Source organism: Adiantum capillus-veneris, chromosome 18, assembly GCF_014529385.1.
Source record: "Adiantum capillus-veneris isolate H3 chromosome 18, ASM1452938v2, whole genome shotgun sequence".
Classification (NCBI taxonomy): domain Eukaryota; kingdom Viridiplantae; phylum Streptophyta; class Polypodiopsida; order Polypodiales; family Pteridaceae; genus Adiantum; species Adiantum capillus-veneris.
In genome coordinates, this window is record NC_140948.1 from 145,745,178 (window position 1) to 145,817,266 (window position 72,089).

Here is a 72,089-nt window from a genome sequence, read left to right on the forward strand (position 1 = left end):
AAGCTTGTGTGTAAACTCAAAAAAGTGTTATGGCTTGAGGCAAGGATCTAGGCAATGGTATCAAAAACTTGATACGCTTATGCAGTCTCATGGATATAAAAGGAGTCAAGAGGATCATTGCTTGTACGCAAAGAAGTTCAGTGATGGATCACTCATTCTTCTTGTGTTATCATTTGACAACATGCTTATAATTGGGAAGAACTCTCTAACTTTTGGGTCAAATTTTTGTTATGAAGAATTTAGGAGAAGGTAGTAACTTTCTTGGTATGTGTATCAAACATGACAAGTCAAAGGGAATCTTTAGTTGTTGCAAGAATCATATATACATAAGGTCTTGTGTAAAGACATGGGTCCTATGGGCATGGCCATTAGCACGACCGGACAATGTGTACGCTAGGGGGAGGCTATAAGATAGCACGGTTGGGTGGAGACTAGCACACGCATTACCACCGCCCTTTCATTGGCATCAGAGCTATTTTTGGGAGGAGACGAAAAGTGGATTGCATGTGCGTGCAACGCTCTGCTTCTCTCCCACGTTCTGTAGACAACGATGTCTGTGCTGTGCAGCAAAAGAAGACAAGCACGTGGACAGACAGTGTCCGTAAGCAACCGCCCCATATACGCCCTCCACTACGGGCGACCAAGGAAAACTCGACGGCACGAAGGCTCCGAAGGCTTTCGTTGGCTGCGCGCGTAGGAAGGCCCGCTTAACCCTTGCATGAAGGAGGGTTAAACCCACCCCTTGAGGGTAAGAGGCCAACACTTTACCATCAAGCTACTGACCCTTGTTGTGTATAACCAGGAAAAATAGCCTACTTGTGTTGAAAGGAAAAATAGAAGGAAAGGGAAAGCTTCAAACACTAAGGAAGTAGCTTCACCCTTTCTTTTCACTTCTTGGAGGAAGGCAAGTTTTCCTCCAAAAATTCTTTTTTCCTCAAGGAGGTAGCTTCAAAGTGAACAAAAGCCTTTACAAAAACGACGGGTTTTTCTAAAGAATGAACAAAGGTGTTCTTACAACGAACCACAAGTGAAGCCCTCAAATTCTCAGAAGGCGAGGTTCGCATGCAACGCAAATCGCGGAACATACAAAACACAAAGACTTCAATTTCTGTCGTTTTTTCTCTCTCTTTACATTAGTGTGTATTTACCATGGCTAGTGAGGATATCCCACCTACACACACGTTTGATTTTGAGCATGTAAATCAAAATCAGGGCACCACGGGTGTTGCTGACACTAATATGCATGATGATGATGATCTAGGAGATCATGGGCTTGTAGATATGGCTTCTTTCAAGACTTTGGAACATCACCAAAGCGTACTTGAAAGCAACCTCTCTGCACTCAATGCAAATGTTACCAATCTTACGGAGTTACTTGTAAAATTTATGAATTCACAGACGACTCAAGGAGCCACAAGTGGCACGGTTCAAGGAAACCAAGCTCGCACGACTCAAGGAGTCCAAGACAAGTGCTGCAGAAGATGCAGAAGGTAGCAATGCATTACTTAAGAATATCACCATTCCTGAATTTCAGGGGAAGAGTGTGATCGCAACAAGGATGCGGTCAATATGTTCTTACACAAATGGAGTGGTATTCATCGATTGAGACACACCCGGATATAAAGACGGCTGTGGAAACAAGTCTATCTCTTAAAGGCAAGGCCTATAAGTGGTGGATGACATTTTCAATAGATGCTCGTCCTCCGTCTTGGGTTGCGTTTCAAGCTTCTTTCTCCAAAGAGTTTTTCGACTCCAATGAAGAAGATAAGAATTGGTTAGCATGGGATGCATGCCACATGTCTTGGCTCTCTCTCACACAGTACCTTTCAAAGTATCGGGAAGTCATATTAAAACTAAAAGGTCTAGATGCATTTCAAAAGATACGGGGTTTTAATAAGGGTCTTGACAAAGACTATCGTCTTTATGTCAAGAACCAACATCCAAAACCTTTGGAAGAAGCCATCAATCAAGATAGATCTTTGTTCAGGATACCACCAGGTACGTATCCTACTACAAGATATCTCCAAAACTGCCTTTAGAACACGGTTCGGACATTTTGAATTTTTGGTTATGCCTTTTGGTCTAACCAATACTCCAGCTACATTTATGACACTCATGGATAGTGTCTTACATCCCTATCTTGGAAATTTTTTTGTGGTTTTCCTTGATGACATTCTCATTTACAGTAAGACTGGAGATGAACAGATAGAATACTTACGATTAGTGTTTGAACAACTACGAGCTCATGCATTGTATGCTAGACAAAGCAAGTGCAATTTCTTTAAAATAGAGATACATTATCTAAGTCATGTGATCTCTTATTATGGCATCAAGATGGACATTGACAAGGTCGCTGCCATTCTTTGATGGCCACATCCCAACACGGTTGAGGAGCTTCAAATATTTTTAGGCATGGCTGGATTTTATCGACAGTATATCCGTGACTATGCCAAAATTATTGTTCCTATGACGAATCAACTTAAAGAAAAAGGTAAGACCTTGGGAAGAAGCCCAAAAATGCGAACAACTCAAGGTAGCTATAGCCACTGCTCCCATCCTAGCAATCGTCGACCCACTTAAGCTGTTTGTGGTAGAGACTGATGCTAGTGATAAAGCCATTGGTGCGGTACTTCTCCATGAGGTAAGACCTATAGCCTTTGAAAGTAAAAAGTTAGATAGAGCTCAACATAATTATTTTGTTTATGAGAGAGATCTCTATGCCATAATTCACGCTTTACGAAAGTGGTGACACTATTTATATGGTGCCGAGTTTGAAGTATTTTTTGACCATGAGAGTATCAAATGGTTTACTACTCAAACATACTTGAAGGGCCATAAAGCTAGATGGGCAGAAATCCTTCAAGATTATGATTGTAAGCTATGATATCGCAAGGGGCGATATAATGTAGTAGCGAATGCACTAAGTCGGATGCCTCAGATTAATTCACTTGCTTTCATGAAACTAAAGAGTGGATTTTTAGAGTCATTACATGGCAAGTGTGCACAAGGTCAATCATATGCTAAAGTGTGGAGTGCAGTTTTAAAAAGGGATCCCTCACACTCACATGTCTCTGAACAACCAGATCAACATGTCTCTGCACTCGCAGATAAAAACTCCAAAACACAGAGCTCCACCCCTACTCAGGAAGAGCTTAAGCGATGGAAGAATTTTTCCATTGATGATGGCTACTTACTCCACAAGGTTGAGTATGTGTTCCAAAGGACTCAGACACTAGGTGCCAAATCTTATTTGAGTGTCACAATAGTCCAAGTGCTGGTCATCCAGGTATTCGTAAGATGTATGCCTTAGTTCGACGACAATTTTATTGGCCAGGCTCACATCATGATGTTCAAGAGTACGTACTAAACTGCCAACAGTGCCAAGTTAATAAGGCAGAGCGCCTCAAGGTAGGTGGCCTTTTACATCCTTTAGAGATTCCACAAGGTAAGTGGGAGAGTATCTCTATGGATTTTGTAGTAGGACTACCTACTACAAATCATGGCCATGATGCCATTTGGGTAATTGTAGACCGCCTCACAAAGATGGGTCGATTCATTCCCACTAAGACTACGGTTAAGACACTGAAATTAGCACAGCTATTTGTAGAGCATATATATAAACTCTACGGTCTTCCAGCTAGTATCATTAGTGAGAGAGATTGAAAGTTCGATAATCACTTCAGGAGAGCTGTGTTCCAAAAGTTGGAAACTAAACTTAATCTAAGTACGGATGATCATCCAGAAACGGATGGTCAAACAGAAATAGTTAATCAAGTACTAGAGGATATGCTACGAGCGTATGTTAGCAAGAAGCAAACCAATTGGGAAGACTTACCTATATTGGAACTTGCTTATAATAGTTCAAAGCATGTGACTACATGGTTTAGTCCATTTATGCTTTTGTATGGATTTCAACCTAGATCACCCGTTACGGTGGGGTTGGCTAAGGAGAAGATACATCAAGCGAAGGATTTTCTCCAAGACCATTTTAACATGCTTCGAGTTGCTCGACAAAATGTTAAGCAAGCTCAAGAACGATATAAGAAGTACGCAAATGAGCATCGTCGTCTTGCTACTTTCGAAGAAGGAGACAAGGTTTTCCTCAAAGTTTCGGAGCATTCAGAAAGTCTGAAGACGGGAAAAGTTGCTAAACTTTCACCACGCTATGGTGGACTATTTACCATTCTCAAACGTATAGGTCAAGTGGCCTATAAGTTAGCTCTTCCAGAGCACTCACGAGTTCATCCGGTTTTTCTTGTTAGCCATTTACAAAAACAGCTAGGACAGAATGATAATGTCATTGACACAGGTGTGTTAGTTGACCTTATCAAAGTGCCAAGCATTCCTCATGAGCCCAAAAAGATTTTGGATTCTCATGAGCTTCGCACCCGACATCATGTCAGACGACAGGTGTTGGTAAAATGGCCAGAGAGACCTGAAGAAGGTTCTACATGGGAGAATGTCTCCACACTTAAGAAACATTTTCCTACGTTCGTTTTCGAGGATGAAAACAATTCTCTAATGGGGGGGGGGTAATGTAAGGACACGGGTCCTATGGGCAAGGCCACCGACACGGTCGGACAGTGTGTACGCTAGGGGGAGGCTATAAGATAACACGGTTGGGTGGAGACTAGCACACACATTACCACCGCCCTTTCATCTTCCATCATTTTAATATGTGGTTTTGGTTGGGGGGAGGCTTAAGTACCGTAATGCTGGCATATGTGAAACTTTTCATGCCATACTTTATTGTTTCTAGATCTTTAAAACATCATTAAGGTGCATATGACACATAATAAGGAAGCCAAGTGCTTGTTCTTTAATACTGTTTCTTCTGGCAAAGATTCCATGGAGCCATATAGTATTATCTTTTCCCTACTGGGACATAGATTCCACAAAGGTCTCATTTTTTCATCTATCTTTAAATTATTAGTTCTCTAGCAAAGTGCTCACCAGGATATTTGCAAGATTTTGTAGCAAAGTGCTTCTACAAGCGTAGCTTTTGTTCTTATAGAAAAGTGCTCATTGAAATTTTGGTTGCAGATATAGAGGCCCTAATGATGGGTGTCAATTTTCATAGTCTTTTCTCCATTATGCTAAGTTCATTTTTAACTTAGGTAATCTAATTACTCAAATCTTTATGCAATTTTGGCAGTAAGAGATGACAAATTTGTATAAGATTGTCAAGCAGATAACAGTGTTCATATTTTCCAATCGCTTTCTAAGTGCAACATCAAGGATTCTCTATGACATTTATGAGGATGTGTAAGTACAATGTGTACTGATTGATGTTTATACTTTTATAAGCTCTATTGAAAATTTTATCAATACATGTACGAGGTGGTATCACATGTAACCTATGAATGCAATTCTTTGATTTATGTTCAAATCAAGATCTACTCTTAGTGCATTAGGACACTACGAGTTTGCAATTTTAGGTTTCTCTTTATTATATTCCGAATCACCTTTGGCTACTCAATTGCAGTCCTATTGGCAAAGATTTTTTGTGAAAAGGGATGTCAATTAAGATCTTGTGCGAACATCTTGGATCACAAAGTATAGTAGTATGGAGTGTGCAATAGAGGGATCTCATTATATCAGTACGATCACTTCACACATTCTCTTATTCTCTTTAGAAGAACAACACAAGTTTTGGGATTAAATTCACATGTGGAATGTAAATGTACCTATGGACTTTGACAATGTGCCAAACATTTTTTCATGGTTGTTGGGTTTTGTGGGCTTTGTCCTATGTTTTGTATGCTTCTTTGTGTGTACCCTCTCTAGTCTACTAGGATGCCAACGTGCGTGGCATCAGTCATGCGATAGACCATGTGATGGCATAATGATTACTTTTGACCTAAGATGATGATGTGTACGGTGAGGTTTCACCCCATGATGCACTAATGATGTCACTCTCTATGATGCCTACATAAGAGGCTTGTAATCTCTCTTTTCTAATGCATGATCTAGTTTTTTTAAAACTCCACATTGAATCTCTCTCTCTCTCTCTCTCTCTCTCTCTCTTTGAGTATACATACGCACACACACTATGCATGCTACACTCACTAGTCCACCCTAACTTTTTCAAGTGGTACCAAAGCTTGAAGGGGAATTAACCCTCTTAGTTATTATCAATAATCTCTAGTATTATCTTTCTCTAATTACTTGCAAACTAGTCAAGTTTCAGCATGTTCTTGGCAGCAACTACCCTTCTTGACTAGCTAGTGATTAGAAGGGTTTTGGTTTACATTTTACACTTAGGATTGTGCTTATTCCTCTCCTTAATCTTCTCATTTGCATCTTCTAGTAAGCTCAATAATTGAGCATGCATATTAATATTTAATTTTCAATTAAAGCTATTCTTGACATGTTTAACAATTTTGAATTGGCATCTTTTGCCAGCAATAAAATTGACTTCTTTGCACAAGTATTGCACTTGCATCCTCAATCAGCAAGGTGAATCTTGTGTAAAAGCACAATCCACACAATTGTTTTTTTCAGCTTGTGTAGGGTGAGTAGCTTCAACCCATAGTCATTGTATGTATTCATGAGCCAAAATAACGATTTGATTTTACTTGGAAGCATCTATGGCAACCAATTCTTAGTGCATATGTGCGGTGTATTTGTGGCATCGTCTAGTCAACAAGTAACTACTAACATAAGTAGTAATTGCACCAGCCTACGGGGCAGCATATCTTGTGCCAAAGGCATTCTTACCTTTTGAAATTTGGAAGCATTTGCAAATTCTTCTACACCACGCAAGCTTCTCGATAGAATCATAGCGTGCAAAGTCAACAAAATTTTTGGAAGCCACCACTTGGTCTCCGTAACCAATGCCAACATCTCCTAGTAGTAAAAGCAACACATGTGTGGGCCTATAAACACTGACGACTTCAGCCAATAGCTCATACAATAGAATAGGCAACAGATTTGGGCAACCTTTTTTTGTGTCAAGGAAAACTTGGCTTAATATATTTCATAGCAAGAGTCTTTAGGAAGGCATTCACACCCGATCCTTCAAGAATATTTTGGCACCTATTTTGCACCTCTTTTGGAGTCACTACCCATAGTGCTTGGATCAAAGAAAAGTATTCTATCCTGTTGAGATTTATTGAGAGCATCTTTGAGAGCATTTTTGATTGAAAAATTCTTCTATGCTCACTCATGAAGAGCATGATAATCTTGTATGATTTGAAACACGCACAAAGGGACTTAACTTTATTGTGTAAGGGTGTCATTGTTGTGTATGCCATACACCTTTCACATAGAAGAAGACCATCATCAAGGAGATGGATTTTAGCAACTGGCAGCATTAGTGGTCGCGAGAAAGATCAAAATAAATTTGAAGAAGAAGCGTAAAGATGCAACAAAAACCGCGTGACTTTGAGAGTGACATTTTCTACAGGTATTCTACCTTAACCTCTTGGAATTTATTCTTGTTGGAGATTGCTTGGTCTTGGTCTTGCATACATTTATTTTGAGGCAAGGTGGTTTGCAGATTGTCTCTTGGATTAGAGATGTGAGGTGTCTCTTGCATTAGGGATGTTTCTTGTCTCCAAGATTAGGGATGTTCTGTTGCTCTTGGATTGGACTGTGCTCTTTCATTATGTCACTAGTGATAGTCTAAACCCAAGGGGACTATTGACTAGCGATGGTCTAAGCCTCATGGCAATGTAGGACAAAACCAAAACCAAAAGTTAAAACGCACATTATCAACATGCCTTGCGTCATCAATCTCACATACTTATTAAGGCGCTACATAAATTTTTCGTAGTGTGCTAGCTAGCGCCTCCCAACCCTTTGTACCCTTCATGTAGTGGCATAAAAGACATATCCAACAGTTGCACCTACCGGCATCCCAACCCTTTGGTCATCAAATTGTTGTCCTCCAGGGAGTCAACCGCCTACGACAGATATAGCCAAGTGGCCACTCACCCACTCCCACCACAAGCTTTTTGTTGATGCAAATGTTAAAGTTAAAATATGCAAGGATGTCACACCCCGCAACCCCTCCTCTAGCCCTTTGCTCGTGTCCCCTAGTCACCTCAATAGTTTGAGATCTGTCAACAGTAACCCATGCTAGAATCCCCACCCAGTCACCTCCTTACACACCTACTCTCGCTGCTTCTACAAATGCATGAAACTTTTGCCGTATGTTTCATATGCTCCTTCATGTGTACCCTCTCTAGTCTACTAGCATGCCAATATGGCACGAATCATGTGATAAAGCATGCAATGGCATGTGATTACTTTCAAGTTAGGATGATGATGTATATGGTGAAGTTTCACCCCATGATGTACCAATGATGTCCTCTATGATACCTATATAAGAGGCTTGTAATCTCTCCTTTCTAATGCATAACCTAGTTTTATTTTGAGTCTACATGAGTCTCTCTCTCTCTCTCTCTCTCTCTCTCTCTCTCTCTCTCTCTCTCTCTTTGAACACACACACACACACACACACACACACACACACACACACACACACACACAAAATGAATGCTACACTCATTAATCCACCCTAACTCCTACATGTGTCATAGGCAAGTCCAACTACCAATCATTCACTTGCTTGATTTGCACAAGTGTGTAAGCATTCTAGTTTTTGGAAGGAATTGCTTCACAAGTTGAGCATTAAGTTTGCTCCGTTAGGGCATTTCATTTGATCTTCAAGCAACCCATACAAATTTGTTTTTCTTGAAGAAACATGAGACATGCAACTTGGAAATTATTATAGAGCAAGTTATGTAGAGCATGGGATAACACTCTTGTCCCTCAAATTGCTTAGGATACTATCATGCATTCAAATTTGAGGTTTTTTTGTCCATACAATAAAGATGTTATATTGACTTAGAAAAGAATTTACAATCAACCTCAAGCACTACATGTGCCTTGAGGGGGCAAAGATTTTAAAAGGGAGCTTTGTTCACATACATAGCATGATACAAACACAGAACTGCTAAGTATAACCTCCTGAGTAACAAATGCAACTAAGTGCATGTTTCCATTCTTTGACATTAGCGACTGTCCCTCTCTTTGATCCTACAACATACATGAGCTCAATGCTCTCACATAGAATATCATCAAAATGAGCTACAACATTCAAAGATGCAAAGGTTCCTGGCTTTCCAAATCTGTTCCAGACAACAAAATCCGGTGATTTGGTTGCATATCAAAATGGCTTGACTTTGCAATCTACTCCCTCCCAAGATCGAGTCATTTGTAAAGAAAATAATCTCCTAGGTCTTCCACACCCATTTGCCGATATTGGAGGTTTATGTCAAATGTTATTTTTTACTAAGTGTAAAGTCTAGTAGAGAACTTATTAAAATTTGTAAAAAGGTTAGAGGACGGCTTCTCTAGAGAGACAACATTAAATGTATCAATAGATTTGGAGGATTAGATTTTATAAGGCGAAATTGATGCATATAATTGTAACATCTCAAACAATTACTCTGTTTGAGGTGTCAGTTTAACATCTTTTACAAAATTTAGGATGGAACTTTTGCTTCCTAACATTTGGATAGGGTGAACAATGCTCACTTATCTCGATTTGTAGTCTAAATTTCTCAGTTGAAAATGAAAAATTCCAACTATAATTTGATTGGATCTTAATTTTCAAGGTCGAAGTTTGGGAATCATAGTCAATTTTTCCAAAAATCTTGGGTGTTTAATTTGTTTATCCTTATAAATTAAGGCCAAGAAATAGGTTTTTTTTAATAAAAAAAGTGGAGATGAGAGGTAAGATTTCCTCGATGATATAATGAGCTCTCTCTTGTACAACAAAAGGAGAGACGTGGACAAAAATCATAGTAACCTTCATCATTTTGATATGTGGGTGGGTGTTGACATATTTGCAATGAAGGCCCCCTCCTTTTCACAACTTATGTATAAGCCCAAAATAGTCCTATACAACTTGTAAAATTAGAAAGCAAGGTTCATACATACAAAATGGATCCGATGCGATTTGCTAGAGAAGTGGTGGGGCCTGTGGACACATAGGAGGAGAATCTTTGCATGCAAGCATTTTGCAATGTGACGTTAAATCATCTTTTTTGCACGTTCTTCATGGGCCCTTGGTCATCACAATGAGATTCCATATATCTACCTCATTTTATCCTTGGTTCCCTTTTCCTTACAATTGGTCAAACCCAAGCAGGGCTAGAAAAATACATTTTTCCTAACATATCAAAATAAGGGGAAACTTGAAATTCTCCCGGTTTTTTTAGGTCATAATTTGAAGCTTTTGCCGGTAATTACACTAAAACTTGTGTAAATTTGTCGGTTTTCTTTAAGGCAAGCTCAAAAATCTAACCGGGATTTTATAATTTCAGCCGGTTAAAATACACTAGACCCCGGTTTTTTTTTAACACTGAACCCAAGCTATGTTTCTTGCCATGACATGGGTTCTCAAGAAAAATGTGTACCATCCATCCCCCATTTACCTCTAAACACAAAAAGTGCACTAATAAGATTAATCTCCCTCTCTGCATGCCTCCCTGCCCCTCTTTCTCTCCCCTCAACCTGTCTCCTCGTCGCTTTTTCAACCCATGGAAGGGATCTCCCCAGATTCCTTATGATTAAGCAGCTCAAACAAAATTGGCACGACCTACTCGAACTAGTGGGAGATAACAACTTGATAGTCAAGAAAACATACTATAACAAGTTTGATCTAATGATGAGGGTTGAACTTCATGATGTTGCCCCATGTGGAGCTCGCTGCGAAGCATATTCGATTGTGGATTCTGAAAGCTTCACAATCTAACACTTCAATAACTTAAAAATCTCTATCAAGTAGCTATTCATGGGTTCTCTTTCAAGGACTCAAGGTTGTGTAAGCCTACTGAAGACAGGGAAATATGCCCAAATGGAACCTAAGTACATGACCTTACTAATTCGGCTACCAAAAAAATCTTTCCTTGGCATGCTTGAAGCTTAGATTTCTAATTGCCACCATAAATACTGTAGTAAATAGCTAGGCTAAAAAACCTGCAAGAGGCAAGGCAAAAAGGGTTCTTCTAGAGGAAGGGATATCTATGTCTATCTGCAAAACTTAGTTGAAAATAAGACCCCTTGAAGAATTTATAACTGTGGACTGATCTAGAACAATACATAACATCTTGTAATAAGTAAAGCCAACGAGTAGGAATGGTTTCTCTGTTAAGCAGATAACTTGTAATCCTTTGACCCTCAAGGCTCAATCTGAGCTCGAGTATTGGTGTATATTTTTGTTCTTAATACTATCCACTCACAATTGTGAGTTTTGCAAAAAAAAAAAAAAAAGAATTTATAACTGTAGATTATATAATGTCCATGAACCTGAAAGTATAGAACTTTTCACAAAAAATTGGCACTTTACGATTTGAAAATCTATCTCCCAAAACGGCAAAAATTCAAAAAGTTTGGGTTGATCTTTTGACTAATAATTTTTGTAAAATAGCCAAATAATCCTTTTTTAGGGCAATGCTCACATAGTGGTGATCTATATTGATATCAATTAAAAAATTAATATTACAATCTCATGCATAACAAATGCCATGACCCAAAGGATTAAGAGAGGAGCCACGACAATGAGTGACACAAGAGAAAAGGAAGGGGGGAGGGGGTTTGGGTTTAAGGGGATCGACGGCTCGGAAGTCCAAAGCGGGATCCCGAGGCAAAACGAAACTTGGACAAAGCAAAAAGTCGCACCATCCATCGCTCGGTTTTGAACTTAGGACCTCACAGCTCGAGTTTTGTAACTCATGGGCTAGCCATTTCACCCGCGCACACATGTTGTACCCATGTGCAATTTTACAACCCTTTATTATTAACTTATAGGCGTTGTCCGGGTTTAATTTGTGGTCGGGTTTAATTCGGGCCGGGTTTAGTTTTCAAGTGTGCATCGACGACTGCAATCTCTTCGAATTTTGTGCGCGAACTTCCTTGCCCTCGATCCCCTTACGTCCCCCTCTTTAATGTTGTGTGTTACTTAGTCATGAAGGGAGAGGAGGAACGGTGTTCAAGGGGCTATATAGGGAGCTTGTACCTGACAACTTAAAATCAATATGCATGGCTGACAAGGGAGCTACCCTACCAAAATGAAACTATGGCACAAAGACGACAAAGAAATACCATCATTTTTTTTTTTTGGGGGGGGAGTGGGGGGGGAGGTTCGACCTCCATTACCATACAAGGGAAATCAATTGATCCAACTTGATCTGGACAGAGTCAGATCCGAGTTGGGAACAACAAACATCAGGAATTGAGCTTTTGAGAGGAGCCCTGCACCTTCCAATCTCAAACTAGGCTGAAGTAGAGCCCGATCATGCGAGCTATTGTGGAGAGCCCAATCTCATCTCAATCCTCCACCTGGATGTATGACAAATAGCGTCCTCACTCGAGACAAACCCTACTTTTTCTAAAAAGTCTTATCTAGTCAAACAATTCTATAGGACCTTTGAAAATAGCTGTGCTATAGACAATCCCCTCCTTTTTCCTTGGCATAGGGACAGACTCTAAGAGGAATATGGTGCATTTCTCCAATCCATGACTAGCATTTTTTGGTTGAAAAGTGCCTTTCCTCTCCTTTACCCCTTCCCCCTCCTTTTGGGGGTTGACCTTGCATCTATGGAGCTTATATATGTGAGGAGGATCCGCTAGGACACATCCCCAACTTATCCCTTGTCTCAATTCACACTTTCAAAGAGCTTGTGGCATTAAACTTGACCCATCCCATGTCGTTTCTAGGCCATTATCAAGGCATCTTCCTTGATTCTATCTAATTGGCCCAATTTTAGAATTGGACAGATTGTTTTAGAATTGACGAGATTTACTCGTCCCAGAAAAATAAATAAATTTGTTTCTAGCATTTCGAGCAATGCTCTAGCTTGGAAGGTTTTTACATTGAATTTATCTAAGTTTTGTAGGTTTTCTCACCTTCAAATTTAAAATTCAGTTCAAAATTTGTTGGTTGGATCACACTAAACCTAGGCATTTTTTGAGCCACTGATATTGAGTGGTCTTTGGATGTTCCATATGAGATTTCATGTGAAAAAGAAGTGATTTATCTAGTTGTTTGGAAGTTGGATGGATGATTAGAAAGCCGATTTCTTTTGGAGGATATGATTACTATTTAAGGAAGTAGGGAAACGTCCATAAGGAGAGAAAAGCACTACCTAATCGATCTTAGGCTAGGTTGAGACGACCCCGATGGAAGTTGGTACATGTCACAAGTTCCTCCATGCCTCTTGTTCACAAGAAATACAGGTAATTTGTTTTCAAAAATGATGAGATGCATCACATCCAATAGGTGATTGCCTAGTCGTAATGCAAGTGCCCGAGGGACAAGGGGCGTGAGATCAAACCCTGTTGGCTACGTTTTGCAACGTTTTACCCTTTTCTTGTGTGCTTAGAACCTTATAAAAGTGCAAAGGCTTTTTTTCTGAGGCGGATGGGCATGTTCTTTTTTACTGAGACAGGCCAAGTGCTTTTTCTGGCGACAGCAGTCGACGTCGAGGGAGCCTGGACGAGCAGCCAGCTTCCTTTACTTGCAAACTGCAACTTTAATGTACCTGTTGTACATGCAGGCGCACGCACAGAGAGAGAGAGAGAGAGAGAGAGAGAGAGAGAGAGAGAGAGAGAGAGAGAGAGCTGTGTGTGTGCTTTTATGTCTTTCTTCGCAAGAGTGGGACATTGGGAGAGACCGGCTGAATCTTGAACGAGCATGGCCTGTACGAGCTCTCTTACTTTTTTGCTGGATTTTTCTATGGATGGCATAGATAAGCCATCCCAACAGTCCTGTTACCTTTTTGCTTACAAGGTACATGGCTATGGTGCCTCTACAATATCATGCAGGTTGTTTTCACCTATATTAACGAAGGAAGGAGAATCTGAAGCTCAACTTGCATGGTTTACCTTGGTATCCAGTCTCCCACATCCTTTTCAATATTCTGACTAGCAATGATCATGTTATGGATGTCCCTGAGTGCAAAAATTTGGCTACTTCTCGTCGGTGCCCTATGTTGCGGCATCATCACAGCATGTACATCAGGTCACTTGTCTCATTTACTTTAAGACTGGTTTCGACAATACATGCTCTTCAATCGTCTCTTTGAAGTTTGGCACTTGAGGATGCTAGCGACTGACTCATGTGCATATGAAGCCCTTCGTTTCTGCAATCAGCCCCTTTGCCCTGCCTCTGCAGTCTTTCTAATTGAACAGATTCATTCAAATATCGCTCCTGCAAAATTTGGCGCATTAACATGGGTCTTGCTTCTATCCGAGTAGTTGTTCTCGGCTCCATTTCCTTCTTGGTGTTTTGGGTTCTTGCAGTTTTTCCGGCATTCACACTTCTCCCCATTGGGAGGACTGCAGGTGCCCTTGCTGGGGCTGTTCTTACAGTTGTGTTTAAAGTGGAGACCCCTACACAAGCTTATAGGGCCATTGACCTCGCCATATTGGGCCTCCTCTTTGGCACCATGATGGTGAGTGTATATTTAGAGAAAGCAGACATGTTCAGGTATTTGGCTTATGCTTTATCATGGAGAAGTCAAGGTGGAAAGGACCTTCTGTGTAGAGTATGCATACTTAGCGCCATCTCAAGTGCCCTTTTCACAAACGATACATGCTGTTTAGTGTTGACAGACTTCATCCTGAAGCTTTGCAGGCAGAAAAACTTACCCCCGAAGCCTTTTCTGCTCGCATTGGCAACCAGTGCAAATATAGGTTCTGTTGCAACCCCCATTGGAAACCCGCAAAACCTTGTTATTGCAGTGCAAAGTGGTATCCCTTTTGGGAGGTTTTTTCAGGGCTTGCTTGCCCCTATGTTGTTGGGGGTGTTTATGAACACTATTTTGCTACTTTTGACGTATTGGAAGCATCTGTCATCGAAGGAGGATGTGACACAGCTTGACATGAATAGCAGCTTTGTGAAGGAGCAGCGGACGGCAACACCATGGACACCCTTTCATTCTGGGGGACTGTTTGTCCAACAAGATATTTTTGATGGGGAAGCTCTCAAAAGTCAGCTCAGAAGCCTTGGCTATGCATCTGTGGAAGAGACACAAATTGCTTCAAGAGAAGACGTGGCATCAGTAAGCCATGTTGTGGAGGCAAATGCTTTGGCTTTCCATAAAGTTATGAATTCAGATACACCACAAGCTCCACTCTTACCAACATTTGACTTCAGGCTGTTAAATAAAGAGCCCTCTCAATCAAGTCTACATGCAAGCTCGGGGCCAAAATGGCAGAGGAGACTTTGGAAGTTCTGTGTATACTTTGTCGCTGCTTTAATGCTTGCAGCACTCTTATATGGGTTGGATATGTCATGGACAGCACTAACAGCTGCAGTTGCCCTGATGGCACTCGACTTTAATGATGCAGGACCGCTTCTTGAGAAGGTATACTGCTAACTTTCCACTCATTATACGCTGCATCAGCATAAATAATGTGAACCCATTACCCTATTTAATTCTCACGTGCATCTTTTTTCATGAACTCCATGAAGTATTACTAGTGCTTAATGTGAAGCAAGAAGAGCTGCAGCGTGTGATATCAAATCAAATGTTTAGTTTCAGACTTGTCACCTTTGTTCAGCTTCAGTCACTTGCAAAGAGATTTTTTTAGGTAGGTCATGGCACTATTGAACTCTTTTCAGCCATGTCTGAAAGGCGTTGCTCAAGTCAGAGGGGAACTTGCGAGCCTTGCATGCAGATACTCATAGGCAAGCCCTCTTGTATAGTACAACCAGGTCAACGTAATCTGTAGACTGAGGATGGCTCTGATACAAGGTACTAGCTCTCTAGGAGTAAATAGCGCGAGACTCAGCCAAATCCCTTCAAGAAGTCTTAAGGCCAAAGAAATTATCATTGCCAAAGAAGATTAATAACAACCTGATTGAAAGAGTATGATCCCACGAAAAGCGTTGGATCGGGGAAAAAGAAAGCGACAAAAATGGACCCTTTAGGGTGGTACCCTAGAGAAGATACCATAACCCTACTAACCCTTACAGACAAGAATTTGACCTCTAACCTCTTGATAATTACAAAATTTTGCGTCCATCGTTGGTTTTTCTCAGAAATTCTTGCTTTCTTTGGTGGCCTCTTCACACTTATCCTCGTCTTTGATGATATGTAGTATGTATGCCTTATGTGACAATTTGATGTTGGTTGATGCCTCCTGCTCCAGCAGCTGTGCCCTATGGCATATATTATCTCCCTTATTATTTCTTTCTTTGGAGATATTTTTTCAAAGAATTTGTGGTGCTAATCTTTCAAGGGATGCTGGAGTCTCCCTTATGTGGCCAGGGCGCTTATTGCCTCTTGAAGAGAGTTTTTTAAACCTGTCTGGGCAGTTTGTATTATCAGTTTTACACCCTATGCTGGCCATTGTTTAGTTGTTGTTTAGATTCGGCCCAATGTGTGTGTGTCGGTGTGCGCATGTGTGCTTTATGCTCGATTGTCAAGCATTGGATTTATGGCCTCTTTAGCATGCGAATGATCTAGGCTTCACTTTTCAGCATAATACTCGATCTATATACCGGGCTCGACTAGACCGCTGGTATCTTTTCAATATGCAGCAGTATGATGACTTTGTATGTGACATGAGGATTGATTATATGCTTTGTCTTTCAGATTATGCTCCTGTGTGCTTGAAGTTACATTTTGCCTCTGTTGCTGCCAATGGCTTCCTACCCAAGAAGCGACTTTTGCATGTGAACAATACTTATCTTAAGCATGATCAATTTTGCACTATGATTGAGGATGTCATTCCTCCTTTCTCATCTCGGATGCTCCTTGATATGGACACAGCTTGGTTTCGATTTGTTATGTGGGTTCAATGTGTCGTCTAGGATTATGGCAAGTCTTACTTGTCGGAAATGAGAGGGAAAGTTATGCAGGCAAAGGATACCTGTCATAGATGAGGCTCAGTTGGTTGAGTTGTTATCTGCTCGCACCTTGTTACGACATACGATGAGAGGAAATTGGCTAAATGGCAGACTTGAGCTTGTCAACAAGATTTTATAGACGAAGGTTGCGCTCTTCAGCAATTCTTTGAGCATTTGCATCATTCTAGGCAATCTCAAGCTATCAAGAGAATCAAGCTTCCATTGGGAGAGCGGACCTCCTCCTTATCGGAGCTGGCTCAGGTTCTGCAGTCTCATTATGGCAAGATCTTTGAGGCCCCTTTACCTCCTACATAGGAAGCTTGCCAAGCGCGTCGCTTGTTCCTTTCGCATGTTACTCCCATCCCTTTCGATTCAGTAGGCTCAAGACTTGGAGGTTGCTTTTATTGAGTTGGAATTGTATGCCAGCCTACTTGATTTGGTCCGTTGGAAAGCGCCTGGTTGGGATGGTCTTATTGCGGAATTTTTCTTGTCTTTCTGGAATGACTTGAAGTTGCCACTGTTGATAATGATGAATACTGCTTGGGAGCAGTAGCAATTGCCTTCCTCCTGGAAAGGAGGCCTCCTCAGGTTGGTACCTAAGCAAGCACTATGTGAAGAATTCTCTCATTGGCGACCAATTTCGCTCATGCCTGTGGTATATAAATTGATGGCTAAAATGATTGTTAATTGTCTCAAGGGCTTTCTGCATGAAGGCCTGCATCAATCTCAATATGGCTTCATTCTGTGCCTTCAAATTACTGACAATCTGGCCAATATCATCATAGGCATGAAATATGTGAAATATACTCAACAGGATGTATTGGCCATGCACGTTGACATTGAAAAGGCTTTTGATACTGTTCTTTGGAAATACATTGCAGATGTTATGAAGCAATTGGGCTTTGGGCCCAAGCTTTCTTGCGTGGTCTTTTCCTGTATGCACATAGTTTTTCTGCGGGCTTGTTGGATGGTTTTCTCACAGACCCTTGGTCTCTGGGACAATCAATGAGACAAGGTTGTCTTCTCAGTGCTTTGCTCTATGCAATCGCTCACCCCCTGCTTGTGTATCTGGATTTCTTGACTTCTTCTGGTCGATTGCATGGTCTCGCACTACAAGCGTTTTGTTGGTCAGACCTATGCGGATGACTCTTTGTTCATGCCTTGCAATCGCTTTGACGATGTAGAACTGATTATGCATACTCTTCACTTGTTTGGACTGGTGGCGGGCCTCAAAGTCAATTTCCACAAATCCAAGTTGCTGCCTTTGAATGAGTATGAGCAGTATAAGCGATTATGGCCGGGGGAGATTGATCATTGTTCCTCCTCATGTCATAGTTCGCCATCTTGGTTATCCGTTGGCCTAAAATGTATCGGCTGCGCATAAATTGGATTGGGTACTTCAACGTCTGCATTTGAGGCTGCATTATTGGAATTGTCCACTTGGCCACTACACGTACGTCTCAGAATTGTCCAATGCATCCTCACGGCTTACGTGTAGTTTTTCTTACCCTTGTTACCTTGGTCTCGGTTGCGCTTGCAGTCCCTTATGTCTACTTTTTTGGAGCACTTTTGGCGTACTTCATTTCATAAAAAAGGTCTCTGAATTTTGTCTCTGGACAAGTTGTGTTCTCCCAAGCGCCTTGGCGGGTTGAATATTTTGGATTTGCGCACTCATGTTTTGGCTTGGAAAGCTATGTTGTTACCAATCTTGGTGCAACAATAGCAGCCTTGGACACTTATGGTGTCATATATGTGTGAGCATATTGTTACGCCATCATTTGGTCATTGGCAGCCGACATATTGGGAGGTTATTTTTTGGTAGCTTCAAGGACACATTCCAGGATGCCCCTTCTTCCCTCATTGTGGACTGGAAGGTTGTCACCTCGCATATGCAATGGCATGGTCACCAACACCTTCTTGGCAATTCCCTTTGGTTGGAGATTTTGCATTGGAGCAAGGCTTTCTCCTTGACGTTGATTCAACGGTCTCCTCTCCAGGCTTAGTTTTTTTCGCAAAAAGGAATTTGCCAGTGCAGCAGGTGGTGGATGATACTGGACATGTTCTTTCATTTCATGATGCGGCATCTCGCTTCGCTTGGGGCATTCAGAGGATGCTTGCTGACTTTCCCCCTATTCCTCCTTTGAACGTGGACTCACGTTTTTCTGATTGGAAGCTAGACTGCATTTCTGTTGCCAATGTTTACTCTTTATTACAGTCTGGCGTATGAATTGTGCAGCATGGTAATCAGCTGTGGTCTCTCTCCAAATCAGCCTGGTGGTGGAAGCGAACCTTGGCTGGTATCTAGAAAAATCATCTACCTTTGAAGGAACGTATTTTCTTGTGGCGCTGCTTGGTGGGAGTTTTACCTGTTGGCAACTTGTTGCATGCTCGGCATATTGCACCTTCTCATTGTCTTAGATGTCATGATGCTGAGGAGACTGTGCCGCCCTTATTGTGGGCCTGTTGCTGCTCCCGGTCCTTCATTTGACAGGTGTTTGCTGCTCTTCGGTTGGTTTTTCCTTCCGCCACTTTCCACAAGACAGTTTTGGCTTTTTGGGGAACTTCAGTCTCTACAGTCTGAGTTCATAGTTTTTTTTGGCTTGGTCTGTAAGGTGCAGCGGAATGAATGTTGTTCTTTCTCAAGATGAGTGTTTTGTAATGTGCTCAAGGTTCCTTTTGTTCTTATGGAAGGGAAAGCCTTCCGTTCTTAATGAGAGAGTGCAATGATCACAACAAAGTGAATGGACACTGTGCGTGCAAGTGTATGAGACTGAGAGATAGAGAGAGAAGAGAATACGACACCAGAGACGTAAAACCTTCTTCCGAAGGCCCCACTCTCGTTGGCGAGAGCGGTCTACTATTGATTGCACAAACCGGTACAAAGTGGATGCATGTGACGGATGCAAGTCTAGGCTATGTTGATGTCGACGACGGGGATGACGAGACCGATCTAAAGGCTGAAAATGAGTGCTCTTGTCCTGCTGTCCAAAAACGCCAGAGGCTGAAATCTGTGGCTGCTGAAAAACGCTGTTTTGTTGCCCATAAAACGCTGATTTACAGCCGGGAAAAGACTCCAAAAAAACGCTGGTTTGGCTGATCTGGTATGGCTGAATTCTTGATGATTAGGTCACTGATTTGCTGCTACCGTATACTGCTGAAATCGCTAGGAAAGAGCAGTAGCTTCCTGCTGAAAACGCTAGGTCCTGTAGTCTTTTGGCGATGGAATCGTGCTGATGGAAACACTAGCAAAGGGTGCTGATGGCGATGACACCTTGTTGAAAAACGGTAGGGCTGGGAACTTGGCGATGAGGACTTTGTTGATGAAAACGCTAGAGGGCGCTTCCTTGGAGGAAATAGCCAAGGGCTGGTCTTGCTGAGAGAGAGGGGGAACCTGCTGCCGGAGGCCTGTGTTCTCCTTCTCTTCTACCAAATAGTGCTAGCCTTGGTTTGCTTATATATTATTCTTACCCAATTTTCCCTACTCAGTTCCCAACAAAAGTCACTTAAAATAATAAGTGAAAATTGTCAAAAATAGAGAAAATAGGTAAAATATAATGGAAAATTTCCCTGAAGGATTCTGATGGATTCTGATGGGAATGCTTATGATCATGCTGTGTGCAACGAGAGGATATGCATCTATACTAAGTGCCTGGGAATGCACGGTCTACGAACAGACTCACAAAAGTGCCAGAACACTTCTCATCTAGACTGACTGGACTGACGGAACCCTTGTTATGAAGTAGCTTGTCCACGGACACATAGGGTTGGATGTGTCACGTGACATCCCCTCCTTTTTAAAGTGAGGTACTGGTACCGAGCTGCATGGCTTCCTTGTAGTCTGCCAACAACTCTGGATAGTCTTTGGAAAACTCTTCGTCGACCCACACCGCTTCGTGGGTCCCTCGATCCTTGAACTTCAAAAAGTATTGTCTCACTTGCTTCTTCGAACCATGTCGAAACCGATGCAACAATACTTGCTCCGGCTCCATGACTTCAGCTTCATCGATGATCTCCGGTTCTTCTTCTTCCGAAATGTCCTTTGGAGGTGTTCCCTGAAACACTTTCAACCAAGAAACATGGAAAAGGTTGTGCATTGACCATGAGTTAGGCAACTGCAATTTCATTGAAACCTCATTTATTTTTTTTAAATGACTGGAGATGGACCATACATACGAAAAGACAACTTGGGACACTTCTTTCCAACTTGCTTAAGACGTTGCTTCATGATTCTTAAATACAGCCAATCTCCCTCCTTGATCGAAACGTCCTGACGATGGTTGTTAACTTGCCGTGAATAAGATTCCTGAGCCTTGCTTAGCCGAAGCTTCACACTCTCAGAAATCTCATCCAATGACTGAATTTCAGCATTGGGACTGATCGAGCGAGTCAAAAGTGACTGGAACGGATTGCCAAAAGTTGCCTCATACGGAGTTCGACCGATGGCAGAAGAAAAAGAGTCATTCAAAATAGCCTGTACCAATGGGAGATAGAGCTCCCACCGAGACTGCTGATCATGCACATATGACTTTAAAACATCAAAAGCCAATTGATTGTAAATCTCTGTTTGACCATCTGACTGTGGATGAAAAGCCGATGAAAAATTCAACTTAGTGCCAAAATTTTCAAAGAGAGCGTTCCAAAAATTGGACGTGAACTTAACATCCTTATCTGAAACAATTGATTTTGGCAAACCACAGAGGGGATACCAATGCTTAATGAACAACCGTGCTACATCTTGTGCCGTGACTGTGGCTTTACAAGGAATCAACATGCAAAACTTGCTGAAACGATCGACAATTGTCAAACATTGAGTGCTGCTTGAATGCAAACTTGGTGGAAGGTTAGTCACAAAATCTATGGAAATATCTTGAAAAGGTCCATCGGGAATAGGCAGCGGAAGCAAGAGGCCTTGCTGCTTATCCCGAGGAGCTTTTACTTTTTGACATATAGTGCATTGTGTGACATAACGAAACACATCCTTTCGCATTTTAGGCCAATAGAAGAATCTTTCAAATTTTTTCCAAAGTGGTGTTCATTCCCTTGTGCCCACTTGTGAGAGAATCATGTGCATCATGCAATATGGTTGGCCTGAGAGAGGGCAACACACATAAACGTTGACGAAAATACAACAAACCATCACGAATGAGATAGTTGCTTGGCCCTTGGGAAGCAAGAGCCTACAACCAATGCTTACCAAACTCGGAATCCGCATACTGATTCTTCATGCTGTCGAAAGACTTATCCTGACTCAAGAGCCAAAATCTGTCCTTTGCGACTCAATGCATCAGCAACAGGGTTAGCTTTTCCATGCACATACTCAATCAAACCTCCAAATTGCTAAAAAAATTGTGACCACCGTGCTTGGCGATCACTCCAATGTGCATTAGGCATAGACTGGAGCCACTTGAGGGCTTGATGATCTGTGCGAACTGTAAACTCTCTACCATAAAGAAAATGCTTCCAATGCTTAAGAGAGTGAATGACAGACAAAAGTTCTTCATCATAAACCGAATAATTCTTTTCCGCACTATTGAGCTTCCGGCTAAGGAAAGCTACTAGACGACCATGCTACTGAAGCACAGCGCCAATGGCGACATTGCTCGTTTCCGTCCATACCTCAAAGGGATCATCCCAAGAGGCAAGGATAAGACACGGTGCATCTGTCACCGCAACCTTGAGAGCTGCAAAAGCCTCAATGGTTGCTTCGGGCAAGTCTACGCGCTGATGGCGAGTCTTTACCCTTTCAAAACATCAGTCATAGGTGCAACAATGTGTGCAAAATTCTCTATGTGCAACTATATGCTTGACATAAACCAAGAAAAGAACGCACATCATATGTAGTTTTGGGCAAATCCCATTACGAACCTGTTCCACCTTCGTGGGATATAGCTTGACGCCTTCTGCAGAAATGATATAACCCAAATAAGTGACTTCAGTAAGAAAAGATCCAGACTTCTTAGTTGCAATGTACAACTGACACTCATCCAAACGGGTTAGTACCCTTTCGACATCCCTTTCATGTTGTTCCCACGATGCAACAAAAAAGAGAATATCATTCAAAAAGATGAACACACATACACCGACCATATCGCCGAAACGACCTACCATGAGACGATTAAATGTACCCACAACACCTGTCAATCCAAAAGGCATAACAATATACTCCCATTGCTCTCGCTCAGTGCGAAAAGTGGTCTTGAAGATGTTGCATTTGAATATTCGTAGCTGATGATATCCACTCTTGAGATCGACCTTGCTGAAAACCTTTGCCCCATTGAGCCTATCTAGGATATACTCAATGCGAGGCATCGGAAACTTGTTCTTGACGGTCATCTTGTTTAATGCCCTGTAATCAACACACAAACGAAATGAACCATTCTTCTTGCGAACAAACAAAATAGGACGTATGAATCCTCTAGCCACCAACTCCATGAGTTGTCGCTCTAACTCTTCCTCTTGTGTCTTGCTCAAACGATAGGGAGCCTTATGGACCGGTTGTGCCTCCTCCATAAGGTCGATGGTCCTTCGGCCGCTCGGGTGGGAGACGAGGTGGAAGATCATCCTGCAAAAAGAGATGTTTAAACTTGGTAAACAAATCTGATTACTTAGCTGGAGCCTGAATGCTCTGGGAAACTGGAGCAGCATAGATGAATGGGGCTTGTGCTCCTGGTCGTAATTCACGCTTTACCTGCACATGAGAGATGAGAGGCAAAGAATGCAAGCCCTCCTCAGCACGAATGATGAGGGGGAGTCAGTTTTGGCATTTAATGTGAGAGTGTTAGCCTCCCAATCAATGAGAGGGTTATGCTCACGAAACCATCGTATGTCCAAAAGCATATCACATCTTGAGAGAGGAGACACAATAAATTTTGGACGGAAAGCAGCTTGTTGAACGGTAAACATCACATCAAGGCACTCTTTCGTGATTAGAGAGTCCATACAAGGAGCGAAGCCAGAAACCTCGAGAGGAGATTTCTGACTAACCTCTAGGCGGGCTCTCTCAACAAGAGAGGCACTAATCACATCATGCATACTGCCTGGATCAAACAATATGATAATACGCTGACCCTTTACATGACCATAACACTTCATGAGAGACTCATCAATGTGTGTGTCAGAGACATGAGAAGATTTAGCTTGGTTCATTAAAGTGCTTGTGGTTGCTGTGGGTGCCTTTGGTTCTTTAGGTGGGGCTGTCTTAGGACAAGCCTTTTTAATGTGATCCTTGACGTGACATTGATAACATCTACCTTCCTTAGCATAAATTACTTGTTCTTCAGCCGTGATGTATCCTCCTATAATTCCTTGTGCAGCTTTTTCATCTGGGGTTAGCTTAGGTTTTGTAGGTGCTTTAGCTTTACCCTTAGATTCATTGTTAGAGTTCTTTTCCGAGGAATTAGAGGAAGAAGGGCTAGAAGAGTTACCATTCTTACCATTCTTACCATACGTACCATTCTGCGTGATCTGAGAATTCTGAGATGTTCCTTGAGAAGTCTTGTTCTCCTTAGGCTTTCCCTTGTTGTGCTTCATCTCTTGGGAGAGAGCAATCGTTACCGCCTTGTTGAGATCCGCAGGGTCAAAGACTTCTACATCAAACTTGATGTATTCGTCGAACCCAAACAGGAAAGCCTCTTTGCACTCATCATCCGATTTGCGTAATTGAGTGCCGAGCTGCAAAACACAGTTAGAAAAAGACATGACTGGCATACCATGTTGCTTGAGATTGCGCCAATCTTCTTTCAATCGTGCTAGGTACTGAGGAGGCATAAACCGCGCCTTGAGCTTATCTTGGAAATCAACCCAACTAAAGGAAAGGGGTGTGAATTCGTCGGCTTCCTCTAGGTGCGCGGCTAATTGTGCCTCTTGCTATGAGTGGTACCAATTGATGGCATCACCGGCAAGGTACATGGCTGCCATCAACACTGTGCTATTTCCTGTCTTCTTAGTTGTCGCAAAATAAGCATTAAATTGATGCAACCAAGAATGAATAACCGTAGCATCCATCTTACCATCATACTTACTAAAAGTCAACTTCTCTGTGACTGGGTTGTTGGAGTCTGAATCGTGGCTTCCGCCACTTGAGGAACTACCAACATCTTTGGCTGGCTCGGACTTCGAAGCGAGAACATGTCGTACCAACTCTTGCGTGCGTTGTTCACTCTGAACCGCACGTTCGGCCTGTCGTTCTTCGGCCGCCACGCGCGTTGGATCTCGCTCACGCAAAGGTGTCTTGTCGGAGTTGGCGTTCACGCTCCAAGGCTTCCTGTCGTTCTGCTTTTCTTTCTAGTTGTGCCATCGCAACGTGAGTCGTTTCTTGTTGTTGTGCCATCATCTCCATCATCGACTTGACCATCGCCTCAATAGGATTTGGTACAACTCGTGGCGTAGATGGGGAAGGGGAAGGGTCGGGAAAACCTCTTGGTGGGGAAAACTCTTCTTCGCCACTCCCATGCTCACCACCAGTATGCGAAGTATCCATTCCGCTTCGGGTGATGACCATGCGCTATGATCTTTGGTTCTTAAGTTCACGAGGAACTTGGGTTCTTGCGGGTCTTGGGTTCTTGGGTTCTTGAGGGTCTTCTTTTGCTTGCAATCTGTGTTAGAGAAGGATCTTCTCTTCACCCGATATCTGCTCTTTTCCGCGGGCGCACCCCTTGGCGGCCTTGCGCTCACACCAAGGTTGCTGTTTCCCACCTCACATCGATTGGCCGGCCGCTAAGTGCACGGTCCGCTCTCCAGGAGTGAAAAGAGGCACAAGGGGAGGTTGGACAAGTTCTTTTTTCCTAGGATTCCTGTCACTCTTCAAAAACACGATTAGGAATCGACACGCCCAAGCGAACTTGGGTTCGTGCGACCGCAACAAGCAAAAAAAATTCTTGTGATTCTTGTGGTTCTTTCCTTGAGTGATACAGAACACTGCCAAAGCTCTGATACCAATGTAAGGTGCAGCGGAATGAATGTTGTTCTTTCTCAAGATGAGTGCTCCGTAATGTGCTCAAGGTTCCTTTTGTTCTTATGGAAGGGAGAGCCTTCCCTTCTTAATGAGAGAGTGCTATGATCACAACAAAGTGAATGGACACTGTGCGTGCAAGTGTATGAGACTGAGAGATAGAGAGAGAAGAGAATACGACACCAGAGACGTTGTAAAACCCTCCTCCGAAGGCCCCACTCTCGTTGGCGAGAGTGGTCTACTATTGATTGCAGAAACCGGTACAAAGTGGATGCATGTGACTGATGAAAGTCTAGGCTAGGTCGATGTTGACGACGGGGATGACGAGACCGATCTAAAGGCTGAAAATGAGTGCTCTTGTCCTGCCGTCCAAAAACGCCAGAGGCTGAAATCTGTGGCTGCTGAAAAACGCTGTTTTGTTGCCCATAAAATGCTGATTTACAGCCGGGAAAAGACTCCAAAAAAACGCTGGTTTGGCTGATCTGGTATGGCTGAATTCTTGATGATTAGGTCGCTGATTTGCTGCTACTGTATACTGCTGAAATCGCTAGGAAAGAGCAGTAGCTGCCTGCTGAAAACGCTAGGTCCTGTAGTCTTTTGGCGATGGACTCCTACTGATGGAAACACTAGCAAAGGGTGCTGATGGCGATGACACCTTGTTGAAAAACGGTAGGGCTGGGAACTTGGCGATGAGGACTTTGTTGATGAAAACGCTAGAGGGTGCTTGCTTGGAGGAAATAGCCAAGGGCTGGTCTTGCTGAGAGAGAGGGGGAACCTGCTGCCGGAGGCCTGTGTTCTCCTTCTCTTCTACCAAATAGTGCTAGCCTTGGTTTGCTTATATATTATCTTACCCAATTTTCCCTACTCAGTTCCCAACAAAAGTCACTTAAAATAATAAGTGAAAATTGTCAAAAATAGGGAAAATAGGTAAAATACACTGGAAAATTTCCCTGAAGGATTCTGATGGGAATGCTTATGATCATGCTGTGTGCAACCAGAGGATATGCATCTATACTAAGTGCCTGGGTATGCATGGTCTGTGAACAGACTCACAAAAGTGCCAGAACACTTCTAATCTAGACTGACTGGATTGACGGAACCCTTGTTATGAAGTAGCTTGTCCACGGACACATAGGGTTGGATGTGTCACGTGACAGGGTCAGATTTTGAGTTTCCCTACTTCAAATTTTCGCTGGGTCAGGCGTTGCTTTTTGCTTATGGTGCTGGGTTCATTACTCACGATGCCTTCAGGATTTATTTTGACTGTTTCTAGCCCTTGGAGCCTTATGTTGCTCCACTTTTTGTAACTTTTCTGCTTGGTGGGTTCTCTTTGCTTTGAGGTTTCCCACTTGTAATTTGAAGCAACAAGACTTACAAAAAAAAGAAAGTGTGTGTGTGTGTGTGTGAGAGAGAGAGAGAGAGAGAGAGAGAGAGAGAGAGAGAGAGAGAGAGAGAGAGAGAGAGAGAGAGAGAGAGAGAGAGAGAGAGAGAGAGATAGAAACGAAACGAAATGATATATTAACGTCTTCAAAAGGCCAAAGTGACCTATTAGACCGAAAAGTCACAAGTGGTGAATCTGATACAATTTCTGAGTACAAAAAAGAGTACAAAAGGACTAACGGGGGGGGGGGGGGGGGGAGAGGCATTGCTTGCGAAGGTCGTAGTACACGGATTGTTTCAAGGGATAGAGCCTTGGAAACAGTTTTTGCTCCATGCTTTGTCACATACCTCTCCTCGTTTTGGATCTCTAGATGCTGCTGGTGTTTGGCGCCAAACCATCAAATTCATCTTCACAGATGCACCATTGGATATGTCCCATTTTTCACCATTTATGAACTATTGGCTGCGGATCTGGAAGGGACTACGTTGACACCGGCGTTCTTGTGTCGAGGAGGTAGTGAGACAATCACTTGTATGGAATGCATATGTGATAGATGCAGAAGGCCGTCAACTAGGCAAGAGGACTTACATTGATTGGGCTAGATGGGATGATGGGCTAGCAAGCTCTTTATAGATGCTTCCTTGGTTGGGGCACAAGTTATTGGAGCAACTTACGGGATCCGCAGAGGGGTTGTTCCCGGTATGAGAGAGATTGATGAGGCCATTCCACCCGATTGGCATGCCTTCATCGAGGGACAGAGACCTTTACCTTCTCATCAAGGATGGGGGGTGTAATTTGATCCCCTCCTAGGAGCCCCGATTGTTGCTCAACAAGGGACTCTAGTCTATAGCATCACTGAGACGGCCATCATGGATGCCACATCCGATTGGATTTTCAGGGTGAGGTTTTACTAGATTAGCAATTGACGGTCCATTGGCAGCATGTAGAGTGGTAGGCTTTTTCCAAAGGAGATCATGTGTCAAACTTGTTTTCACTATTGAGGAGGCTCCACTTGGAGACTATGGATTTGACTGGGCAAGCCCCTTGTTCAATTGGACTGGGACCCTAGAGAGTGGCACTGGCCTTCGTTGAGCGATGATGGAACTCCTCTATCCTTTTGTGAGTACACAGTCACCCTTGGGAGGAGGCTTCTTCTACGACCCCGACATCCACCTCATCGTCCAAGATAGTCAGAGGTTTGGCAGGATGAGCACATCCTCCTAGCTTTCTAGTGACAGTTTTGATCATGCATATGGACCCTCCGGATCAGTGGCAGGATATGTTTTTTCATGTGGATGATAGCCCATGTTGGTTTGCTTGTAGGCACTTCGTCGGCAGTCACTGATCCAACTTGTCAGAGATGTACTTTGGAGCTTGAGTCTTTGAGGCACTGCTTTTGGGTTTGTCCATATGCGCGACCAGTGTGGATTGTGCTTTTTGTTGATTAGAGTGGGCATCCATATTTGTGATGTGGGGGGCAATTGCATGACTTTTGCAATTTCCGGGGGCGCACACCTTTTTGAGGGCTTGCCGACCGATCCTGTCTTCCTGCTTACTCCCTTGGGATGTAGACCAGGCACTCTACAGATGATCCCAGATGCAGCTCACGATGTGAGACATAGTTTTCACCACAATATGTAGCATCACGCTTTGGACCATGTGGAAGGCTCGATGCGCCTACATTCTGGGCTCTCAATCCTCCCCTACGTCCACCATTTTGATAGCCATTTGGATAGAGATGCTGCATACTTTTCGTAGACAGTGGGATTCTTCTGGCTCCTCCAGTGCAATGGAGCAGCCTCGATGCGTATTTCTTCACATATGGGGGAGATCGTCAGTTCCTTTTCGTCATGATCATGCCCACATCACGTGGCATTATGCACCCCTACAGTGGTTCCTTTACATTCATCATACATGCCACCTTGATGTTTACATAGCCTACACATTGTTAGTCCACTTTTGTACTTCCTTTGGGTGATCGACCACTGAGCATCTCGAGAGGTCTCTTATGTTTACAGAATACAAACCCTTTTCTCGCCATAGAGAGAGAGAGAGAGAGAGAGAGAGAGAGAGAGAGAGAGAGAGAGAGAGAGAGAGAGAGAGAGAGAGAGAGAGAGAGAGAGAGAGAGAGAGAGAGAGAGATGATGAAATGAAATGATATATTAACGTCTACAAAAGGCCAAAATGACCTATGAGACCAACAAGTTACAAACTGGTGAATCTAATACAAAGTCTGTGTGCTGAAGAGAGACTAACATCCTAAACAAAATGTTGTAGTGAAAGTGAAAGTGGGGGAAAGACTAGAGAATCTCTAGTCAATACAAAGGTACAAAATAATGAGGGATGCAAGAAACTTAAGCTATTAAGAAGGGGATAATCTTCCAGCTCATAGTAAATCAAGCATTGGTTGGTTTCGGATCTCCTCGATGCCCTCCATGGTGAAAAACCTAACTGGGTATCGTGTGTGGCGTGCCAAATTAATCCGAATCCTCCTATGTAATCTTCGTCTATGCTGGGATGCCCTCCTTTGTAATCGTGCACGCCTGGATCTCGCCAGGTCCATCGCACGGTCGATCAGTGTGCCTCTAGTGGAGGTGAGATTCGAACTCTGCCGCGGAACTTGTCTGTCTAGCTGCCTAGGGGTAATGACCGGCCTGAAATAGTCCGTAACCTACCGCTAAGTCTGTCTCTTTGGTCCCCTCAACAAGCAATCTCTATGTCTCCTTAACTCAAGCAAGAACAAACCCAAGCATCTCTGATCCTGGTATCCCATAAGTCTGGAAAGTGGTCCAAAACCCTCCCTGAATAAGTAGCATCACATGGTGGTACAATTACGATTTGGCGTGGCACAGTGCTCTCTGATCATGCCGCAGTCTCTTTGCACTTGAGTTTTGCTCTATGCCTAGATGTGGATCGCGCATACTTGACTTGGTGTTAGAGGATGCTTCATTGTCTTAGCTGATTCAGGATGTTTGGACACACACTGCCTCTTCAGACCCAGCATCCCATTTGCTTACATGCATCACTGCGTCCTTTGAGGCTAGCAGGCAGACCACTACATAGCGGCGAAGACACCTCTTTCGCAGGGAGCGTGGCCTATAGGACCGCTTGAGCTACATTCACCGATAGCTTGAAGTGAATGGCCACATTGGCCATGTTCACATTACATCCATAGGAATATTAGACACCTATCCCGACGGTGTCATAGACTAGGTGTAACAAACTGCTGACGTGTCAAAGCCTAAAAAGTGGAGCCAACTTGCAGATGTCGGCCATGGGGCCTAAATCCTAAGAAGAACAAGTAGGAGAAGAAGAAGAAGTCCTACCAACTTATGGGGACCCCGTTCGGTGGGGGCCCAGTGACAAAGGGATTAAAATAAAGCAGGACCCACACACACACACTGAAGAAATTGCATAGCTTGTGGGGGAGCAGGAGAGAGAGCCCACTTGCTATCCTATGCAATGAGAGTGAAGGAGAAGAGGAGAGTGGCGCAGAAGAAGCTCACGCAGAGAAGAACGTGAGAGAGAGAGAGAGCTCGTTGAGAGATTTGGGAAAAGTCACGCTATTTTCTTTTGGGCTTCACATTTGAGTATATGAGTAAGTGACTAGTAGGGGGCCATTCACACTTGGGCCCCCTCACTTATAAGTCTTTTTAACTTATAAGTTATAAGTACAAGGCACTTAGGCCTTTATTCCCTAACAACCTCCCACCTAAAGGCAATGTACCTTGGGAGATCAAAGAATCAACTAACTATGATACATCAGCTGATCATGCACTTACTCATTCAACACCCATCATCTGTCGGCAATATGCAAACCGCTCTGCTGGAAGACTCTTGGTCAAAAGATCTGCAGGATTGTCATCTGTGTGCACCTTGACAAGTGTAATGCTCTTGTCATCAAGCACACTCCTGATAAAATGATACTTCACCTCTATGTGCTTTGTCTTGGCATGAAAAACAGGATTCCTTGCAAGCATAATAGCACTCTGACTATCACAGTGTAGCACAGGAACCAGTGACTTAATGCCAAGCTCTTCTACCAAACGCATGAGCCACAAAGCTTCTTTGCATGCCTCAGTGGCAGCCACATACTCAGCCTCAGTGGTAGACAAAGCAACACATTTTTGCAGTCTAGAAATCCAAGAAACTGCACCTCCTGTGAATGTAAACACATATCCAGAAGTAGACTTCCTGCAATCTGGATGTCCAGCAAAATCTGCATCTGTAAAGCCATGCACAGATGTCTCACTCTTCCCAAAACAAATGCACAAGTCTTTAGTGCCTTTCAAGTATCTCAAGATACACTTCACTGCTTTCCAATGCTTTTTGCCAGGATTGCTCATGTACCTGCTTACCACTCCCACCGCAAATGCAATGTCCGGACGTGTAGCAACCATAGCATACATCAAACTGCCAACGGCTGATGCATAAGGAATCTTGGCCATTTCAGCCCGCATATCATCTGTGTTTGGGCAGTCATGTGCAGTCAGTTTTACATATGGAGGCAGCGGAGTACCAAGTGCCTTTCCCCCATCCATATGAAAACGATGTAGCACCTTATTAACATAATCTCGTTGAGATAGATACAGATGCCTGTTAGGTCTATCTCGAGAGATACGCATGCCCAAAATATGATTAGCATCACCAAGATCCTTCATGTCAAAGCGATTCTTTAAGCTTTGCTGTAATGCATCTAACTCCGTGACATTTTTACCCGCAATAAGCATGTCATCAACATACAAAATCAGCAATAGAAGAGATCCATCACTTGCCGTTTTGATATACAAACAGTGATCAGAATTACTTCTTTTGTATCCTTGAGACCTCATGAATGTATCAAACTTGTGATACCATGCACGGGGAGACTGTTTCAAAACCATACAAGCTCTTCAAAAGTCTACATACTTTCTTCTCTTGCCCCTTTGACACAAAACCTTCTGGCTGCATCATATAGATTATCTCAAGCAAATCGCCATGCAAAGACGCTGTTTTGACATCCATTTGCTTTAACTCCATATCTTCAGAAGCAACCAGGCCTAAAACAAGACGTAATGTGGCAAGCTTTACAACAGGAGAAAAAATCTCATCAAAATCAACACCATGCTTTTGCTTGTACCCTTTAGCAACCAAACGTGCTTTGTACTTAGAAGAAGCATCAGATGTGACCTTGGTCTTGTAAACCCATTTACATGGCAGAGCCTTATGCCCTTTAGGCAAATCAACCAAGTCCCATGTATGGTTTTTCTCCAAAGACTGCATTTCCGAAACCATTGCTTTGAACCATTTCTTACTGTCTTCACGTTGCATAGCCTCTTTATAGCAAGACGGCTCACCACAATCAGTAAGCATGACATAGTCCAAAGACGGTTCATATCTATCGGGGGGCCTTGTCACCCGAGTAGACCTACGCACCCAATGATCCATAACAGGTGGATTTTCAGCCTGTAAACCATCAAAAACAGCAGGCTGTTCAGCCGGTTGCATCGCAACAACGGGCGGTCTAGGAGCATCAACCTGTTCCCCTACCTGTGGTGCATCAATGGCAACTTGTTGGGGCTGATTTTCAGCAGCTAATGGCTGATTTTCAGCACCATTTTCAGCATGTAAAGGCTGCTGAACATTGGGCCTTCTTGGCTGTTCATATGTAACATCTTCACGAAAGACAACCCGGCGCACTTCCTCGACCTTTGTGGGCTGTTTGTGCATGCAATTCTCATTGAAGATGACATCATTGCTGCGTATGATTTTCCGTAATGCGGGATCCCATAATCTATACCCCATTTCACCATCCTCACCATATCCTAGGAAAATGCATTTATGAGACTTTGGTTCTAGTTTGGTGCGAAGTTCACTCCGGATGTGAACATAGGCCTCACAACCAAACACTCTTAAATGTGCATATGAGGGTGGCTTGCCAGACCACACCTCCTCAGGCACCTTTCCACCCAAAGCCTTGCTAGGTAAGCGATTAATCAAGTGAATAGCTGTTTGCACAGCTTCTGCCCAAAAACCATGAGGTAATGTAGCATGTGACAGCATACTCCGAACTTTCTCTTGGATAGTCCGGTTCAACCTCTCTGCAACTCCATTCTGAGAGGGATTAAAAGGAGCCGTGAGCTCTCTTTTAATACCTTTAGTAGCACAAAAGTCAATAAATGCTTTTGATACATACTCCCCCCCATTGCCTGAGCGCAAAGACCTAAGCTTCTTGTCAGTTTGATTCTCAACAAACGCAAGAAACTTCTTGAAAGTATCCAAAACATCGCTTTTAGCACGTATTGGATACACCCACACCTTACGTGTAGCATCATCGATAAATGAGACAAAATATTTCTTTCCCCCTAAGGACAAATGTGGCATTTCACATACATCGGAATGCACTAAGTCTAACCTGTCAGACTTCAAAGAAAAAGACCTTTTGTGCGGTGTTTGATTGTGCTTACCATAAATACAGTGCTCACAATGAGAAAAATCAGCATACCTCAAACACGGCAAATAACCACAACGAGACAGAGTTTCCATTCCTCTTTTACTCATGTGTCCCAACCGGCCATGCCACAAAGAAACACTTGGCTGCTCGGTTACGGCGACAACATGGTCACGCACACTAGATACATGCAAAGGATACAAAGTGTCCGATTTACAACCCTTGGCTACAATCTGGGCCCCTTTACAAATTTTCCACTTGCTACCACCAAAAGTGGTGTGATAGCCTGCATCATCTAGCTGGCCTGTACTAATCAAACTCTTCTTGAGTTGTGGCACATGGCGCACTTTGTGCAAAACAAAAGTCATACCATCAGCAAAGGAAAACTGGACACTGCCAATACTTGCAATGTCACATGCATAGTTATCTCCCAAATAAACAGTGCCCTGCACCTCACCTAAGTACTGTGTAAACCAATCCCTATGAGGTGTTACATGAAAGGAGGCACCTGAATCAAGAATCCAAGTATGCATGTCCACATCAGAACCCATAGCAAGGGTATGTGCATCCACAGAAGAGGCATTGAGTACATCAGTGCTGCTGTCACTGTCACAACTACTAGCAACATTGATTTCCTCAATCAACACAGTGCTCTTCTTGGCATTTCCCTTGTCCTTTGCATCAGTTTCAGCACCCTTGTTCTTCTCTTTCTTCCACTCATAGCATTCCCGTTTATAATGCCCTTTCTTTCCACAATGATGACACACAACATCTTTCCTACGAGATTTGCTGCGTGCCCTGTCCTTACTGTCAGATTTCTCCCTCTGTTGAGACCTGCCTCTCAAGTGCAATGCATTAGAAGACCCACCTGTGGTGTTCTTCCTGTTCATCTCTTCCATCAAGAGAGAACTCTCTACATCTGCATACTTAAGTGACGCACTTGAGTTACTAAGAGCTGTCCGGAATACATCCCAACTCTCGGGCAATGTGCATAGCAGAAAAGTAGCTTTGAACTCCTCATCAATCGTGAATTTCAGCTCTATCAGTTGGCTGAAAATAGAATTGAATTCATTGAGGTGCACTGACATGTGCGTGCCCTCCTTCATGCGGAGATCCATAAGCTTCTTAAGCCAATACACTTTACTGGCAGCACTCTGCTGTGCATACAACTCGTCTAAACGCTTCCACATGCCCCATGCTGTCTGCTCATTCTCTACATTGAAGAGTAAATTGTCAGACACCGAAAGCATGATCGTGGAGCGAGCCAACTCGTCCACTTCTTCCCATTCTTCAATCTCCATATCAACCAGTTTCACACCCTGTAACTTAATAGGTTTCGCCTGTTTCTTCTGCAACATCACATTATAACATTGCTTCTTCCATATAGCAAAGTTATGGGCACTTTCAAGCTTGCGAATGTGCAACAAATTGCCACTTTCACTGCTAGAAGCCATTCTGAGTGATTGCAAACACTGAAACCCTGTTTTGCCGACCTAAACACGCCCAAATGTGCGCAATCGGGCAAAAAACAGCTTGCTGTTACAGAAAAACAGCGAGCAAATTTCACGCGAAATCACCCCAAAACAGTGTACATTCACTGCCAAACCCTTACCAAAGGTTTCCACAAGGTGTATACATCATTTGCTTGCTGAAATTCCCTGTTTTAGGGCAAAAATCAGACCTGTAAACACCTGTTTTGCTGAATTTTCAGAACCTCGTTGGTGGAAACACCTGTAAGATTGACCTGTGAGACTTGCCCTAATGAAATTGCATCAAATTGACCCCGAAATTGGTCAATTTCAGCAATTTCAGCAGAAATAGGCTGCTGTTCGCCAGTTTTTGAAACCCTAATTTTGGGGAAACTGTCACCGGAGGTCGATTCTACACGGTGAGAGGATCCCTTTGCAACAGAGTTGATCGAAAACGGTTGAATATCCTTCCCGCAGCGAGCAAAAACAGAATTCTGATCTGTGTTGCGAAGATGGCTCTCTTGGAAACCCTAGAGCTCTGATACCATGTGTGGGGGAGCAGGAGAGAGAGTCCACTTGCTATCCTATGGAATGAGAGTGAAGGAGAAGAGGAGAGTGGCGCAGAAGAAGCTCACGCAGAGAAGAACGTGAGAGAGAGAGAGAGAGCTCGTTGAGAGATTTGGGAAAAGTCACGCTATTTTCTTTTGGGCTTCACATTTGAGTATATGAGTAAGTGACTAGGGGGCCATTCACACTTGGGCCCCCTCACTTATAAGTCTTTTTAACTTATAAGTTATAAGTACAAGGCACTTAGGCCTTTATTCCCTAACATAGCTGCTGATGACGTGGCAGATTTCCGAAAATTGCGCTGGCTGATGACGTGGCAGGATGTACGGATTTCCGTAAATTACGTTGGCAGCTTTTTGGCATTGCATTTGGACCAAATGCTTTTGAGTTTGAAGGCTTTTCACTGTAAACTGCTTTTGGGGCCTAGGGCCTTCAAATATGAGGTTAGGGCTCATTCTCTGGCATGCTTCTTAAAGAAGGTGCAGAGTCTGGAGTACCGGCTTGTACTGTGTTGATGCATTATAAAGAAATACCGAAAGGGGCACCAAGGTTTGGGGCTAATACTCTCTGGGGTGGAATTCCGCCACTCCGTGTCACGTGTCGTCTCTTTCTCTTAGTTCAGTTGTTGTTAAAGTGCTAAAAGTCTGTTCAATCTGTTCTTTTCTATTGGGACGTGGTGCCCGTCTTGTGACAATGGTATCAGAGCACCAAGCGTGTGCTTTTCTGAAAGCATACCGGTCCTACCAAGGAGCAGACAGAGCAAGATCGCACTCCCAAAGCTGACTGGAAATTTTAGCTTCGTGCTCCGACCCCAGACTTAATATCGCACTCCCAAAGCTGATTGGAAATTTTAGCTTCATACTCCGATCCCGAACTTGTTAGCCACTCCCACTCTTACTTCATCGCGCATCGGGCGCGCTCCTGTCTTCACCGCTCATGTCTTACAGGACATAAGCCATTAAGATCACTTGCAAAAGAAGGATCCAAGATTTGTTTTAAGTCACTGTTTTTCTCAAAGGCAGTGCCATGCAGATGTTGATGTCTATAGCTACCAAGCAGCACACTCCAAGGACTTGGCAAGCTTTCAAGAAAATTTTACCCGAAGTTATATATGGTTTTTGACATCTTCCTTCGGAGTGCAACTTCTGGCAGAGTGGGGTATCTTGAAATGCTTGCCACAGAAACCCTAGCAGATTATAACTTGAGATTTCTCGACATCTCCCAGTAGATGTCTCTTCACGATCGCACTGGACCTTGGAGGTCCAGTGCGATTGTATCTTGGAACTACCATCGCCGCCAAAGAAACACTGTTTGTCCAAGAGTTGATGGACCATGCTGTGCTCGGCCACGACCCTATGGTATGAACCTAACCCTATTTTTTGGTGCGAGTTTAAGGATGGAAAGTCAGTCGACTTTTTGAGCTCGGCTGATGTCGAGATTGCTCTTTAAGTTTAAATTTTGTTTGAGTTCTGTTTGGTGATCCTGTTTGAAATTTGTTTGAAATGGACGGTATCTGTTTTGAACCTGTCTTGATGCCGATTTGAATTGTTTGACTCTGGTTTTAATATTGGTTTCAATGGTTGGTGATTTTACTCCCGGGTGGAGTAGTGAGAAATGATGTTTGAGAATGCTTGTTCATACTCATGGCCCGGACCCTTGTGGTTATTTGCGGGGGGAGTATTGAATGATTGAAAAGTGTTGTTTTTACTCATGGCCCGGACCCTTGTGGTTATTTACGGGGGGAGTATTGTTGTTTTTGACTCCCGGCCCGGACCTAGATGGTTATGCGGGAGGAGTATTAAGAAGTTTGAGCAGTGGTTACTCTCAGCACCTCCAAACGACGCAGGCTACGGTCCGGGGGGTGTTTGGTTGTAAAAGGCCTCTATATCTCCCGGCTCGGACATTTTTAGGTTATGCGGGAGGAGTGATGAGGGAGTCGCTGAATATCTCCTTGCCCGGACCTTGTTAGGTTATACGGGAGGAGTGTTCATCGGCAACTTTATGTTTCTATGTCTTGTAACATGCATATGTGAGCATTTGTGTTGCATTGTGATGTGCCAACCACTGAATATTCCTAATTGGATGAGATTGCATGGGTATGTAATTTTAGTGCATCAAGACACCCCTGGAAGATCCGTACGGTTTGGGTGTGATGGCTAATTTTACTACGCCGGAATATCAAGAGTTCCGATATGGACGAAAGGAGAAGCTAACTCCTTATCAAAAGAGTTGAAAGGAGAAGCTAACTCCTTCATCAAAAGAGCCGAAAGGAGAAGCTAACTCCTTATCAAAAAGAGCAAACTGATCGGAAATTTTTGAGCCAACTTGAGTTGTTTTGCAGATATGCTGTAATCGTGGACGATTACTCTCTTTCAAGAAGGGGAGATGTAACAGACTGTTGACGTGTCAAAGCCTAAAAAGTGGAGCCAACTTGCAGATGTCGGCCATGAGGCCTAAACCCTAAGAAGAACAAGTAGCAGAAGAAGAAGAAGTCCTACCAATTTATGGGGACCCCGTCCGATGGGGGCCCAATGACAAAGGGATTAAAATAAAGCAGGACCCACATACACACACACTGAAGAAATTGCGTAACTGTTGATGACGTGGCAGATTTTCGAAAATTGCGCTGGTTGATGACGTGGCAGGCTGTATGGATTTCCGTAAATTACGTTGGCAGCTTTTTGGCATTGCTTTTGGACCAGATGCTTTTGAGTTTGAAGGATTTTCACTGTAAAGTGCTTTTGGGGCCTAGGGCTTTTAAATATGAGGTTAGGGCTCATTCTCTGGCATGCTTGTTGGAGAAGGTGCAGAGTCTGGAGTACCGGCTTGTACTGTGTTGATGCAATATAAAGAAATACCGAAAGGGGCGCCAAGGTTTGGGGCCAATACTCTTTGGGGTGGAATTCCGCCACTCCGTGTCGCGTGTCGTCTCTCTCTCTCTCTCTCAGTTCAGTTGTTATTAAAGCGCTAAAAGTCTGTTCGGTCTGTTCTTTTCTATTGGCAGGTGGTGTCCGTCTTGTGACACTAGGTCTCCTCTCCTTGAATAAAATTACATGGTTTTGCCATCACTTGTGCATCCAGAATATCATGATGGATGGCCTGAAACTTATCACATCTGCATTATCTTTATTTATGTGCATGAGCAACTTACCATGTGCTTTTCCAAGTCCTTGGCTTGGACTCAACTATCCATGAGTTTGAGCACTAAGTTGCCTTGACAGTAGTGGATTTATTTTGGGCATTTAGAGGAACTCGTGTCTACACGAAGTCATAGGCATATGCACATCATCTTCATGGCCACCATGAGCGAGTATGTTTTCTTGTCTATGTGCCTTTCAAACAATATTTAGCTGTAAATATTATCATTTCATTCCTTTGTGGCCATTTAAAGTATTGACAAAGATTGTCAAGTTGTTGAGGTCGACGTTTTGCTTCTTGTCATACTCGCTAGGTTTTTCTTGGGCTGAATTGGTTTGTTTTAACAGTCATTCGTCTTTTGTCTTCCAAGTGGACATGGTGTACGATTTGACTATCAAAGCCAACATTTAATAATACATGTGGAATTCCGCTAAGAAATGAGATTTCTCAGATTGTGTACAATTATAGGCCCAAATATATGATTGTTTATTTTCTGAAGTTTATCAGAAACTGGTAATGTGGCTACTTTTTTTTGAAGCTTGCAAGAATGTACGATAAGTTTCAAAAGCACCATGCAGCTGTAGTTTGTTCTTATTCTATGAGTGGATCAGTTTTTTGTTTTATATTGATTAGCAATGCTGCAGGTTTCATACCCGTTGCTAGTATTCTTTGGAGGCATGTTTATATCTGTGGACGGCTTCAATAAAACAGGCATTCCAACCACATTTTGGGATGCTGTGGAGCCATATGCACGGACAACAAATACTATTGGAGCTTTAGTTCTCACTCTTGTTGTCATCATTTTGTCAAATGTCGCCTCAAACGTACCCACTGGTAAGCCAGGAGCAACTTAAAGTTTTCTGAGCCTCCTGTTTGCCTTGTTTTCTGTATAGCTGGGAATCTCAAGAAATGTTAGTTGATGGTCAGTTTTTTTGTCCATCTTAAGTCCTTAGTTTTGAAGTAATACAAGCCTAAAACTGTTTTTTTTATAGCTTTGTAGTACTCGTTTTTTTTTCTCTTTTTTTTTTTGGGGGGGGGGGGGGTGGAGGCACCTCAAAAATTAAAGTGTACAACGTGCCTTCAAAAGGAGGGGTATTTTATTCCATAAAATTTATTTTATTTTTAGTTATTTCACTTATGTAAGGGGTTATTTAATTGAAAATTAGAAAAAACCCATAAGTTTAATAGAAAAAAGGGGTCATTTTATTGCCTCACAATATGTAAGTAGAGGGGTTTTTTTAATACCATTTGAACAGATGCGATATATATGGTTTCTTATAAGTGCACCCCCGAGTAATGGTCAATACCACTTGTCCCGTGACAAAAACCACTTGGAATGTTAAAGCTGGAAAAGGAGAGCAAAAATAGCATGTAGTAATGGTCAAAACCATTTGTCCTGTAATAAAAAACACTTGGAATGTCAAAGCTGGAAATTGAAAAGAAAAATAGCATGTAGTAATGGTCAAAACCACTTGTCCTGTGACAAAACCACTTGGAATTATAAAGCTGGAAAATGAGAGATGGCAGTTCTTATCGTAATCCAGTTTCTTCAGATTCTTGGCTTATTGTAACGCATGCAAGTCTGATTATGAAGTGTTGTTTTGGATTTCTTGTATAGTGTTATTGCTGGGTTCACGAGTAGCAGAGTCGGCGGTACGCAATGGAGATCTGGAGTCAAAGGCATGGCTGATGTTGGCATGGGCAAGTACAGTTGGTGGAAATTTAACATTAGTAGGATCAGCAGCAAACCTTATTGTGAGTGAGCAAGCTGCTAAGGCTAAATTACTGGGCTTTGATCTCACGTTCTTCTCGCATCTTGCTTTTGGTTTTCCATCAACTTTGATCATAGCAGCAGCTGGGCTTTTTCTTATTCGAGGGTAACTTCCATTCTTTGTGAATGAAATTGAATGATCAATTTCATGTTAGTCATTATTCTTTATAAATATGGGAGCAGAGGAATCATTCTTTGTCGATGTAAAGGTCGTATTTTCATGTATATCATGATAAATGTGCACCATACAATAAAGACAATGCTCACAAATTGATATATGCCCATTGCAGGCGTTGTAATGCAATGGCCAATTTTTACATTAATATATCTCTAAAAATTCTTTGTCACAACAGTAGTAGCCGAATATTCACATAACCCCTAGTTATATGTTCTCTTTTTCATAATTAAACACATTGTGACGTATGTTGAACCTCGAAATGTAAAAAGCATGGTTTTATAACATGGTGTGTTTGCAAAAAACCAGGGTTTAGTGTAGTTTTATCCGGCTATGCTAGACTTCGAGCTTGACTTGAAGAAAACCGGCAAAATTCTACGCGTTTCAGTGCAAATACTCTAACAAATGCTTTAAAATATGGCCTGAAAACTAGAAGAGTTTTAATAGTGTCCTTATTTTCTTTGGATAGGAAAAATGTTTTTGGCAAGCCCTCCGAATCTTTGTGAAAAGAAGACAGGTCTATCTTTATCACCATGGTCGATTGGCTGGCTCAAAGTAAAATACTGTTCACCAAAAGGAAATGTCTTTTTCCTCCACGGAAGGGATGCCCTTGATAGATGTTGGTTTATTTTAAAATCTAGGTTTTTTCTTATGAAACTGTAGCTGGGCTTTCGGGTATGTATGTATGCCACTTGGCATCATTCCGTCTACTCTTAAAACTTACAAAATTTACATAAATAATTTGACAAGGCAGTGTTCGGGAAAAATCATTTTCCCAAACATACAAAATTCCTTTTCTTGAGTTTGCCAAGAAGAATTAAAAAAAAAAGGCTTTTTTTCCCGATTTTTAACACTATTTTTCTCTATATTGGGGTGGAATTTCTCCCTTTGCGCTTGTCCTCAGCCGGAATTTTTGAAATCGAAAACGGCACGATATTATGTTGAGACACATTTTTCCGACAAGGTGAAGGCTTATGTTGACATTCTAACTTCTAAGATAAAGCAAAGAAAGGGAAAGAAAGTCAAATGAGGCCTTAAATGAAGGGACCCATGTACAACCTTGAAAAAGGCATACAAAAATTTGTACGCCCTTCTCCTCTAAGGCATGTGTTAGCATGTGAAAAATATATAGGGTCCCATAGAAAAGTCCTTCAGCCTGTCTTCAATCAAATTCAAAAAGAAAAGAAAGAGGGAAACCCGTTATAGAGGTCAAAAGCTAAAATGACCTGGAACACCAAGTCATAGAGGGCCCTTTTGTATAATTACACAGTTATTTACTCTCTTTTGGAGCCTGTATACCACTTGTATTAGCTGTATTTTGTAAATTTTCCATCATAACAAGTCACAATGAATCTTTCAATATTACTTATTAGATGTGGAACTTGGCTCTAAGTAGACAGTTGCAACGGTTGAGAACAACGGTAAGCCGTTTGATTTAGAAGTTGTGTAGGTCTTGATTTGGGCATCTTTTTGTGAGGCCTTGGCAGTCTTACAGAGGATTACAAGCAAGGAAATGGGCAAGCACACTCAATTTTACTACTTTTTCATTGCAAGGGATCAACACTTGCAATTAAGTGATAGGGCTCCTTTTGCACAAGGACCATTGATACCATGTATATGACCATGTGGCAAATAAAGCTAAGGCTCACCGGCCACCACCAAAGTGGGTAAGTAGCTGTTGCAGTAAAAGCCTGAAGTGGCAAGGATTCTTCCCCCTAAGGCTCATATAAAAATACACTCTGTTGAAAGCATGCTTTGGTGGTACAAAAGAAGGATCTATTTTGTTTTTACCTATTTGGTAGCTCCACATGTCTAGTGGATTTTTGGAGGGAACTTTTCTTCTTTTCCTTTGTATTAAAGATAGAATATAATAAAAAAATAACAACACTCCTTATGAAAGAGAACGGGGGTGGGGCTATAATGAATGGTAGAGGCTACGTTTGAACTCGTGTGACATGTCAAGCTATCTCGCATGTCAGTACCAGTGGGTCTTGTCAAGAAGATTTGTGCAAGCTTTACGCTTTACAACTATAACTCACACAGGCGCTTCTCCTATTTTTGTGCTACCCATCTCTCTTCTAATTGTGGTTCAATGTGACAATGAGGACTCCTACGAGGAAGGCTCAAGCCAAAAGGTTTCACCATAGTAGAAGACGAAGTCTAGGTCCATGGATACCAAAGCAAAGTTCCGATGTAGGGATACAAAATCTCCTCAAAGCACAAGCATCCCAAACACGAGACAAGCAAGGGGAGCTTTGTTATGGAGCATTCAATGAGGTCTAGAGTGATTTTTGGTGAGAATGAGAATCGATGGTCTACAAAATCAAGAGGTTTTTCCTACTCATTTGCATGTAACCTTTTGGTGCTGTGTTACATGTTTTCATTTGTGACGACAATGGTTTAGGGTAATATTTTCATACAACCTATCATGATAGGAGCTAATTACAAAAGATTTAAAGTCTTATTGGTTGATGGACAACTCAAATTTTGTTACACCCTATCTTTTTTCTTGGCATTTCATGCATGCAAGTGTATGTTATCTGCCGTGAGAGCTCTACATTTTCTTTCTTTTTTTGCATTACATGCATGTAGGTATAGGTGCTTTGCGCTCTACACAATTTTAAAGCTTAGAGGTTAACAAAGAAAAATTGGTAGCTTACAGTACCAAAATTGGTACTTTATAGTGCCAAATTTTGGTTATGTATAGTGCTGAAATTTGGTACTTTACAATACCTAACCTGGTACTGAGATCCATCATCTCTGTGTTATCATTTACATTGTCAAAGTGTTGCTAAAAGAAAGGCATATAGTAAGCATGCTTAGGTATTTGGTTTGGAAAATGAGGGCATATCTAATTCTTGGTGTTTATACTGAGAAAGTTTTACTATACAGCTGAAGAGCTTCATGAAGAGTATGGCTTGAGCATGGATGGTGTGCTTCCAAAATATCTGACTAATCTAGACCTCCTATCTAGACCTCTTGATGACCAGTGGATGACTATTTTCAAGCAAAGACACCAAAAAAATGCCAAGATTTACTTGAATCATGTGCAACCAAGCTTGATTAAGGATTGCAAGTTGCTATTCCATAAAATATACCAAGTCCCTCCATCTTGTGGAGAGGTTACTAAAATTTTTTCACGTTGCTATGCTTTCAAGAAAATCCATGCAAAAAGAAAGACCGTGCAGGCCATAGGGTAGCATGGGTGAGGTTTGGATAGAGTATACTAAATATGTGTGGCGGCCACTTAGGAGGGTTGGAGCAGAAGGTTGAAACTTGGCAAAGGGAAATTCGTCCCTCCCACGATGGCCTCCCATCCTCTCTTAAGAAGCCGCACCTTATGCAAAGTGGTAGTAACATTTTTACACAGCTAGACCCCACACAACATCAAGTAGAGATACTTGACTATGTTATAGATCTATAAATTATTGTTCAAAAAGTGCCTTGAACATGAACACATGCATCAGATAGGCTAAAAGAGCTGAGAGAATCTCTGTAGCTTAACAAGGAGACTCTGTTGAGAGCCGAGGGTTCCAAGGTTGTTGCAAAGCAGATAAAAGATGACAATGAGACCTACAAAGTGCAACTAGGAGACTGAAGCAAAAAAACCTTGCAATAACGATGATATCAATTTAGGATCCAGTCAATGCATGCTTCTCCGACTTGGAATCAGTGAGAACATGCAAAGGCTCTAGAAGGAGGTTGATCTGCAACAAGTAATTTGTGACATCCATGGCTTGAATTAGTGGTTTTGGTGGTTCTAATAGTTTTGGTAGTTTACGTTAGTAGCTTCTATGTGTTGTTGTTTTGGTAGTTCTAATAGTTTTGGTAGCTTATGGCAGTCTTTGGGAGTTCTTATAGTTTTTATAGTATTGGTAGATTTAGATAGCTTTGATAGTTATAAAAGATTTTCGTACTTGGTGGTAGTTTTGAAAGATTTTGGTAATTTTGCTAGCTTTCTGTAAATGTTTCCTTAGTACTTGGGACAGTTTTTGGTAGTTCTAGTTGTGTCTGGTAGTTTGGTATTTTTGGAAGTTTGGTAGCCTCAAGTAGATTGGTAAATTTTGTCAATGCTATTTTGGTAGTATTTGGTAGAGTTGTTATTGATTAAACTATCCCCAAACTATTATTAGTAGATTTTGATTGTTTTATGTTCTAGTTTGAAAGTTTGGTACTTCTATCATGTTTGGACACGCTGGGTAGTCTGTAATCTTGGTAGTTTTTGAAGGTTGATGCAGGCTTTGGTAGTATACTGACTATGCTCCCTGGGTAGTTTAGGGTAGTTTTAATAGTGACAGAACTATCCCTAATCCTTTATCAGTAACTTTTGGTACTTTTTAGTTTTTATTTCTAGTTTATGAAATCTTTGGGTGTATTTAGGGTGCTTGTGTTATTGAGAGGTCCACTAGAAATCACCATCAAAATTGCACACATGTGCAAGCAAACCACCTTGGCACACATATCAACGCACACATGCTTCAAAAAATTGATAGATAGCAAACACCTCAATTTGGCCTGCTTCTAGCAATTCCACAACACATCACCTCTCTCTCTTTCTTTCTCTCTCACACACAGACGGCCCGGGGGGCTCACACTACTTGCACACCGGCACCACACATGCTTAAATAGAGCAAAGAAGAGAAGGGGGGAAGGGGGAAAAGATGGCTTAAAACTTGGCAATGAATAGCTTCTTCTTCAACAAAAACCATGTACAATCCGCTACAACTCGGCTCCGTCGGCACAACCTCGACGAGAAAAAGCTTCTAGGGAAGCCCTCGTTAGCTCCTCCTCTGTGCATTCTCTCCTTCTTCCTCCCAAAAAATTAAGTAGCCTCCCCCCCAAAAATGAAAAAATATGGCCCTTATAGAGCGTGGAGAGCATCCCCTATTTTTGTTGATCTTTCCTTTTTTAGCTTGCCTTTGCATGTCAGTCAACCCCTTTTTCTATTTTTTGCACCCTTGGAGGCCAAGGCACATGTGTGAGCCCACTCCCTCCTAGAGCAGTGATGGCGGCGTCGTTGCTCTAAAAGGAGGACACTTTGCCCACAAGAAATATGGCCCCTAGGCACCTGTGAACAAACCGCATAGGGCGTTCCATGTCATCACCTACTCCATTTTGACAATGATAGTTTTACAATACCGCAACCACCACGATGCCACTAAGCGGAAACATGCAGCACACTACGCTCGCCATGGCCTGTGCGCCTTAGCCCAGAGCTACACGAGCTCCTCTTGCTTTGCTGATGGGGAGTTTCCCCTCCAATATAAATACCACACTCTATTGGACCTGTTATTTGCATGTGGACTCATGGAGCCTCCACCTGTTGGCACCATAGTGCACTACCTCCCCAAGCTCACAAAACCCCATCAAAGGATATAAAAAAACTCATTTTCTCTTCCACTCCACTGCTTTTCCATTTGACACTCAAGGCTCCAGTGATCGAGCCGTAAAATCCCAATAAAAGCTCCAGTTCCTGTTCCCAACTGCAAACTCCAGTGCCCCTGAGCCATTTTGAGACTTCTAGGCCCGCAAACAAAGGCCGCCAAAACAATGAAAAATCATCTAGCACCCCACTGCCGATAACTGCTGCTGACTTTGACCATCAGTATCTTGCCGATCCGTGCTCCTATTGATGAGCCGTCGATTCTTATGGCCTTCATATATCACACAGCTCTCATACAAACCCTGGCAAGGCTACAAAAACCCCAGATTGCTCACCATTCAAGGCGGTCAACTTGGCAAAGAACCGACCCTTGGTGAAACTTCAATTGCTTATATCTTTCCCGTTTGAACTCCGATTGCCAATCCAAAAAGACTGACATGTACCATAAGATGAGCACTTCAGGCCCATGCACTCACTTTAGCTTTGACCCATCATCTGCAATTGTCCAATTTGGTATGGATCTTCAAACCACTTTGACATTCAAGTTGCCATATCTTCCACCCCATAGCTCCATTTGAGGAGCCATCTAGACTGGCCTGTAGACCATACACAGGGCCATTTATATACTTTGCATCCTTCAACCATCCACCTCTGACAGGCACCACAACAGAGCATCATAGTTCTGAAAACCACATAAAGCATAAATGCTGCTCCTTCTCTGCCCTTGATCTCCACAACTGCTCAATCACTTTGGCATGCACTTAGAAACCCACACATCCTTGCATTGCATTCTTTGTAGCACTAACTAGCTTTAGCTTCACCGACGTGATCCATACCCAAAAATTTACACACGCAAAAACCCAATCTTTCACATAGAAGATGATGTTTTTGGGTATGTTCCTAATTATTGCATACAAATGGAAGCTGGTTAATCTTATTGGTTTGATCCCCGTAATTTAAAAGAATCTTGAATTGATGCACTTTGACATTTTGTTACATGAGACATACTTTATAATGGAAATCCACTTTTTGTATACAGGGTCTTGGGTTGTGATGGATAGTGTATTCTCTTGTGTTTTGTGGTAGTTTTTATTCTTTCAGCATGTTTTTTGAAATTATGAACATTGGTATTATACTGTAGTTCTAGTATTTTAATATTGGTGTTATTTTGTGGTTCTAACTACATAGTTTCAATGTTGGTTCTATACTATTGATTTGGTATAGTAAGACTACTTGGTGGTATTGTATTTGTAAACTTTTATTGTGAGGATCCCTACCAATGGTAGCTACAAAAGCTTCTATGATACCCTAGAATACCAATTTTGGTTCTATTTACTTTCAAATCTGGTACTGCTCACTACCAACCTTGATATGAACATGGTTAGCACCAAATTGGGTATTAATTAGTATCGAATTTAGTTATGGTTAGTATCAAATAGGGTACTAGTTAGTACAAAATTTGGTACTGGTTAGTATCGATATTTATATTGAGCTTAAGAGTTAATGTACAACAATCTCGGGCAAATTTTGGAGCAGTTCTATACAATAGCTTTTACAAAACACTCTACACTATCAAATTTGGTATGGTGCCAAATAAAGTTAGGTATAATAGATTTTGGAGAATCTACACTTCAACAATTTATGTACAACAGTTCTTGTGCAATATCAAATTTGGTATTGGCTAGTACCAAATGGTTCTGGTTAGCTCCAATTTGGATACTTGTTATCATAAAATTTGGTATTGGTTTGGCCTATAATTGATATTGACCTTAAGAGTTAATGTACAACAATCTCAAAAATTGAATAGAGGAAGTTAACAATAAATTGGAATGCAGTAAAATTATGAGGAGAAAAAGATGTATTCTAATAAGACAAGAAGGCACACTCTAGCCCACTTATGGAATCTGGGATTTTGTTCCAAGTAAAATGGATATACCCTCATAACTATCTTCATCATATGGAATTCTATTGTATATGTTCTCATATACCTTGATAAATAGATTGAGGTATATGAGAATTGATTCAAGAATCCAAGAATAGGCTCCATCAAGAAGCGTATGGCCCTTACAAGATGTGAATAGATAATAACTAGAGATGTATGACCCAAAAGACAATATATATCAACTTTTCCTTTGACATAAGTAGAAGACTTCCACAACCTTATCACCTCTAAAAATCCTAATATGCGCGTATCCTTTTGTGCTCTCATCGTCTGGTACAAATCCTTCGTGCATGTGATAAGGTAGAAGTCCTCTTTGGCCTTGGTTGCTTTGACTGCAAAGTTATCCCCAATGGGTAGCACTTCACACAACATTTCACGGCTTGCTCCATACATTGGCATGCTAGAAACTTGAATAATCAGCAAAGTATTTGAATATCCATCATCCTCCTCATCATCTTGATCTTTGTCCCTTCCTATATGTACAGACTTTGACAATGGTTTGATGGTAGCATATTTCCATTCTTCTATGCGTATTGTATTTTTTCATCTTCTCCATAGTCCACTCATACATGGATCACAAAAGCATGAAAGCGTTTGAAAGCATGCAGTGCATGTGTTGTCCTCCGAATACCCATCAACACAATGAAATGAGTGAGAGCCCACAATGTGCTCATAGTCCCATAGAAGATCGCGCTACATATTATCCACACCAATAAGCTTGAATACTCTTTGATTTTTACACTTGTAAGATTATTCTCTTGGCGAAAATGTTGTATTCAAATAATTGACCACATGAGCTGCACACTTCATTGGCTAGCCATCTAGTTTTGATTCCTCATGTGTTAAGGTTCTCTTGATAACTATCCCTATTTCATCATGCTCACCTTTTCCATGCTCGAATGCCGAGAAGTTATGTATCTTGTGCAAACCTGCCATTTGATAGCACCTAGCCACAAAATAGTAAGGTCTACGTGCTTTAAATTGTGAAGCAGCACCGTTTGACCACACCCAATGATATTGCCAACAATGTCCATGTTGTTTCAACCACTTTTCATGAAGCATGGGACAATGTTGTAAAAACAATATATCATCTTGGATAGACAACCAATGCATTGACTAAATCTCGTTTTTTAATTTTAAAACAATAATTCTCTGCATAGTCAATAGCCAATACAACAACATTGCTACGAAACTTAAGCAAACAATCCTTGAATTGTTTGGCTTGCCAGTGGAAGATAAAGTTGTGCTTGATAAAGCTTATGAGGTGGGCTGAAAATAGGACACTTGAGTAAAACAATCCTTGAATTGTTGGGCTTGCTAGTGGAAAAGTTGTGCTTGATAAAGCTTGTGAGGGATGAATATTGCATATGTCCTTCTTGCTAGGTGAAACTCTAGTCTCTAATGTCCAAAAGACATACACCAAATCTCTAGTTTCATTGGTGATTATGCTATCTCAAGGCAATTTTATTTGACAAGCACTCAATGTCAAGACCATCCTCATCTTTATTCTCTAGGTGAGAACTCACAGATGCTATGTTCCTTCTATGGACACCCAAGGTATTATCAATTATAGATTCGTTCACTGATGTTACACCTATGGTATTGTTCACAATCATCGCCAAAGAGTTTCTCTTCACTAAATGCTCACTTGCTGAGTAGGGGACCTTATGTTAAGTCAAAGTGTTGCATCGAACGGAGAGAATAGAGTCTTCAACTTTGTTGAAATTTGAATTTTGCGGCTTGAATAATAATTGATGGTTTGGGAGTTGCTGAATATTTCCTTGAGCCCTTGAGAGTGATTGCAAAAAATAATTGCGAAGGACAACCTAATTAGCGAGACTTGGAACTACAGATGGAATGTATTTTTGTATGTCCATTGGTGGCTAAACCACCTTCCATCACTTGAATAGAGAGTACTTGTGAATCATTTGAGCTATATTCACATGTGCTATTATCCATTGCCAAGGAGAGAGAGAGAGAGAGAGAGAGAGAGAGAGAGAGAGAGAGAGAGAGAGAGAGAGAGAGAGAGAGAGAGAGAGAGAGAGAGAGAGAGTTGTGGCTATGTTGCTTGTCTCAATGGAACTACGGATGGAACGTATTTGTGTATGTCCATTGGTGTCTAGACCACCTTCCATTACATCAATAGAGAGTACTTGTGAGTCACCTGAGCTATATTCTCATGTGCTATTATCCAGAGAGAGATAGAGAGAACTGGCTATGACTATGTGGCTATGGAGATAGAGAGAGAGAGAGAGAGAGAGAGAGAGAGAGAGAGAGAGAGAGAGAGAGAGAGAGAGAGAGAGAGAGAGAGAGAGAGAGAGAGAGAGAGAGAGAGTTGTGACTATGGAGCTTCTTGATGGCAAGGCTAGCCATGAGAGAGAAAGAGAGAGCATCATCCAAATGGGCTACCGGTGCTTCCTTGCTACATGGTGGAAACACTATGTGTGTGTGTGTGTGTGTGTGTGTGTGTGTGTGTGTGTGTGTGTGTGTGTGTGTTAGGGGTTTACAACCCTAACATGTATTAAGTGCAAGAAACATGCAATATAAAGGAAATCGCCTACAAGAGATTGCACATTACACCATGAAAATTGCAAACTGTGTGAACACAAGAGACCATGGCTAAGCAAGAGAAAGTATTGTGCTACCTTGTATTCATCATCAGTGTCCATTACATTCCCGAAAACAACAGTACGACTGCAGAAAGACTGCAAACTGCCTGTTAGTTACATTCGAAAACTGCTCTATGCCATATGACCCTTTGGGTATTTTAAACTACCTAGGCATAAAGTCCTTGTGTAAACATGCTCCTAAGGTTTAAAGCTAAGGACTTAGTTAAAAGTCCAAAAAGATAGGTACCCTAACACATCAGGCACTAACACCTGGCATACTCGGTGGGCAATGTTTCTCAAACATTGTGAGGACCCACAATTCCTTGATTAAACTTTCAACATCAACATGATTTTCAGCTTCAGTCTGCTTTGAACTTTCCCTTCTATTGCAGTTTCCTTACCATCTTCACCAAATTGTGCATCCACTTCAGCTTCAATTGTTTCCTTTGTAACCTCAATAGTCTCCTTACTGAGTATACCTTCAACAATAATTAGTACTGGATCTTTACATTTCTGTTGTCCACCTGCACCACTTGCCTCTGCATTTGCAACTGCACTTGGAGCTGTGATGCCTGCATCTTCACTTAACTATTCCTGAATTTTAGTTTTAGTTTTATCCAACATTACAGTATCACTCTGAGTATGTAGTTGTTCAGGTTGATGATGTTTCTGTTTCTTCAACTGCTGCTCCAATTCCTCATATTGATGTTTCAGTTCATAATACTGCTTTTTCAATAACAAATTCTCCTCCTTTGCTTCTTCCTCTGCGTCAATACTTACTTCCATCTCAGCTGCAACCTCATCCATTGTATGTTCTTCAATGTTCTTAGCCAACACTTCCTGGACATTGTTCAATAATTCCTCCCTAACATGTTGTTGCTCTGCCTCATTCTCTTGTCTTGTGAGACTCGAACTATATGTTTAATTAATTGCTCTTGAACTTCCTGATCTGCATTATCCATCAATATCACTCCTCATTGAGCACCCTCTGGTTTAGGTTGGTGATGAACCTGTTGTTCCCCCTTATACTTCAACTGTATAAAATGATCTTTTAGTTTAGTGAACTTCTTTTGCAACAACATATATTCTTCTTAGTCTCTTCTTCAGCAAAGGCCTGGTATGGCTTACTAAACAAATTAGTAGGTTCAGGTTTAAGTTCAAGTTCAGGGTCAGGGTCAGGTTTAGGTTTCTCTTCAAAAATACTGAAGAAAGATTCAAGGTAGGATGAAAACTTTACAACCATTAGACACTGCCTCTTGAACATATCCAATATCTTTGCATGTAGATGAAACACTGGGAGACCTAATTTAGACTTCGTATGCCACAACAATTGATTATCCTGAAAATTTTGATTCAAGAAACAACAAAACTGATCTGCTTTTTCATCAAAACAATCTGATTCAAGGCTTGAGAATAAAAAGTTGAAATCTCCTTCACACACAAAAAACACCACCAAGATGGCTTGCTCACATCCCCTCTCAAAAACATAAACAAATCCACTTTTTTGCTGCAAAACACTCCAATCATTGATATCTCCCTGAAACTGAAAACTTTTGACTTGTGTTCCCTAAACAACTTCCCTTATGTCATCAAGCATGAAGACATAAAACCAATGAGATATAGGAATATAAACATCATCTCCTCCATCAGAAACATCACATAGAAATGTAGAACCATCTTCAGGAAAACCCACTTCATTGTCATCAAGAACTTGCAAAATACTTGCATAATCATTAGCCAAAACCATCTCCTCAGCATCATAAACACCATTAACATTAGGAACTTGGCATAAATCATCAAGAATATCATAAAAAAATTGAACTTCCTTAGAAAAATATGTACTTCCAATCTCCATGACTGAATTTGCAAAAGCACCAACATCATAAAGATCACTGATAACAACATCATCATTCAGGACACCTTTCATAACATCAAGGTTTGAAGAAGACTCCATATTGCTGATTTGAGTAATTTGAAGATTCAAATCCTCAATTTGATTATCCTTATCCAAAATAACTTTCTTAAGAGCATCATGAACTTCATGACAATAAGAAATATGCAAGTGAAATTCAGCTCGACCCTGAGAAATCTCCACCATCAATGATGCCTTCTCTTCTTGAAGTTGATTGATTTTGGAAACCGCTTCATTTGTTGCAACCATCCTTGAATACCTCTCATTTTTCAACTCCAAAGAAAGCTTATGGATCATCTCAACTTGAGAAATAACAAGACTTTGTAGTTCAACAAATTCAAGTACATAACTTCTTTGAAAATCAGTAATCTCAAGATCAGGGACTTGTATTGTGGAACTCTGTAAATCAAGGATCTTTGGCATTGAAACTTGCAATTCAGGGACCTAAAATTCAAGATCTTTGTCTTCACAACTTGAATAACTCATATCCACTTTTGGAAATTGGCTTTCAGTCTTCAAAACTCCAAAAAACACTTCTCCATCAACACAAGAACCCTCCCGATTGTCACTTGTGGGATACTCCTCATCAAGATACATCAAAAACTGATTCATCACATCATCAACATACATTAAGTCTTTATCTATCTTCATCTCTTCCACTTCAATACACTAAAATCTGATCTCTCCTTGAATTTCATCCTCTTCAAGATTGATGTCCAAGGTTAGTATATGGGTTGGTATGTGGTATTGGTGGCTTTTCTTGCTCACTCCCACTTGCATTCCCTTCTTCTTGATCTCCAACTCTTCTTTAGGGTAGCTCTTGTTCTCTTCTTGCAAAGATACAAGTCTCTTTGATGTGAGGTTTGGGGACAGCTGGCAGTCCTCTTGGCTCCTTTGGCTCATGAGCTGCTCCTGGCTTCTCCTTCTTCCTTCAAAATCTTTTGGACTTCATCTCCCTTGCATTGAACTTCACCATCTCCATGTTTGACTAACCCATTCTCAACCTTTCTGTTAGTCTCCTGCAAATGTAAATTCTTTATGGAATGAACAACAACCTGGGCTTTTACAAATTCAATATCCTGCGAATTTTTAGGAACAAGCGTGCCTTCAAAACCTTCCACGCCCTTAGAAAATTGCATATCTTCTACTAGAATCTGCATGTCTTCTTCAGGACCCTGCATACTTTTAGGTCCACTTTTGTCTTCAATTTCTTGACCTGATTGCAAATACCTCTCTATTGTTGATTCAAGTTCTTCAGTATTCTGCAAACCCTTGAGTCTATTTGGAGTGTGGTTTGGGATAGTAAGTGCTCCTTTTGGCTTCTTTGGATCTTAGGATGCTCCTTTTCTTCTCCCCTTTACCCTCTTGACTTCTTCAGGTTGGCTTTGTGCTTGAACTTCTTTCATTGATTTGGGACTTACATCAAGTGCATTTGGAGAAGTTAAACATGATTGTATGTGATTTGTCTTCACAACTTGAATAACTCATATCCACTTTTGGAAATTGGCTTTCAGTCTTTAAACTCCAAAAAACACTTCTCCATCAACACGGACACCCTCCTGACTGTAACTTGCGGGATACTCCCGATCAAGATACATCAAAAACTAATTCATCACATCATCCTTATCATCAGCACACATTATGTGTTTATCTATCTTCATCTCTTCCACTTCAATACACTGAAATCTGATCTCTCCCTGAATTTTATCCTCTTCAAGATTAATGTCCAAGGTTGGTATATGGGTTGATATGTGGTATTGGTGGCTTCTCTTGCTCACTCTCACTTGCATTCCCTTCTTCTCAATCTCCAACTTGTCTTCTGGGTAGCTCTTGTTCTCTTCTTGCAAAGATACAAGTCTCTTTGGTGTGAGGTTTGGGGATAGCTGGCAGTCCTCTTGGCTCCTTTGGCTTATGAGCTGCTCTTGGCTTCCTCCTTCTTCCTTCATCTCCCTTGCATTGAACATCACCATCTCCATGTTTGGCTAACCCATTCTCAACCTTTCTCTTAGTCTCCTGCAAATGTAAAGTCTTTACACCATGAACAATAACTTGGTCTTTCACAAATTAAATTCCCGGCGAATTTTAAGGAACAAGCGTGCCTTCAAAACCTTCCACGCCCTTAGAAAATTGCACATCTTCTTCACGACCCTGCATACTTTTAGGCCCACTTTTGTCTTCAATTTCTTGACCTGATTGCAAATACCTCTCTATTGTTGATTCAAGTTCTTCAGCATTCTGCAAACCCTTGAGTCTATTTGGAGTGTGGTTTTGGGATACTAAGTGCTCCTTTTGGCTTCTTTGGATCTTAGGATGCTCCTTTTCTTCTCCCCTTTCCAACATCACCTTCTTGACTTCTTTAGGTTGGCTTTGTGCTTGAACTTCTTTCATTGATTTGGGACTTACAACAAGTGCATTTCGAGAAGTTAAACATGATTGTACTTGATTTTTCCCAACCAAGGGGAACATTGGTGTTGTAATTCCCCTCTCATCATCACTTTTGTCTTCCTCCTGAAACTAATCTTCATACTTCTCTGCCAAGCCTTCAATTGCTTCTTACAACATCTATATACTGCACATACTAGAGTACGACTTTCTGCTTTTTCCTTCACAACCTTCATGCCAGTCTTCCACCTTGTCAAGAAGATTAGAGAAATCATCCAAATCCTCTTGTGCATCACATAGTTCCTTATGATCTGATGCATCTCGAAAAGATTTGACAATCCGACACAACTTCTTGCACAATTTATGCATACAATATTTGACACATACATCTTCCTTTTGACAGGGCTTGCACATGTAGGGACATTCCTTTGTGCAGTGCTCATACTTTTGACATATTGCACACTTGTCCTCTTATTCTTTGTCATTAATCACACATCAAAAGAATAGAGAGCATTTGTACCTCTTTAAAGCCTGAAACTGCTTAAACTGCATTGCAAACTGAAATACCTGAAACTACATTCTATAAACTGAAATGCTATAATCTGCAATATGTAAACAATTGAGTTGCAAACTGTAGATTGCACATTGCTTGGACTTAACTTCAATTGATTGCACAGAAATTGTCAAGAACCTGCAAACACGTGCAACTTGTTAGCAATTGTAATTTTGATTTCCCCTGATAGATTTGGGAAGAAATCCTCCAATAACTTTGTTGCATAGTTCTCAGACCCTTCCTGCGGGGTTACCCAATTCAAAAATTCCCTCACGTGGTCGAGGTCAACTAACATGTCAAGAACCTGTTGAATTCCTAAGTGCCATATGGTTTAGACTGAATTCAAACCAATTGTAGGCCAAAGTGTTATTGGGGTAAGAGAAAGGGATGGCGACGATTAAAGCATGAGAGAGAAACTTTGCAGCATAACCGACTCACCATTCGCTTTGAGATTACCGTAATTCACTCCCATGTCCGTTAGGAGACACGCACAGCAAGATCGCCAATGTGTTAGGGGCTCACAACCCTAACAGGTATTAAGTGCAAGAAACATGCAGTATAAAGGAAAACGACTACAGGAGACTGCACATTACACCATGAAAATTGCAAACTGTGTGAACGTAAGAGACCACAGCTAAACAAGAGAAAGTATCTCGCTACCTTGTATTATTCATCAACTTCCATTGCATTCCCAAAAACAACAATACGACTGCAGGAAGATTGCAAACTACAAACTTCCTGTTACTTACATCCGAAAATTGCTCTACGCCATATGACCATTCGGGTATTTCAAACTGCCTAGGCATAAAGTCCTTGTGTAAACATGCTCCTAATGTTTAAAGCTAAGACCTTAGTTAAAAGTCCAAAAAGATAAGTACCTTGACACATCAGGCACTAACAGTGTGTGTGTGTGTGTGTGTGTGTGTGTGTGTGTGTGTGTGTGTGTGTGTGAGAGAGAGAGAGAGAGAGAGAGAGAGAGAGAGAGAGAGAGAGAGAGAGAGAGAGAGAGAGAGAGAGAGAGAGAGGGTGTCAAAGTGCAGAACCACCCTCAACCCATTCCTCCCCCCCCCCCCCCCCCCCCCTCCCTCGCGTCTCCAAAATGATGTCTGTTTCACTTTTAAAATGCCTTTTTAGAGAAAGAGTTTCTTTCCCTCCTCAATTCCAATTAAAATCCGTATTTTTACACACACTACTCCTTTTTTGTATCACCAAAGCATACTTTTAGCTACACATTACGTATGGATACAACCCATAGATTTTCGGTAGCACTAGGAGTTATAATGATATGTTTTGCTAACCCATACACCCACTATCTAGAGATCTCCCTTGAAAGTAGCCTTTTGCATGTAGAGACTGTGTGTTAGGGACTCCCTATAGCCCATGTTAAGGGCACTTAGTTTAAGGTGGGGGTGGCACCTATCACAAAATGCATAAAACCTGGTGAAAAAACGATACAGTCACCTCTGTAATTAGAGCAAGATGTCACTAGAAATTGAGGAACTAAAAAATTATGCCATAATGCCAAACACAATGGCAAACAATCTAAGAATCCCTCCACCAGACTCAATGAGCATAAATCTCCCGCAATGTCAATACATGAGATGTACCTACTATACAAGACACTGCAAACCTATGAGCTAATTGCCAAGCTCACCGAGTGTGATATCAAGGCATACATGCACTATCTCTCACCTGCAAAGGATATCGCATAAAAGACCTGAGTGCAACCTACAATCACGATTTGGATCGCATCAAATCATGCCTTTAAAATTGCTAGGAAATTTTTTCTAGAGTTCTGACAGTAAAATGGCTATCAAAACAAAATAACCAGCAACAGCTACCCACTCAAACACAAACAATAAATGTGCATCATATCCGCATTCAATATACATCAAATTTGCACGAAACGTGTCCTCCAAAAATCGCTCTCTCTCTCTCTCTCTCTCTCTCTCTCTCTCTCTCTCTCTCTCTCTCTCTCTCTCTCTCTCTCTCTCTCTCTCTCTCTCTCTCTCTCTCTCTCTCTCTCTCATTGCCTCTCGCGTGAGTGTGAGCGAGACTGGATTGTCGAAGGCATTGGTGGGAACAAGAGCTTGCAGAAAAAGTTTGTGTAAGTCAAAGTTTTTAATTTTTTAAAGATTCAATTCTCTGCAAAAATGTCAAAAACCTACAACAGACATATTGACGAGCAGAGTGGGAGTGTGTGAGGGGGAAGTGGGGGGTAGGGTTGGGATGGGGGGGGGGGGGGGGAGTTGGGAGAGAGGGGAGGGACGAAATGGGGAGGGGAAAAGGGGGCAAGTTGGGAAGGGGGAGGGGGCGAGTTGGGAGGGAGGGACGAATTGGGGAGGGGGGGGGGGGGGGAAGTTGGGGAGGGAGGGGGGGGGCGAGTCGGGAGAGAGGGTAGGGACGAATTGGGGAGGGGGAAAGGGGGCGAGTTACGAGGGAGGGACGAATTGGGGAGAGAGGGGGGGCGAGTTGGGGAGGGAGGGGCAAATTGGGGAGAGAGGGTAGATGGGGTAAGAGGGTGTGAGGGGGTGGTAAATAGAAAATATAAATTCATCTCCAATGCAAGGTATAGCCGGAAGAATTTGTGTTCCATTGTATATGAATTCCATGGTCCACTAGCTGAAAGAGGAGATGTTACAGAGCGCAGCAGTTGATGGAGAGCATGAGGAGGTACCATGAGCAAGACAACAATAATGAGCAAGGAATCCATCAAGTAGGTAGGGCTCTGTGAAGGGACATCGCTAGACAGAGAGGAGAGCTTTGTTCTGTTCAAAGAAGCAGACACTAATGGGGCTGATGTTTGAGGGGGTGTGAACTCCTGCAGAGGAGATTTGTTCACGCTTATATGATTCTTCATAGGCTCACCAAATTCAAAGGCTTCCACCAAGGGCGCATCAAGAGTAGCTTGTATGACCTTCAACCTTTGAGCTGGCTTAGGTGGCTCATTAGGTTTAGTTATCGTGGAAATATTGGAAGAGGGTGTACCTTTAGGCAAAGAGTAAATAGAGACTCCATAACAAGGCATAGATTTGGTAGCATCCAACCACTCTAGCAGATCCTCGTTTGACCCGTCAGGTGCAGTAGGCTGTTCCAATTCAAGTCTGGTTGCTAGGGACAATGAACTATGTTGCACGACGGGATCCATGCCTCCTTCTAGGCGAATGGGTTGCATGGGGGAGCCAGGAGTATGTATCCACATGGCATCGTTTCCCCAATCATGAAGTGGTTTAGTGTGTTGTAACCATGGTCTACCGATGAGCAAGGGAAATCCACCCTCCACCTATGGAAGACGAATCACAACAAAATCCAGACTAAAAGTGAAATCTTGTACCTGCAGAGGCACCTTTTCCACTATGCCCACAGGGTATACTGTCCATTGGTCGGCCAATGTTACTGTGAAAGGGGCAGGTTGAGTAGGCTGCATGCCTAAAGCCATCATAGTGAACTCATGCATCATATTGATGCCAGATCCACCATCCACAATTACTCCTGAAAATTGATGGCCCAAGACGGACACTATCAGGTGAGGGCTTCTATAATTAGTGAGGGGAGCAACGGGATTGGATATCATATAGGACTCTAATGGTTGCACTGGGAGGTGCCCGCCACTAGCACTTGCTCCACGGTAAAGTGATTGAATAACAGCAAGGGTGTCACTTCTAAAACTTGCATCTAGTCACAACATGTCATAGAGGGACACTTGTTGGAAGGTGTTCTTCAAGACTATCTCTACTGTAAGCTTTTCCTGTTTTGCCCGTGGTTTCTCTGGTACCTTGATCTTTCACAGATCGAAAACTGCTTCCAAGAAAGCTTCATCAATATTAGAGAGAAAATATTTGGATTCTTTCATGGCACTGGGGGATGGCTTGTTAACAGCTGAAGGCAGGGTATTTACTGGTGTGAGAATGTGCGAGGGAGTTGAACTTGCTGGAATGCTAAGACCGAGAGAGGCTCTCTGGGCCCGGGTGACGACGCCCGCTGGCTCCTCTACCAACTGCAACTTCTCTTGAGCGGTAACCAATTGGGCAGAAGGGTGTGGTTAAGGAGTGGGTCTCACTGCTATCAAATTCAGCTTGGGAAAGGTAAACTCATTTTGGTTTTGACTTGGTTTCACAGCCGCGGATACACGAAGTTTAGGGAAATCTTTCTTGTGGTGATCTTCGTTTCAGGGCAATGACGGCAGGGAGGGACCCTTCAGGCAGAGGGCATTTGCTTTGATAATGACCATATTCCCTGCATCTATAGCACAAAATGGACCGATTCAATGGGCGAGTCGAAGGGCGAGGTGGTCCTTGCTCCTGGTGCATGGAGTTGGAGGTGGAGGCATAGAAGCTGTGGGGTGGTGAGGGAGCATGGGTATGATAAAAGCTATGAGAGGGAAAAGTATTTTGCATACCTTGCGTGGAAGGGGCTATCAATAAAGGTGGCATATGGTGTGGATGGCCACAGGGAGAAACTATGTCGGATGTAGGTGTTGGCCCTTGTTGAAGAGTAGGACCAAGACTTTGCTGTATTTTGTTGCATTCCCTTGAGGTAGTAGCAGACCTTATCCTCATGTCCAGACTTTCCATAGAAGTGGCAGTAAACCCGAAGGGGGCATTCCTGTGGAGGGTGTCTTGGAGAGCAACACGAGCTGCACCATACCATAGCCTTAGTCTCGTGCTGAGACCGAAGCTCTTCTAGCTCCCTCTTGATTTGATCCAAATCTTCGTGATGTGGGCCTTCTCCTATCTAAGAGAGATTGATTTCTCCTCTTGAAGAGCTTGCTGTAACTTTAGGGCTTCCAATTCCCTGCGTAAAGAAGTTAATGGATCAGAAGGACTTTCCAAAAACACTGAGGTGGCCTCTACCTGAGGGGAGTTGGTGAACAGCTTCCTAGCCACCTCTATCCTAGTAGCAGCCACGACAAACTCCTCTAGAGTTGCGTCAGGTCAAAGACTCTCTCGGAGTTTTTGCTGGGAAGTTTTGGGAAGAGCCTTCTCCACCCACTTGTTAACCATAAATTCCCCTGGTTGCTGAGGAAGCTTGGCAACCAGAGACTTGGTTTTAGTCATGAGTTCTGCAAAAGTCTCCTCTGGTTGGAGCACCAGGTTGGCCAACTCGTCCAAAACCTTTTCCTGGTAGTCTCCTGGCTTGAATGCTGCATAGAACTGTTGTCTTAAAGTGGTCCAAGTCGCAAAGTGGTTCTCTGCAAACTCACTGTACCACTTGTCTGCTAAACCATCCAAGGTAGATGGGAAGAGTACTAAGTAGGCATCTTCTCGGTTGAGTCCACGACCTCTATAGAGAGAAACAAACCTCTGGGCATGGTCGTCATCATCCTCTGAGGAGAGACCCTTGAAAGTTGAAAACTTAATATTCACCTTAGCTAGAACGCTTGTGAACTCCTCCATGGCTGTTTGTGCAAGAGCTTGTTGCACTAGAGCTTGCTGTAACAGAGGGGATAATAAGTTTATTGATTTGGGTGACTGGGGAGGTGTATAGCTTGTTGAGGGAATGGAGGTAGCTGTAAGGGAAGGTAGGGGTACTGGAGCTGGTAGACTTCTACTTGGCACAAAGGGTTGATGTTTCTTGTGGTCGTACTTCAGAGGACTGAGTAGTGGGCTTTGTTGCACTTTTGACTGCCTTCTATGTGTCATGAAGTAACCAAAAGCCACACAAGCCTTGGGCAAGAAGACCTTTAACTGGTTGAACACAAGTCTAGACTCTACTAGACCCGGGTAAGTGACTAGACCACCAGGCTCAACCATGGACGAGGTGGGACTAGACCAGGGACAATGAAGGACTAGACCAGGGACGAGGAAGGCCTAGACCAGGGATGAGGAAGGACTAGACCAGGGATGAGGAAGGCCTAGACCAGGACAAGAGCTGGTTGGACCAGGGTGAGAGAGGACCAGACCAGCAGGTTGCACAATGTAGGGCAAAGTAGGTGAAGCTAGGTAGAAACCAACTAGCTTCTTGATTTGTACCTCAATAGAGAGTGAGACTTCAGTTTGGGTCCCACCGAGCATGCCAAAATTGAGAGCACCTATAACGTGGATAATTTGTCGTGCTCTCTATCGTGGGTGCTCCTCAGTGCAATGTGCACGACAATCTCACTTAAAACAGACTGAAAACAAAGGAACAATAGATAATAACTGATCTCACAGAGACACAACATCAAACGAGAACATATGACTCGACTATCTCAAAGAACCAATACAGACTCTGGCGTGGCAGCACACTTAGCTCTAGCCCACGACTCACAGGTACAATGGGGGTATCAAGGCTCAGATGTGCTGGGATGGTGAAGACGTGCAGTGTGTATAGACTCGCTACTCCAGACGACGTCGTTGGACCATATATGAAGAAGATAATAATCATGACCTAACAGCTACTCCTCATATGTACCACCATAAAGAGCCACCAATAGCTCATAAATGTCAGCTATCTAAGTCTATCTCCAGACTGAGTGGAGGTAGTGACCTGGCCACGATGTCCACTAGACCACCGTTTGTATCCTTGCCACGTGTCACTGTCTAGCCTAGAGAGTCCATCCAATGTGAACCAGACCAAACCAACTGCACTAACTGTGTGTCCTGTGAAAGTCACACTGTATCCTGCTACACTAGCTTGCTCTATTCTCCTTGGGTCTGCTCGACTGTCTTGTTGCATAATTTTGTTTTCAGCTTGGGCTTTAGTTCAAAGCCTTCATACATGCCCAATATCCTTTGGTTCCCTTGCTTCTATTGCCTTGACTTCGCTTCAAAAAGCTCTCATAAACTCTTGGATTTCGTTCTTCTCACCAAGCTCCCATACCTGTTGCATTGAATTTTTTGCAGCTCAAACCCCTTTTGCACACCGATTTCTCTGTAGATTCTTCCTTGTCTCTCAAGACTCCATGATTGCTTGAGAGGGCTGCACACGCAAGGTAGACACGGATGTCGACGAGATCCCTGAGCTCTGATACGACTTGTGGAGAGAGATGTGTGAGTGAATGATGCAAGAGAGGGAAGGTGAGAAGGGAGAAGGAGAAGGAGATACACCTTGTTTGGTGGATCTTAGTGAGGCTATGATCTCACACTCCTTATTCTCATTATAACCAAAGATTATAAGATGGGCGGGCACCCGGCCAAACCGGCCATTGGCCACTGGCATGTAACTTTTGATAAAGATTATGAGGTAGGCTAAAAATAGGAAACTTCAGCAAACAATCCTTGAATTGTTGGGCTTGCTAGTGGAAAAATTGTACTTGATAAATCTTGTGAGGTAGGCTGAAAACAGGTTAGTAAAAGCAAACCTTTTCATTTGTTGCAAAAGCAAGTCCTTCTCTCATTTTCATTTCCACCTGCATCAACCTCTCTCATTCCAACATCTATCAAAACCTTCACAAAGACCTCCCTACTATCCTTTGCTATCTCATCAGGACAAAATTTCAACTTCCTTAACCACATTGGGAGAAATATCCAAACAACATTTATTTGCATGGTATTCACTATTTGGAGGCTTTGGACACATGATGGATTTCCACATACTAGCTATGTGCCTCTTAGTTTTTAAAACACTCTCCTATATTATCACTTCAACAAAAAGTGGATGTGGGACGTGTGTCTAACCTCACTATCCTATCTTATTGCAGTTTTAGCGAGAACCATGATTAAATTGTCAATCCATGGGAGGAAGCTGACTCAACTAATGCATAGAGGCTACAAGAGGTTGTCAAACTCTCAAAAAACAATAAACAACTCGCATCCAACTCAAGCTACACTCAAGTGACTGAAATTGCCAAAAGCCAATCGCTCATCGCGGCAAACAAATCACATCCGTTACAGCATCAAATGACATCCAAATGTAACGAAACTTCTAGGACATGTTTATAGGACCTAAGCACACATGCTTATAGTATCAAACCCCACTTTAGGTCAAGTGTCAAAATCGCAATTATTAACAGCAATGGATTTTTTGCCTTATCGTTTTCGACCCAGAATGCATCTAAATGCTTAGCAATGATGCCCCAATACCCCGCCTATGCTTAGTTTTTTATTTTGAAGTGTAAATTCCTACTTATGATGAAATTAGGCCGTGGGTCTCCGACGCCCAAAAGCTACAAAATACTGTGATGTGTTTACGTCAATGTGTAGAGCTCTTTCCTGCGGGGTTGCAATGCAACAAACGCGAGTGCAATGTTACAACCGGGGAAGGAGTAGGAAGCGCGACAAGGAGAGAAGTGAGCGCCATTAGCTCACGCTGTGTATTTCATTATCCAAAACTTACAGAAATTAAATTTAATACCTTAGCCAAGGTTTTTGGTGGTCAAAACTAATAATCTTGGAGCTCTAACTAAAGATAGGTAATGACAGGTTGATAAAATTTGGAAGCTTGTAGCCTCGGCTTAGAGCCCCCCCCTCCTTGCCTGTGTCGTCCCTTGACACAGCTTTATGGATTGAAGTAGTCTTCGGGTTGACGACGACTGGCGAGGCGGTCTTTAAGCGCATTTAGTGCCTTTTGGTATCTAATTTTCCTCTCTTTATTTGGCACTTGCAAGAACTGTATAGTGACTTTGCCTTTCAACTTCACTACTGAGTAGCCTACAAACCTTGATGTGAGGTTGTTGATCTCTGGCCCAAATATTTTTGTTCACCAAGTGAAGAACCCTGTGTAGAACGCTTCCTCAAACGCCATCATATTGTGAGAAGGTCAAAACATACATATGGCGTAGAAGCCATAGAGGACTTCTTCGGAAGGTTGGCCACTGAGATCATAGCTCAACCTTTGTTACCCTCAAGGAATGACATCCAAGGGGTGCCTGCTTGCTCTGGCTCATGGAGTACTTTGATGCAGGTGAGCAGCATTTGGCAGATTTTGTATAACATTGTGCATGATAGATCTGGTAGACTTCTGAAGAAGGACATGGCACCGTTAGGGTTTTCACCATGTATTCTTCCGTTGGTGGTCCCTTTTTTGGAGCAGGCAATCAGGAGTAATTCAGCCAAGTTGGCCTCTTCTTTATTAGTGCCTCATGTGCTTGCCAAGTCCTTACTCTTGGTACATGACAGAAAGTAGGATCCTTTTGTAGGGCTGCAGGCGCTCTTGTGAACAGAATCAAATACCTTGGATTCTTGTCCAACCAGCTCATCCTCCACTTCGGGTGGTCTTGATCTACGTCCTCAACTTGCATATATGTGTAAAGCCTTTCTTTCACTTGTAGCAACTCCACTTTAATCAGAGGATAGGGCAGGGATTGTTGGTGCCATTGCGCATTGATTTGATTGGGAGTGAGTTGTGTAATGTTGACGGAGTAAAGAACTCTCAGCTCCCAATCCATTGATGCCTTCCTCTACTCATCTATCTCTTGTGTAATTTTCTCTTTCAGTGCATCTTCCTCAGCCTTTGAGAGCTGGACCATTGGCGCTGTATCTGTTTTGGTAATGTATACTTGAAACTCCTCCTTGCCACTTAGCTCTTCTGCTGGCTTGTCTCCATCTTAGCAAATGAAACTGAGGGGATATCTATCTGTGGCTACTCTAAAGTGCCTGCCTCTTCTTGTGTTTCTGGCCGTCCCTCTCTCAATAGCTGGTTGACTCTTTTAAGTTCAGCTATTTCTTTCAACAGCTCGTCTTCTCTTTGGACCCGCATTAAAGCCAGGTCTCTCTGCTGAGACTGCTCTAGTTTGAGCTCCAGATCGAGGTCTTTATTCTTTTTCTCTAATGCTTTGTAGACCTTGTATGTTCTTTTGATCGAGGTCACGACAAGATTTTCTCTGATTTGCTGTAAGAAAATTGCCTGATCATTTATTCTTTGCTTTGAGGAATGTAGGAAGGTGTTCGCTACATCTAACTGAACCTGAATCTTTTGAAATGACAGGGTTGTTGTTAGAAGTTCGTTTGTAACTTCTGTCAGCAGCTGTTCATCTTTTGCTTTGCATGCACCTGACAACTTTGTAAGCAGATCGTCGAGCTCCTCCATCTCTTTCTGCTGCATATCCCTTGCACGTTGATGTTGTTCGACTTCCGCTTTCAACTCCTGCATTTGCCTTTGTAGATCGGTGATGACGTTTAGTTAGTTGTCTAACTCCCCTTGGAGTGCGTCAATCACCATTTCTAATTCTTTGGCCCTTGTCCTACGGCTAAATGTTGTTGAGCGAAGTCATTCAGTCGTGTCCTCTATTTACTTGGCATACTCATTAACTTGCAGGATCACTTCATCGTTTGATTGCCAATCTTCGTTTTGTGCTAGCTGACTTGATGTTTCTGCAGATTCTTATGTATCTTTTGGCGGCTTCATGGAGGCTGCTCTTGAGGTTGTGACTGATCCTCTTCCGCTTTGTCATCCTGAGGCTTTGTGGATGCCTTGGCCTTCTCTTGTTGTGTTGAGGTAGAGGGTGTTTCCTCGCTATCCTCTTTTGTTGTTTGTTCAAACCCTGTGGTGTCTTCCGGTGCAGGACTTGTTGTTCTTTTGGGCTCTCGCTCTTGCTCTTTGTGTTGCTCTTTTTGCTGATCTTGTGTAGTAGCTACTTGTTGTGCACATTCTGCTGCTTCTTGCTATTCAGGCTCTGTCTCTTTTGTTGGTCAGTTGCTGTGGTTCTAACTGCTGGTGATGGTGGTGGTCTTGGCATGGGGTGATCATGCTAGTCAGAAATAGGTGAAGAAGGATGGGGAGACACTTTTTTCTGATCTTGTGTAGTAGCTACTTATTGTGCAGATTCCGCTACTTCTTGCTATTCAGGCTCTATCTCTTTTGTTGGCTCAGTTGCTGTGGTTCTAACTGCTAGTGATGGTGGTGGGCTTTGCATGGGGTGATCATGCTGTTCAGAAATAGGTGAAGAAGGACGGGGAGACACATCACCCTGATCATGTTGTGCTGCTCCTTGTTCAGTTGCTTCCTTTGCTTGCTTTTGATGTTCTGCCGCTTCTTTCACTTTCATTACCGCTTCTTGGGCTTCTCTTAGCTTCAAGGCTTCTGCTTCTTGATGCATATTTTCCAGTGATTCCGTGGGATCTTTAACCAGTTTCTTGGTATGATGCTTAGTTCTTGGTCCTTTAAGCTCAATGGGTACCCACTTTGCTGGGTCCTTGCCTTGTGCTTGGCGGTTGCATTCGTAAGATTGCTTCTCTCTTTCAAATCAGGCTTGTTTTTGTACAGGTTCCTCCTGGTGTGCTGCCACGGCTTTTCTCTTCATTTCTTCCCGTTGTGCTCTTTTTTCCTCGTTATCCGAGCTTTCACTGCTGTGCCGTTCTGGCGAGCTCTCGGCAGACTCTTCATCTGACTTGTATGTTCTCTTGGCGGATCTTGTAGCTCGAGGGGAAGGTTGTGCTGACAGTGTCCAAGTGTTCTGATCTGGGGCAGCCGGCAAGTTGTCGGCCATGCCAATGGCATGGTAAGCAATCCTGGTCAAAACCTCTAGTGCACCCAGATATGTGATTTTCCCTTCTTTCTTTGTCCCCTTCAATGTGGACAAAACATATTGTGCATGGTCAATTGGTTGCCTGGTTGTTGATTTGAGAACTTGTGTAAAGGTCGTGGAAACCACATGATTTGGTGTCGTATACCTTGGTGGTCTCTTGGCAAGGAAGTGGAAATGTTGGTGGTACAACCTTGCGCTCTTCCACCTGTTTTTGGATGAGGTCGGCAAATGTAGCAGTGGTAGTTTCCTTGGTGAAGGTTCCTACCGTCTTTCTATCCCTCGTCCTCATTGTCATTCCCTCTGTTGGCAATCTTAGAGCTTCTGCCACTATATATTTGGTAATTACCACTTCAACTTTGTTCCCTTTTTGGTCAAAGATTTGAGCAGTTCTAGCTTCTTTGATCGTAGACAAAAGCTCATAAGCTTTTTGAAAGTCCAACCCACACGGCTCTTGCTCATAGAAATCTCTGAGTCCTAGCCTTCGGTTGGCTTCTTTGGTCGCTGGCTTTGCGGCGACATCATACACTTCTTTTGGTAGAAGTTGCAGTTCTACCCGATTTCCTTCCTCACTCTTGAATCTTCCTGTGAACACTGTGGTGTTATGCTCTTCAAGCTGTTCCTTTGTGAACGTCGCCTTCCAAGTCTTCCTAATAACATTCAAGTAACCCAACGGTCCCCTAACTAACCTAGACGCACAATAATTTGCCATATATTTGCGACTTTCAAGTTCATTTTAGCAATTTTACTAATATGCGTTCGTATTTCACTTACTTTGCTATGCTTCGTAGTCTAAATATGTTTGTCCTCCCAGTTTCGTAGTCCAACTCTCTAATATGCACTATTTCTCATGTATGCATCTCTAGATATGCTATTTATGGTTAAAATTTGAGTTCTCATATACATTTTTAATGGAGTTTTTAACCAAGATTTATCAAAACGCAGTCATTTAGACATTTACTTGACCGCTAGCGTTCAAAACTACACTTCAGAACTCACACATTCTAGACTCGTAGAACAAATCAGTCACTCATTGGATTTCAGATTAATGAACATTTCAACTAGAATCAATGAATAGATTCGCAAACTTTTCAATCAAAAACACCATAATAATCTCATAAAATATAAATTTCCATTGAAATTCCAAAAACTGTCAATGATCTAATTTCCTTTCCCAAATGCCACTAATCATGCAACAATATGTAACATTTCATTTCCAAACATGCTTTTAATGCAGATACATCTCCAAATGATCAAATTTATTCTCAATTAAGAAACTAGCAATGCTTCTTTTCAGTGTTATGAAATCGTTTGGAAATTAAAAAAAAACTAACCATGGAATTTTTAACTTTCACTTTCGAATGTTTTGCTTTCCGTCTCCATCCGAAATCGAGCAGCGGCTCCTCTCACTTTAACGTGAGTCACTCCGCAGCAAGATTTTGAAACTTGCTTTCCAAATTTCACTCTTTCTCTCTCTCTCTCTCTCTCTCTCTCTCACTAGCTCAGCAAGGTATTCATTCTCTCTCTATCTCACTACGCAGAAACAATCTCTTTTTCTCTCTATGGCACCCTCGAACTACCTGCAGTCTCCCCTTATCTTCCACTCTCAATTAGCGTTGCAATAGGGATCAAATCTCACTCTCACTCTGATTCTGTCTCTCGTTCTCAAGCCATCTCTCTCTCCCTCTCTTGTCTCATACACACCACCTTATTGGTGGCCTCCTTTAGAACCCCATCAAGTCCTCTCAGTATCTTCCCTTCATTCAGGGCGCAACAAAGGCAGCCCCTACTCGGCCCCTCCTGGCTACCCTGCAGGCTCACACTCTCTTTGCCTCTTGCTAACTACGCATGCTCTCAACCCTTCTTAGCTCTGTCTCGCTACAGTAGGAAAGAATCTCCTTCTAACTCAGTAATTCTCCAAAGCAACGCCTCCTTTTGGGCTCCCTCCTGCTCTCGATTTGGTACAGAGAATTCATTTTCTCTCTCTCTATGCCTCTTATTGTAGCACTATACTATGCTGGCAAAGAGTAACACATACACACATAGAAATTATCAAGCAAATTGACACACACAGATTATGATAGCATTCTCTCTCTCTACGATTCCTACACACACACACACAGACAGAGTCGGCCTAATCTCTCTCTGCAATCAGTGCTACAGGAAGGTCGTTCTTTCTCTCTCTCTAGCGCTATATAGAGACAATTTCTCTCTCTCTCTCTCTCTCTCTCTCTCTCTCTCGCTCTCTCTCTCTCTCTCTCTCTTCTACTACACACACACACAGTTCCGGAAACTCTCTCTCTCTCCTACTTTTTCTCTCTCTATCTCCTGTCTATAGCGCTAACCTCCTACTCCCTCTTCTTGGCAAGAAGCGCTACCCACTTTCCACTCTCTCTCTTGCGCTCTCCTTCTCTCCAAGCGACCCCTGCAGGCGACCCCACCTCTTCAACTGCTTTTGATTTCTTAGATCAGAAAAAAACGATTTTCTTTCAATTCATTTTTTTAATGACTTCTCATCATAAAAGCCCATTCTCACCTTTGCTCTCGAATAAAGCTATTTTACCCTCGAAGGATCAATCATCAAAGATGCAATCAAAGATCTATTTGCAATACTTGAACTCAAGAACTTTCACCCATTCGTCGACATCATAGGACGATCCCAAAAGACCTCACAGATCTACGCCGACTGAATTGGAGCTCAAAACCTCACTTGCTCGTTTACTTGAACTTAGCAGATAATAACCCTCCTTCATTTTCTTACTCTCCTGTCTACCAAGGTAGTCATCAAAAGAAAGGATTTTAAGGTCGTAAAGACAGCTATAAGAAACCTTAAAGATCATTTCCTCTTAATCTTGAGCTCACAACCCCACTGCGGTCACTAACATCTATGAAAGTTTTCTGAGTTTCTTTCGGACCAAGCTCAAAGTCTACCTAGTATCTGATCATTTAGTCGGCTAAACTTAGGCTAGGGACTCATTTAGAATTGATAATTTCCTATTCAACACAAACTGAGATACCTAATGGTCATTGCTTGAATTTAGAGTTGTTAAGGTAGCTATCAGTAAGTTCCCTAAAACTAACTCCAATCATCAAATGATTAACTACTTTAGGTATCAGCAAGCAGTCATAAAAACTAACAAACATTAGCACTAATGTATCCATTATGGCAATCATTAACATGCTAATGCACCTAACATGCCCATGCAAATCCCAATTAACCCTAGTTTTGGTACAAAATGTGAAAAGATTCAGGGGTCTACACATTGACAGGTAGGTCGCTTTGGCATTCTTGACTGAATCGGGGTCCAGTTGGTATGGCGGTAGCTCTTGCAGCTTCTCCTTTTGCGATAGCTTCTTCTTGGCCCTCTCTATGGCTTGCATGGCTCCTGTTGAGTCAATAGAGTGTCAAGGTTAGCAAATTTGGCAGATTTTCTCTTAAATGTCCTTTAGTCTGAAATGATAATAAATTTGGTCCAATTTGGTTCAAATCAATTTTTGAACATGCATAGATGCATAAAAACATGTAAAGATCAAATTCATAAAGTCAATACACAAATTTTCAATAAAAGTAAATAATCATGATTATTTACAACTGAGTAATTTTTTTAACTTTTTACAAATTTGGCATTATAAGCTTGAAGTATATACCAATTACATACTTTGAATGAAATATGGGCTCTTTTGAGTGCACTGGGTGAAATGGTGCCAGATTTAAGCTTTAGGTCTTTGAAACAATAGATGTAAAGAAATTTTGAGATTTTGAGTTCCAAATTTGTTCAAACTTGGCTAGTGGCCTTAGGACATCATGTACTTTGGATGTATGATGGCAAAATAACAAATTTCTCCCATTGGCCAAAAAGTAAATAATCACGATTATTAACTTTTCTACCAAAATGAACATTTTTTGGTACAACTTGGTTCTAGGCATTGTATAGACCTTGTGTATGTGATATGAGATGATTTGGATCAAAAAGTGTGGCTCCTAACTTAGAATTTGGCCTGCAAGGACTTCTTTGTGTTTTTTGGCAATTTTTCAACTTATATGTGATCATTTTGGCTCATACTTGAATTTTGGCATGTAATAGGTGTGTACAAGTGATAGGTGAGGTGACAATCAACTTTCAAGCCAAAATAGTGCAAAAGTAAATAATCATGATTTTTTACAGTAATCACATTTTTCTTGCAAAACTTAAAAATTTTGACCTAAACACATTCTATACACCTAAAACTAGTCATAAATTGAATTTGGTAAATTTTGGTCTTGCCGACATTACTTTGTGCTTTGTCGACTTTGAAATCTTTGATTTTTGTGACTACATGGCCTGTAGTGTTGGTTAGTGACTTTTGAGGCTATGGGCTTGTCTACAACATAGTCGTGAAGCAACTCATGCAATTTTGGTCCATTTGGAGTCAATTTGACCTCGTAAACTCGAATTTGACGCTTTGTAGCTTGCAAATCGTTTTCTGCTTTTCGAGGGCTTTGCTTGATTGATTTCACGAAACCAATCATATACATTGTGTATAGACCTCGTAGGTAAGCTCTGTGAAGTCGGAATGCAATTCTTGCATCTACCAAAAACCTAGCTTTTCTACTTGAGACCCCCTCAACCCTTGCTGAATGGTCCACTGGTGATATAGAAGTGTTCTATTATGTTGGGGCATGCTACAATTCAAATCTCATCCGATTTGGTTGAGCTTACATGCCACTATGGTCGATTTTTGGTCGTAGGTCTTCGTGCACTGCCTGGATTCTAGATTTTTTCTAGGGGTTTAGAATAGCTACCGGCGACCGTACAAAATGGATTATTGATTAGTGAAGAACTTACCCCTCATGTGTCTCGTGTGAGACAGTGTGGAAAACGGACAACTATAGACTCTGAAAAGTACGCGCGAAGAATGCTCTCTCTCCAAAGGCAACAAGTGGAAATGAGGCGATTTTAACCTACCTTGGGTATCTAAACTCGGACTTCCCAAACCATTTTCCCTCAGATTTCCCCATTAGCCCTACTAGGCCATGAAATCTATGTTAGACTCAAAAATTTCCCCAATTGAATTCCTGTAGCTCATTCTGCAAGAATTTTGCAAAAGTAGGTCTGACCGCCTAATTTAGGCTTCCCGCTTCCATCTTCTGATTTGATTGAATTTTTTTGTGCTTGTCCACCTTGACTTTCGAA

At 42.2% G+C, this 72,089-nt stretch overlaps 1 protein-coding gene across 1 annotated transcript; it reads left to right on the top strand.

Moving 5' to 3' along the window:
- The first annotated feature begins 13,483 nt into the window (after positions 1 to 13,483).
- LOC147436579 (silicon efflux transporter LSI2-like) lies at positions 13,484 to 40,926 on the top strand. Its single transcript, XM_086489450.1, has 3 exons — positions 13,484 to 15,383; positions 39,450 to 39,639; positions 40,424 to 40,926. The coding sequence occupies exons 1-3, from the start codon at positions 14,247 to 14,249 to the stop codon at positions 40,684 to 40,686; spliced, it is 1,590 nt and encodes a 529-aa protein (XP_086345576.1). The 5' UTR covers positions 13,484 to 14,246; the 3' UTR covers positions 40,687 to 40,926.
- The last annotated feature ends 31,163 nt before the right edge of the window (positions 40,927 to 72,089 follow it).

Bases quoted from the DNA above. Each gene is read 5' to 3' on its own strand.
- LOC147436579 (XM_086489450.1), top strand. From the start codon at position 14,247: ATGGGTCTTGCTTCTATCCGAGTAGTTGTTCTCGGCTCCATTTCCTTC. The intron at 15,384-39,449 runs GTATACTGCTAA...GCAATGCTGCAG, and splicing joins CAGGACCGCTTCTTGAGAAG to GTTTCATACCCGTTGCTAGT. The intron at 39,640-40,423 runs GTAAGCCAGGAG...TTTCTTGTATAG, and splicing joins CGCCTCAAACGTACCCACTG to TGTTATTGCTGGGTTCACGA.